Raw genomic sequence first — 72,089 nt, 5'->3', positions numbered from 1 at the left:
AATATGATTATGAGTAATACTTTTTAAAAATAATACATTACACAGTGATTTTCTTATTAAATTCTACGTAATATTTCAGGTCTTTTATGTCTTTAAAGTACTCATTACGGTATAACATGATCCATAGTGTTACATATGAGGCATATTGAATCCTCTCATCCTATGAGAAATGTATTAGTCATTGATGTGTACATAAAATGTATCCATCAGTGCTTTCAAAATTTTTGGTGAATACATATTTTCTCAAAATATGTCGAATATGTATAAAATTATTTATAAGGAATATCTCTCAATGCGAGTATATCCATTCAATCAGAAGTATGTAACTTAGCAAAATAAATGAACAAATCTCATCATTGGAGGTATGTCGTTTCCACTTAAGGGTCTCTCGACACCCAACCATGATTGTTGCTAGCTTAAACAGTTATAGGTTGTATATATCAGTGCAATTTCATCGAATATTGGTTTCTATCAAAAAATACAACTGAAATGATCATTGATCATTTATTCATGTATTCAAGGATGGATGTCAATGTCACATAAGATATGTTTGACATAACATATGATGTTGTGGATCATGATAAAGCATATCGATGAATTAGTGGATAACTTATGAGTTATGTCTTGGTTTCCACACTCTTTATTGGCTTTGTCAATATTAGCATTTTGTAAACTAGAAAAAATATCCCAACGAACAAATATATTAGAATATATGAGGAGTAAATATTATATATGCGACATATAAGAACTATTCACACTATAAGTATTTGTTATTGAAGTGTATATTGAACGTGTCCATTAGTGCTTTCAGGACAGTATGGTGAGTACACATCTTTTCACCATATGTCGAATATATATTATTATTTATAAAGTCTATTCTTTAATAAGAGTGCATACAATTGTTTCAGAAGTATGGTAGTTAGTTAAATGAGGAATACATGTCTTCACCGGGAGTATGTTGTTCAAATTTAAGGGTTTCTCTACACCCAACAATGAAATTTTGCATACGAAAGTATATTTTTTTATTTGTTTGTGTATGTACCCCTAATTCAAACAATCATACTTATAGAGACTCACACACATCATAAGTTAAATTAGAAACTATGATAATTCTTAATAATTTTGGCAATCATTGGGCAAGAACAACATTTAAAACACATACATAAGTCTGTAAGAGTATATACAACATAGATTCAAATTTATGACATAATTATTTAGGTATGTAACCTTTTTATAGAGGAACGTCAATTAAAAACTAGGACACACATTATATACTATTTATTGTAAGTAAAAACATTGGAAGTCATTAACCTATAATAGTAAAATAAACAGAATTTTCATAAATCGACAAAATAAATACATGAACAACCAACAATGTGATAGGGATATCAACAAACACCTTCAGTATTTAAAAAGTCATTCCACATTAGAAATCAGTTGTAGTCGCAACCGATGCCAATGTAGCTTTTTTTTTGGACAATTTAGAAAATATCCAAACCGTGTGAGTTGCAGATCTTTGAGTTATTTATCATTAATCCAAACTTTAAGTTTAGCGATCTTTTTATAGAAGAAATGTATAAAAAAAATCTAGAGGTAAGTCATTTTTATTCTTTTTCGGGTCTGACATCATTTCAAAATAAAGATAGTCTTCATGAGTATATCCAACACAAATACAAATTTATAACATAACTACAAAGGTAAGTAATCTTCTATTTTGAGGCATATAAATTTACAATTTAGTCATACCAAAGGCAATGGGAGACACTCATAAACAATATAAAGAGCAAATAAAATTTCTACTAATCAACAAAATAGATACATCTATAACCAACACTATGCCAGAGATATCTACTAACACCTTAATACTTAAAAAAATCACCCGACGGAGGCACAAGAAAAAGAGATGGGAGCATATCACGAATTAGAAAAAAAAATACAAAATTGAAATATCGATTCTAGCAAAAACAATCAACTTTAACTTACTTCTCGAAACTCTGTTTCGGAGATGAAACATTTTCGAGTAAGCAACGTATTTTTGTTATATCTTCTCTTTTCATCTTTGATGTGAACAAGTTCCCTTGCAACGGTGTCGATGGTATTTAGGGTGACGTTCAATAGCAACGAACTGAAAGTAGGAGGTGAATGGTTTTTGAAGAAACAAAGTGATTGGAATCGTGAGATAGTTGGTATTTTTTGTTTTATTTTATTTTTTATATTATTTTTTTAACAGATGGAAGTACATAAATAAAAAACTCAAGTACATTACTTCGAAATTATATTTGTACATCGAGATAATTTTAGAGTATGTAAATAGAAAGCATAAGTTTATGTAAAATCAACCGACGTATATAAAAAAATTGTTACACTAACTCATTATTTCAGGGGCAAATTGGGTACTAGGGAGTGCAGTGTAAGTATTATACAAAAGCAGGGAGTGCAGTGTCCTTTGTTAATCTAAAGGGACTGAATTTAAATATTTATTAACTGACAGGGATTTAAATCAAAGTCACCCTTATTATTATTTATTATATATATTTTTTAGTTGTATATATATTTTTAATTTTATAAATATAATTTATTACTCCTTTGTTATACAAATATGTGTTTATTTGATCGGGTATATATTTTAATAAAAGTGAGTATTAAATATTACTTTTTCTTTTATAGTAAAAAAAATATATATAAAAGTTTAATGATTTTTTACTTAAAAATGAAATTAAAATATTTTTTTATGACAATCCAAAAAAAAGTGAGTATAGATTTGAATAACAGAGGAAGTAAGATTACAAACTAATCCTCCTCTATGGTCTAATCAACACACTAAAATTGTTCAAGTATTAAAAGAAAAAAGTTAAAGCCCTACCAGGTTTAAGTATTCCAAATCTTCAAGCATTCATGATAGTGAAAACAAATGCATCGGACATAGGATATGTAGGAATACTAAACCAAAAGTAGAATACAAAGAACAGTTAGTTAGATTATATTCAGAGGTATGGCTTGGACCACAAAATAATTATTCGGCAATTAAAAACGAGATTTTATTCATTGTTTTATGTATTTTCAAATCTCAAAGATGATTTATATTTCAAAAAAATTATTAAAAATTGATTGTAAATCTAAAAAAGAAATTTTACAAAAAGATGTTCAAAATCTTGTTTCAAAATAAATTTTTGCTATATGGCAAGCTATCATATATGTCTTTGATTTTGAAATTGAATTCATTAATGGTTCATTAAATTTATTGTCTGATTTCCTTACTCGGAAATTTTTCAAAGTAACGGTAAACCATAAACTCAAACCCATTATACCTTCTAAATATATTCCTTTTAACTATACCCTCAATTTATATAAGTGTTTGTTTGGGGTTTGGATTTTGGATTGAGATTTGAATAGTAAAAGTTTTGAACATAAATAGTTGTATGATGTGATATAAATAGGTGTTGATGTGATATTTTGAATGTAAAATTGATTTTTAGTAGAAGTATAATATAAAAAATAAAAAATAAGTGTTTGATTTGATGTTTTGGATGGGGAAAATTGAATGAATAGTGGAATTTGAGGAAAATCCTCCAAACAAACACACCATGACTTTTTTAATATAATTTTTAATTCATAAATAAATCCCCTCATTTACTTACAACAAAGGAGAGAGAATACTGGAACACTCTAAATTCAAAAGTCCGTACAAAATTAAAAGAACTAAAAAATATAACAAATTATTTTATTGTCTAACGATAATTTCCCTTATTGTAGGTATGAACACTTTAACTCAACTTACAGCTCAAAAGCAAAAGATTATTGTTACGTATGAAATTTATAATTAGGTTAGAAAGCCCAAGTTAGAAGGAAAAATGGGCCTACAATTGGGTTTGTTGGACTGATCGAGGGGTATTGCGAGAGAATCAGGTGAAATAGATGTATTTCTAAGGAAATAGGCGGGTCGGAAAGTCCGCAGGTCGGATGGTTCGCAGGTCGGAAGGTCCGCAGGTCGGAAAGTCCGTAGGTCGGATGGTCCGCAGGTCAGAAGGTCCGCAGGTCGGAAAGTCCGCAGGTCGGAAGGTCTGTACGTCAGAAGGTCCGCAGGTCGGAAAGTCCGCAGGTCGGAAAGTCTGTAGGTCAGAAGGTCCACAGGTCGGGAGATCCGTGGGTCGGAAGGTCCACGGGTCGAAAAGTCCACAGATCGGACAGTTTGTAGGTCGGGAGGTCCGCAGGTCGGGTGGTCCGTAAGGCGGAAAGTCTACGAGTCGGTCGGTTTACAAGTCGGATAGTCTGCAGGTTGGTTGGTCAGTGGGTCGGACGATGTGCAAGTTGGAAGGTCTGTGGTCGGGCCAACAAGTCGGGTGGTCTGTAAGTAGGGAGGTTTGCATCTGGACCAACAAGTCGGGTGGTCTGCAAGTCGGGGGGTTTGCGGCTGGACCAATAAGTCGGAAGGTTTGTGGTAGGACCAGCAAGGCGAAAGGTCTGCGGTCGGTCTAAGAAGTCGGAAGATTCGTGGATGGATAGGCAAATCGGTTGGTGCTGAGGTCGGATACTGTTGAGAGTGAGTGAGAGTAATAGTTTGGTCGGCTGAGGGCACGTGTCAGCAGAAGAAGAGTTAGCAGACGGTTGAGAAAAAAAAAAGGCGTTGTAACCGTTCGAGCGACGGTTTCCAGTACCGTTTCTGAAGAGTATTTAAGGATTGGGATTTGCAACTGACAAATCATCTTCAATCATCTTCAAACGACGACAAAGTCAGTGATTTGGGGATCATCATTTAAATTTCCAGTATTTTACTTTCCAGTTTATTTTTTTGTACCGTACAGTGTTTAGAGATTCCTAATCTCAGGCGCTAAATATATCAAATTTGATGATAATTTCCTATTTTCGGATTTTACTTTTTATTGTTGAAAAAATACATCAACAAATTGGCGACCACAGCGGGAGAAAGGCAAGATTGCTGATCCTACATCAACAGAGAATTTCATACGACTGAGGTCTGGCCGAATCATCAGAAAGATCGATATGGCAGGCACACAACCTCAATCATCATCACTTCCGGTGGGAGAAAATGTTTCACCACCCGTCATGCCAAATCCAGGGGAGATTCCCCAACCACCTACCGATTGGTTGTCTTATGTTCAACAATTGAACAATCAGCAAACTTCGACGATGCAAAATTTGTTGCGCGAGCAACAGAACATCATGTTGCGCGAGCAACAAAATCTCATGCAGAACATGTTAGATCAAGCTTTGTCAAGGGTTACCCTCCAACCTACTCAGACGCCACCAGGGATATCACCATCAAGAATGCAAGTAAATTCCGCAGGGCCATCATACGTTGACAGCACACTTCCAAGCGCCACGATGTTTAACCGAACAGATAGGGGAAAGACTCCTTTAAGTTTCCTAATAATGTGCCTTTGGGACCAAGAGTTGACAATCTACAACCAAACGTTGTAAGGGAAGAGAGGCAAGGAGCACATGTACAAGATCCCATCTTCATCCCTGATCAACAACACCCTCGTGTGGATCCTGAAGAGATTGCACAAGTTTTGAGAGTGCATTTTGGTCTGACCCTCAAATGGCCAACCTCCCTGCATATAAAAGGCCTTTCCCCGAAAGGATCATTAACGATTATCCACTGCCAAGGAATTATCGACCACTTGATTTCCATGCTTTTTCAGGGGAAGATGGATCCTCTACCATAGAGCATGTGGGTCACTTTACTGCACAGTTAGGGGAAGTTGGAAATAATCCTTTTTATAAACTCAATTATTTGGGTTCTCTCTCACCAGAACAGTTTTTTCATGGTTTGTAAAACTGCCACTTGGGCAAATACAAACTTGGGAAGGATTGGAAATGCCATTCCATGCTAGACTCTTCAATCCTTTACCAACCGTTTCTCTTACCGATTTATTGGAATTCAAACAATATCCAGAAGAGTCAGCCTCACAGTTTATTGAGAGGGTGCGTTTGATGAAAGGACGTTGTCCTACTGTAATCAATGAAAAAGAAATGACCAACTTAGTGGTCAGGAACATGCACGGCCACCTAAGAGAGGCACTCACTGCTCATGATGTGGAAGATTTGGCAAGCCTTGCTTCCAAGGCTGGACGTTTGGAGTCTCTTGTTAGAGAAATGGATCAGAATTTCAGACGTAATAAAGTTCAGCATATGGCAAGTATGGAAACAGAGGCATACGACTTTGAATATGATCAAACAGAAGAAATGGCGGCCAAAATCATTTTAGGGAAGCCTTATGTGTGCCCTAAGTTAAAGCCAGCGCCAGGAACTGAAGGAAAAGAGTAACCTACCTTTGACAATTCAAAGGCCGATAAGATTTTTGATATCTTGCTAACTGATAGTCAGATCCGAATTCCAAAGGGGCAAAGGTTGGCTACTAAGGAAGAAATCAAAGGGAGGCCGTACTGTGAATGGCATAACTCTTTCACACATAATACAAGTCAATGCACTCATTTTCGAAATGAGATCCAAAAGGCTATTAAGGCAGGTCGGCTCAAATATATTACTTTGGGAGTAGAGCAACAACCGTTTCCAAAAGTAACCACAGCAATGGTTAATATACAAGCAAGTTCCAGAACAGAAAAAGGGAATTCATCAAACAGTGGCCGACCAGAAGAGAAACTCAAGGTGTGTGAAAAACAGTGGCTGAAAAATGGGATAACCAAGATGCTTCTTTTAATGTGGAATTAAAGGAGCAATCTTTGGTTCGGGACCACCCAACTAGGATGACGGGTTCGGTCGGAAGCAAATGGACTCAAAATAAGAAACCTTTACCAATTTATGTGGATCCTCGCTTCCCAGGCATGAATCATACTCAGATTCGGAATGCCAAGCGCAGGTATGCTGCGAGATAAAGAGGCAAGGTCGCTTCCTCGAGGCAACCAAATATGCAAGGCACTATTACTTCTCCGGAATGAGGTCGGTCTATACGGGTCGCCTCATCAAAGCAACCGAATGACAACCGAGGCGCTGCTAAGTATACTGAAAGGGGTCGGTCCATCAGGGTCGTCTCGTTTGAGCATCCGAATGAGGCAGAAGGAGGTCGGGCCATAGGGGTCGCCTCATCAAAGCAGCCGACCAGCATACGAGATATTCCTAATTACAATGAGGGAGGTCGGTCCATGCAAAAAAGGGTAAAGGCTTGTCAGATGAAAGAGTTGAGGGTTTCAGATGTCAGTATTGTGAGAGGATTAACATTAACCCATCTCTGGAGGAATTTCGTTTGGAATCTCTGACAGTTCAACCTGAAATTGAAGTCAGAGACGAAATTCTAGAGACTGATTCAAGGTCTGTCAAATCTCGACTAGGGCCACGTATCGCCTGTCGAATGACAGAAATTAACTGGGTTGAAGAAGAGCCTTTGTGGGCAAGTCTGGTGGACGAGTTTATAGAAGAACCAGAATTGGCAAAGATTTCAGATCCTGTTTTTCAGTCAGAGGTTCCTCCAATAGTCTTCTCTCCCATTCCAGAAGGCACGGCGTCTCATTTGAAGCCTCTGTACGTTAATGCTCATATTTTTGGGAAACCAATCACAAAGGTTTTCATAAATAACGGAGCCGTCTTCAATGTGATGCCTTTAAAGACTCTCAAGAAGTTAGGGAAGGGAATTCACGATCTATCTCCTGTGGATTTTGAGATGACTAGCTTTATAGGGCAGCCGACCAGACCAGAAGGCATGATGGTCGCCTCAATTGAAGTCGGTCCTAAAAAGATTTCTTCTATTTTCTTTGTGGTAGACGCAGACACTACATATTCAATCTTACTTGGACGAGACTGGATTCATGCATCTAAATGTGTGCCATCAACACTGCATCAACAATTAATGTTCTGGGAAGGCAATCAGGTCTTCAAAATGGAAGCAAATTACAACCCGTTTAGAGCATCAGAACAAGTTGAAGAATCAATTTTTTATTCTGGTCATGTAGCTTCAATGTCTCAGTTTTTTAAGGATAATGAATACCCAAAGAAGGGTTTTAAATTCATTGGCCAGAATTCAATGTTCTTTTAAAAGAATAGTTGTACTGTATGGCTCTTGAGGAAGCCAAATCTACTTTTTATAATATATTTCTTATGGAAAGAACAAATTTACAAGATTGTAGTGTACTTATTAATCAGTATTATTTAAACCAGCTTTTGAAAAAAGTAGAAAAAATAAAAATTCGTGATGTTCATTTCCAAGAAGATGAGCAATTTCGTTGGCCTAATTTATTAGAGAAAACAAAGCTAGCTTTTTCAGCACAAAATCCTTTGCTGGAATTTACTTAGGAACCAACTTGATTCCAAAAATAATCAGGATGAGTGGTCACTTGTCTAAAGAGCAACAAAAATTGATGCTCGAGGTTATAAGAATCAATATTGATTGTTTAGCTTGGGATTATTCAGAAATATCCGGTTTAGAGTGAAGTTTGATAGAACATCGATTGTCCATTAAAAAGGATTTCAAGCCTTGTAAGCAATCTCCAAGACGTGTGAGTCCTGATTTGATGCCTCAGATTAAAGAAGAGATTCGGAAGCTTCTTAAAGTAAGTTTCATCCGACCTTGCCGTTATGCGGATTGGTTGGCCAATATTGTGCCAGTGGTTAAAAAGAATGGTAAAATCAGGATATGCATCGATTTTAGAGATCTTAATATGGCCACTCCTAAAGATGAGTACGTGATGCCTATGGCCGACATGTTAATTGACTCAGCAGCAGGGCACAAAATTCTCAGTCTGATGGATGGTTATGCAGGATATAACCAAATCTTTTTGGCAGAAGAAGACATTCACAATACAGTATTTAGATGTCCAGGAGCGTTAGGTATTTATGAGTGGATAGTTATGCCTTTTGGTTTGAAGAATGTTGGGGCGACTTATCAGAGGGCCATGAACTTAATTTTTCATGATCTCATTGGTAAGTCTATGGAAGTATATATTGATGATGTTATCGTCAAATCTTCTACTTTCGAGGAACATTTGAAAGATCTTGAAGATGCCTTCATTCCGATGAAGAAGTACAAATTGAGGATGAACCCGACTAAGTGTGTTTACGGTATATCAGCCGGGAGTTTCTTGGGGTTTTTGGTTCATGAAAGGGGAATCGAGATCGTTGCTAATAAAGCCAGGGCAATTCTTGTCAGCCGACCACCTAAGACGGTTAAGGAAATTCAAAGTCTTTTGGGGAAAGTAAATTATCTCAGGCGGTTCATTTCCAATGCTGCTGGCAAGGTCAGACCAATCACCAAATTATTGAAGGCAGGAGGAAGCGCTTTTGAGTGGGGACCAGACCAACAGACAGCTTTAGAGGCTATAAAGCAAGCATTGGCTCAACCACCTGCGTTGATGCCTCCCAAGGAAGGTCGGCCCCTTAAACTTTATCTGGTGAATACATATGAAGTGGTCAGTTGCTTATTAGCACAAAATGGAGTGATGGAAAGGAAAGAGCGGTTTATTATTTGAGCAAGACTCTTATAGGGCCAGAATTAAATTATACCATGCCAGAAAAAATGTGTTATTCATTGGTGTTTGCATGCACCAAACTTGAACATTATATGTTGCCCAAAAGAGTTGAGGTTATTTCAAAGATTGATCTTATTAAGTTAATTTTGCAAAGTCCTACGATGCAAGGCAGACTTATGAAGTGGGCCATTAAATTAGCGCCTTTCGATTTGTATCATTCCCCTTTGAGGGCGGTCAAAGGCCAAGCAATAGCAGATTTTTTAACAGACTTCGCAGGTTATGAACAGGAACCGACCGGGTGCATGTCCTATGTAAGTACCCGAAATTGGTTAACGTTTTTTTATGGTTCTACCTCAGGAAACAGATCGGGCGCAGGTGTCTTGTTGGAAGGACCAGACGGCCAAAGGGTCAATTTGCAGTTGCAATTAGAAGCCATGACTCATAATTCAGCAGAATATGAGGCTTTAATCTTGGGATTGGAGGCCTTGATAGCCAGGAAAGTTCAGTCGGTTACTATAAAAGGGGATTCTCAGTTGGTGATTAACCAGGTAAACAAACAGTATGTTTGCAATTATCCCCACCTACGCAGATACAGGGATTTGGTAGGTCGGTTGCTATCAAAGATCTCCGAAGTGATAATTGAGTTCATCCCTAGAAAGGAAAATCAATTTGCAGACGACTTAGCTCAAAAAGCTTGCAAGGGAATCCCAAAAGATATTTGTGCAGAGGTCGGTCCTGAGACAGAAGCTGGAACCGATTGGAGGACAGAACTTGTCATGTATCTACAAGATCCATGAGCAAATATACCGATTGGAATTCGACTGAAAGCTTTGCGATTTCAATTGGTAGAAGGAGTGCTATATAAAAGAACATTCGAAGGATTACTCTTGAAATATTTGGGGCCCAAGCAGGCTTTGAAGGTGATGACAGAAGTGCACAGTGGAATTTTTGGAGCTCATCGGGCAGGTCTGAATATGAGATGGGCTTTTCATCGTTTGGGTTTCCTTTGGCCAAAGATTTTTGAAGACTGCATACAATTTGCCAAGTGTTGCCAAGAATGTTAGAGGCATGGGCAGTTAAATAACTTACCAGTTACAGAATTGCAAGCTATGGTAAAACCATGGCCTTTTAAATCTTGGGCTATGGATATCAGTAAAATTCATCCTCCCTCGTCCAAAAATCATTGTTTCATTCTAGTTGCAACATATTATTTCACCAAATGGGTGGAGGCGGTTGCTTTGAAAAATATGGATCAGAAGGAGTTGATCGATTTTGTGTTGAATCAGATCATATATAGGTATGGTATTCCTCATTCAGTAACAACCGACCAAGGTCTGGTCTTTACTGGGGAGAAGTTTTTAAGCTTCTTGGCAGAGTTTGGTATTCGTCTGAATCATTCTTCGCCTTATCATCCCCAAGCTAATGGGCAGGTGGAAGCCACTAACAAGATCATTATTGGGATTATCAAAAAAACGATTGAAGGGAACCCAAGGAAATGGCATTTGTTGTTATCTCGAGCCTTATGGGCGCATAGGAATAACAAAAATTCTGCCATAGGGTTTTCACCATATCAACTCACCTTTGGGCAAGATGCTGTGTTGCCAGCCGAAGTTCAAGTTTCATCTGGACATACAAGCTTTACCAATGATGAATTTACTGAGGAATATCAACAAATTATGTTGCAGCAATTGGAAAGTCTCGATGTCAACCGACTTCATGCAATTGATCAAATTGTGAAGCAGAATGAGATCAGGGCTAAGACCTATGGAAAGAAAGTTTTTTACAGAACATTTAAAGAAGGAGACCTGGTCTAGAAAACTATTCTTCCTACATATAAGAAGGTTGAACAATTAGGGAAATGGTCTCCGAATTGGGAGGGACCACCATTCATAGTTCAAAAGGAGATTGGAAATGGTGCCTTTATTATTATAAATCAAGAAGGTAAAAGGGTACACGACTGTATTAATGCTAAATATCTGAAGAGGTATTTTCCTGCCTTTTCAGATAACAAGAACGTATGAAACAGTAATTTTATTAAGAACCCATTTGCCAAGGGTTCGGACCTAACAAGGGTTCATTCATTATCAGATGTTGAGTCGCGCAGGGGATTACTTTCTTTTGAGTCAAAATCTTCATTCCAGTGATTAGGGATTAATTCTGGTTCTTCATCAAGAAGGTCCTCTAAGCTAGGTCGGTACTTCTTCCACTGATCTTGCATCTTCTCAAGATCATAGTCGGTGCGAGCTTTCATGTCTGTCACGGCTTGGCGCTCACGATCAACAAGAGTGCGTAATCTTGAAAAGACTACGCATTGATTGGAGAATGTATGATCCCAGCCAAGGTCTGGGACTATGGCTGTCACATGGTGTTCAATCAAATCCATGTGATGATCAATGTTGGGAAGGCCATTTTGTATATCCCGAAGAGTCTCATATCCTTCTAGCACGTTTTCCATCAGGCGAATAACGCGATGAATGATTTTTCTGCCACGTTGGGAAAATCTGAATTTGAAATCTAATTGTTTGAGTATGCATAGCAGGTCTTCGGCATGACCTCCAACTGGGTGATTACCCACAAAAAAAGGTTGAATAACACCCTGCCAATTGTTTACAGGAACGTGAGGACGGCGGGGTGGCATTTTAATATTTGTTGGCAGGCGTGCTCAAGGTTTGATTTGTGGTTAAACGCATGTTTGTTGATTTGCAAGGACTGCAAGTGTTTATAAGGGAGATGAATTGATTGGTTCCCCGGAGGGTCGGAAATTTGGAATGTGATCCTTAACATTAGGACAAAAAATTTATTTACCAAGTCAAAGTTTCCAAAAGTTTACAGAAGGGATCCTAAAACAATTTTAATCTGGGACCATTTATCTTCTGTCCTGGATAGTCGCCTGTTATTGGCAGCCGACTGGTACTGTCTTATAAGTTGGGATCGGGCGTGAATCTTTAACTCCCGGTCCAGGTCGGCTGCATTATTCTGGTACCGTTCAATCAGGCGCTGCTCGTTGTTTATGTGGCCTTCCAGGACAGACTTTTCTTGATGGAGTGCTCTCAATTCTGCCTCTTTTTATTGGATTGATCCTTCTAGCTGTTTTTTGGCATGAGAGAGGCCTTCCAGTCTGCCAGTTGCCTGTTGAATTGATTCCTTGGTTTTAGTCAAGGAAGTCTCCAGATTTATTTGATCCGAATCGGGCAGAGGCGTCTCAGCTGTCAGAAGTTGAGCAAACAAAACTTCATTTCGGAGTTCGGATAGTCGCTCCATCAGCTGGTGGAGGATGGAGGTAGTAGTAGATTCTGGAGAGATTTGAAATAACAAGCCACCAATGGTTTGAAGACAGCTGTCAAGCAAGTCAGATCCCAGGTCGCGGAAAGGTTGGTCAATAGCCTGCGCAATTACAGCTCGGGTATCTGTCGGAATTGGCACAGCCGACAAGAGGGCTAGATCAAAACATCCCTGGAGGAAAGGATGTTTATTTCAGACTAAATGGAGCACAAATATTGAGAATTGATTGTGGAAATTGTACTTACCTCTGGACGGATTGTGGTCACTGAAGGTGCCATAATGGCCATAGGTCTGGAAGGATGAGCGACTGGTACTTCGATAACCGATTCTTCGGCCGCTTCAAACGGACGTTGAGGTTTGGATCTGGGTCCCTGAACATTGGGAATGTAGTGTATTTAATATCATGTAAACACTAACTTGTAATTTGGAAAGGAGGGTGTTGAGCGTTTACCAGGTTAACAGAAGTCTCTGAATCAGATGAGGGGATGTCTTGTAATTCTTGCAAAAGACCCCTTGGTTGAGCAGCTGCGGGTTCTTCCTCATGTCTGTTTGCTTCTGGAAGAGGGTCCGCTGCCCTCGGGTCTGCTACTCTCAAGTCAGCAACCCCTAGGTCGGCTGCCCTCGGGTCTGCTACTCTCAAGTCAGCAACCCCTAGGTCGGCTGCCCTCGGGCCTGCCACTCTCAAGTCGGCAGCCCCTAGGTCGGCTGCTCCTGAGTCTGCTACCTTTTGGTCGGGTGCATCTAGGGCGGCTGCAACAAGTTCGTCGGGAGCGTCACGGACGGCCGCCTCAGAGATAGTTCTGTCTTTTGAGGCGACCGTGGCAGAAGCGACCGCAGCAGAAGCGGTTGCACTAGAGGCGACTGTAGCAGAAGTAACGTGGCCATCGGCACCATATCAGGAAGAGATGGGTCTAAAGCTACATAAGGCAACCTACCCATCTCTAGAGCAGTCGCTTCACTGTTAGATGAAATCCTTGTTGTTGCCAGTTCGGCTGGTGAAGGCGCCTGCATTAAGGTCTGTCGTTTGGTCGGGGGTTCAGGCGCATGAAGTTGGTCGGTTGGTGACTCTGATGATTTGTTTGGAGCTGGAGTAATCTGGGCGGTCACTCTAGCCGAAGTTGGACCTGGATATCAGAATGATGGTTAATAAAATGTTAGGTACAGAAGTTGTATTGAATCAGGATTGTTGGAAAAATACTTGGACGAGGTCGGGTCTTTACAGGTGCCCGACTTGATGAGCGGTATCTCAAAAGCTGTTGATCGTTTCCAGATAAGGGAATAGCTTGAGTCTGAGAGGCTCTTCTTTTCCTCTGTGGAGTGCCCGACCCAGGCCCTGAGTAATTAATTTCTTTCGGGTGTTGGTCAGTGGGGTCGCCCCTAATATCAGCGGGGGCTGGGGTAAAAGGATGCCCAGTAGGCGATCTTTGTGAGGAGCAATTAAGGCCCAGGTGACCGACCACCATTCGCGAAAGGTTTCAATTGAAGCTGGAGAAGTTCTGAAAGGGATGTAGGAGTTGGAAGTTATGTAGTTGGTGAGCTGGGATAAATACGGGGCAATCAAACCAGGAATGACTCTCCCATCTGGACTTTGAATTATTAAATGTGGATGGGCGATGGGACCAGGTAAGCCTTGTTAGCATCCGAATTAGCGTGCCAAAAATTGAGGCTGATAGTTGAAGGTATAAAATGCTTTAGGGCCTTTCTTATCAATTTTCTTGCTAATAAAGAAAGACCTGGGTTTAAGAGCAGCATCCCAGGAGAAAGAGTAAGTTGGATGTGGAAGTGGGTCTGGTTCGGACAAAGGCGAGGAGACAGGGAATGGCCAAAACAGGCCAGACGCATAACCTATGTACTTTCGGTACATATAGAATCGGGAGTTATTACGATCATCTGCTAGAATGGCAGTTATGATAGGGTCGGATGCTTGGAGATTGTTGCGACCTAGACAAAGTCGGTTAAGGGTTATTCCTAGAGATTTGTCAGGTGGTGGCACAACAGAGGGGTGGCTGAGTTGAAAAGCTTCAGGGAAATAAAGACGGAACCACAATTTTAAAAACCAAAAAGGACCCAACGCGGCGGTATCTAATTTTTTACCGTCCTTCTCTGTAAGGCGGGTGCTAAACCTGGATAATCCTTCAAAAAGATTGGCAAGGAAAAGAGTGCCCAGAGAGAAGAAACGACCAAAGGCTATATGTATGGCCAAGTCAAGATGAGAGGGAAGGACATATTTCGAAGAGGAAACGATGACATACCTACAGAGCCAGAAGAGCAAGAAAGCAGTATGCTCACGGTCAGTGACAGGGGTATCATCTGCTCCTTGATGATCGCTTAAAAATTTGGTCCAGCCCCATTCCTTAATGCTAGCCAGAGACCAGCCTGGATGGACTGCACTGGGTTCTTGTCCGTCTAGGGCACCCATTACAGGGTCTTCTCCTACGATTGGCAAATGAGCGATCATGGCCACATCCATGAGTGTGGGGCCAATAGGAGCTGTTGGAAGAAGGAAGGCGCAAATCTCAGGGTGCCAGAACGCCGACATTGCTAGAAGAACTTTCTCATGTAAATGACATAGGATAGTAGATAGGAGTATAGCCTGGTCGATTTGTTGGCTTTTCCATTGATCTTGAAAATGTTCTACGACCCTTTTGTACCAGGTGCGGTAGGGATCCTTGGGATCCATCAGATGGGTTTTAATGTTATCATGAAGGCAGACTGCATTATAGTTGGGATTGTTGATGGCCAGTAGATTTCTTGCCTCCAAGACCTCTCTCATTCGATTGGAGTCTTCAGGGGTAGTGCCGTATGGGCGGATGGTTGGAGTAAGCATTTTCGTCGCCACAAAAGCTGTTTCAGGGGCTGATCCGTCGAAGGGAAGTGCTGGTATGTATTCATTTGCCATGATTCTGGAGTTGCAAACTCTGAAGAACAAGGAAAGCTGATTATGAGGTTGCAGAGACGGTTTCGTAAAAGAGGTATGGTTGTATCTATGTTGCGAACTTCCAAACGACGATTGAGGAATGACGTTTGAAAGTCCGATGGCGGCAGGCAAGTTGTTACGTATGAAATTTATAATTAGGTTAAAAAGCCCAAGTTAGAAGGAAAAACGGGCCTACAATTGGGTTTGTTGGACTGATCGAGGGGTATTGCGAGAGAATCATGTGAAATAGATGTATTTCTAAGGAAATAGGCGGGTCGGAAAGTCCGCAAGTCGGATGGTCCGCAGGTCGGAAGGTCCGCAGGTCGGATGGTCCGCAGGTCGGAAGGTCCGTAGGTCAGAAAGTCCGCAGGTCGGAAAGTCTGTAGGTCGGAAGGTCCGCAGGTCGGGAGGTCCGTGGGTCGGAAGGTCCACGGGTCGAAAAGTCTGCAGATCGGACAGTTTGTAGGTTGAGAGGTCCGCAGGTCAGGTGGTCCGTAAGGCGGAAAGTCTCTGCGAGTCGGTTGGTTTACAAATCGGATAGTCTGCAGGTCGGTTGGTCAGTGGGTCGGACGATGTGCAAGTCGGAAAGTCTATGGTCAGGCCAACAAATCGGGAGGTTTGTGGCTGGACCAACAAGTCGGATGGTCTGTAAGTCGGGAGGTTTGCGGCTGGACCAACAAGTCGGGGGGTTTGCGGCTGGACCAATAAGTCGGAAGGTTTGTGGTCGGACCAGCAAGGCGAAAGGTCTGCGGTCGGTCCAAGAAGTCGGAAGATTCGTGGATGGATAGGCAAATCGGTTGGTGCAGAGGTCGGATACTGTTGAGAGTGAGTGAGAGTAATAGTTTGGTCGGCTGAGGGCACGTGTCAGCAGAAGAAGAGTTAGCAGACGGTTGAGAAAAAAAAAAGGCGTTGTAACCGTTCGGACGACGGTTTTCAGTACCGTTTCTGAAGAGTATTTAAGGATTGGGATTTACAACTGACAAATCATCTTCAATCATCTTCAAACGACGACAAAGTCAGTGATTTGGGGATCATCATTTAAATTTCAGTATTTTACTTTCCAGTTTATTTTTCTGTATCGTACAGTGTTTAGAGATTCCTAATCTCAGGCGCTAAATATATCAAATTCGAAGATAATTTCCTATTTTTGAATTTTACTTTTTATTGTTGAAAAAATACATCAACAATTATGAACTCATCCCAAAAACAGTACTTCCTACAAGCAACAAGTTTCAACTATTTTACGATTTTCCCACACTTACCTATACTCATGCCGCTCAATCATCCTAGAATCAAACAGTTTCAAAGCCACAAAATCAACCTATGGACAAAACTCAAGCTCCCCATACTCCACCTCGACAAAAAAATATTTTACAAAAAAATATTATTGAACATTCCCACATTAATCCAATTCAAAGATATCATTGATATAGATACCCTTAAACAATCCACTCAAATATTTTTTTCAAAGGGATGTAACTAGAGCACAGATGATTTCATCAAAACTCAAAAGTTTTATAAATTCATTTTAATAACCTTATTCAATTGAACTCATTCATACAAAAGATTCTCAAAATCCAGACCGTATAGCCTATTCAAAATGCATAATAAAAAAAAAGTGTATTCCCAATGAGAATAGGCTTCCACCTTTTCTACAAAAATATTTTCAGTAAATTTTTCTCCAAAATTGTATACATATAATGACTATCGGATGACATGGTATAAAACCTTTCTATACCGACCATTTGATCATTCATGAAATTCATTACAAATCAACAAAACAAAGCCCACGTCGATTCTGACGCGGTAGAGGGATTAAATTATGATCCATTCGGAGGACCATTAGCTCAAGATCCATTTGATATGTAATATATTATACAAATATATATATAATTAATAATAATAAAATAAATAAATATATAAGATATATAAATAAACATATAAGATATATATAACATATAAATATATATCTTATCCATAAACTTAAAATAATATATTTTAGATCTAGAAAATAAAAATCATATTTTAGATCTAGGCTTGCTATTTTTACCTATTCCTCACCTATAAATAGATAAAATGACTTCATTGTAAACACACTTACTAGACTTAAGAGCATAGATCTTGAAAGAATTTTCTTTGTGCACATGTCCACCTTGTAATCTCAAAGAATCAATAAATAAATTTTTATTCAAGTAAGTTTGTTGGTTCTAACACCATGGTCGGCTCCGTTACCTATTCTAACTTTTGGGTAGGTTCCGCCGCCTATTTCTAACTTTTGGTATGCTCTGCCGATTGCTTCTAATTAATTTGGTTGGTTCCGCAGCCTACCTCTAATTTTAAAACTACTGGTCTTTTATAAAATTAATATGATAATGATAACTAAATATCTTTTTATTTATTTGTATCATACTTTTTCTGTCCATAAAAAAATGCTCACATGAACTGGACACAAAATTTAATAAATATGGTATTATATGATTGATCGTAATATAAAAATGGTGTTTTGGAAATATAAAAGTGATTTAATACGGTGAAAGAAAATCTTTGATATATTTAATATATATAGATGTTTGATATATATGTAGTAAAACATTGAAAAGTGTAAGAGTTATTTGTTATAAATGTAAAATACATATTTTTATTTGTTATAAATGTAAAATATATATTTTTTGTGGATAAATGGAAAAAGTAATCATATATGAATTTTGATGGACCGAGAAAGTTTAAAAATTTATTCTCTCTTTATAAAATAATATTCATATTAGCATATATTTTATTGAGATATAAATTTTTAAATATTTTAAATATATAATCAATATGTTCACTCAACATTTTTCAACTGAAAAATTCTCTATAAATATTATTAAAAAAAATACGAATATACACACATTAATATATAATATATTATTCATTCATAAAAATTTAATCATTCAACAAAAAATATTATTTTTTTTATATTACCCGCACAGTTCCTCGTGCCGCACACAAAAAAATCAATTTATCTAAAAGTGCTAAGTGAACAGACTGATTAAATTTATTTTAACTATATATTACTACATTTGTCCGCCTCTAAAAGTTTTTTTATGTTTTGCGTTATTGTACTTAATATTAAAAATATCTTTATATTTGTATAATTTTTTATACAAATATCATTATATTAGTTTTATAAAACACTAATAAAAATATTTTTGTTATTTTTTCTTAATTTGTATTTACGTTTTGATATAATAATTAATATTCAAATATCAAAATAAATATCAAATGTGACAAACAAAGATAATAATATTTTATTTTAAAATTATTAATAATATCATTCCAATAAAAAAATATATATAGTATAATGTATTATTATTAAATAATTAAATATTAAGTATATATACGTTGGAATAGGGTAGAGTAGGCCATCCAACACAACAAACAATGAAAAGCTATATATGTCCCCAAAATCGGTGTAGGGGCATTTAGGTAATACGAATGTTCCTTCTCTCATTCGTACGCAACTCACCGGTCACGTCGGCGCGTCCACGTTACTCGCCTCCACAGCGATTGGTGCTAGTGGTCCACCTGCCACGTCGAATTTTTTTCAATTAAAAATTTATTTTTATAACTTAAAATATAGATTCGCGCTCATTTTAATTCACCACTCTTTCAAAATTATTAGCAATTGGTCACGCGCGGTTACTCCATGTTTGGAGTTGGAGACGTAGTTCAATTATTACGGTCATTATTTTGTTTATTTATATGCGTTTTTTTTTCACTAAATTATATATTGTCATTTATAAAAATTTATCATGATTCTGGTAAAGTTGTGTTTGTTTGGGGAATTGGATTTTAAATTCCCTATTTATCATATTTTTCCTCCAAAAATATCAAATTAAACACTTATTTTTCATTTTCTATATTATACTAAAAATTAATTTTACATTCAAAACATTACATCAACACCTATTTATATCATATCATACAACTATTCAAATTCAAAATTTTTACTATTCAAATCCCAACTTAAAATTCAAACCCCAAACAATCACACCCTAAATTCATTCACATATCGATGGTTTGTAAGAAAAAAAAAATAAATCGTAACACTATTTATGTTCCGCTTCAAAAGAGTAGTTTGAAGTTTTGTATTAGATTTAAAAATAAGTAATATTTTATTAATTAATGAAAATGTGTAAAAGATTTTGATATTTTTGCTATTTAACTTTATGTATAAATTAATTGAATGTGTAAATGATATGTTTGTAATTTAAATAAAAATTAAAAAAAAAAATTGTACTCCCTCCGTCCAGCTAGAAAGTATAATGTTTCTATTTTGGACGTCCAATTACAAAGTAAATATTTCATTAAATACTTTATTTTTTTCCACAAATACCCCTACTTTACATCACATCATTACTTTTACACCAAAAAGCAAGGACAAAAATGTCATAACACTACTTTTAACTACCCACTATAATTAAAATACTATTATTTCTTAAACACCGCGCTAAAAGTAATTGTATACTTCTTTTGTGGACGGATGGAGTATTAGTTAATGATTACTTTTACTAAAATATGAAATATATATTTTGAGTAGAAAAAACGTAAATTGTAAAAACGATACTTTGAATTTGGATGAAGAAACTATAATATTTTAGGTAAATTATACAATACATTCTTATGTTTTAATAAAAGTACACAAAACTATCTCGTATTTTATTTATTATGTGAAATTTTTTTAAAATTAAAGCACGTATAAAACACTATCTTCGTCTAAAATTGACATTTGGTTGTAAATATGTAGAGTGTGTTTCTTTAGGGTGGTTCGAGAAAAATTAGGTTTGAATTTGGTTTTTATTTGAATTTGAAGATATGTTTGAATTTATGTGGTCCTTCTGTGTTTAGGTTTGGTTTGGATTTGGAGAATTTTGATAATATTAATTTGATGGGTAATTAATATAATAATATAAATATGTATTAAATTTAATTGATAAAATTAATAATTGTATGATTTGATTATGAATTTATATTATATCTAACATATATTTTTTTATTTTAATTTATTTTTATTATAAAAAATTTTATTTTCTACAAAATAACATATGTATTTTATATTTATTATTAAACTATAAATATTAAATAAATATAATATTTGAAAAAAATTATATTTAAAAAAAAAATAAGACTGCAACAAAAGTTGCAAGCTTAATAATACAAGTTTATAACAAATAAAAAAATATAAAGTATCTTAAATAGTAGTATATTTTTCAAATAAAATAAATAAATACACAATTTATCAATTATCGATTTAATAGTTTTCACAATTTGTGATCTAAATTTTACAAAAAGAATATAAAAAAAAAATAAATTATTAATCAATTATTTATCTACTAAAATAAAGCTATTTTAAGATATTTAACTTATTTTATTTGTATAAAATTTACATAATTAAATACGTGTTTCCATCAAACAGTTTTGGACGAAGACGGTATTTAGCAATTTACCCTGATATATATTTTTTTTAAAAAAAACATAGAGTTTGTTTGGCCAATCTATTTTCAAAATAATTTTCAATATATATTTTATCCTTTCACAATAATCAATAATTAATACAAAATGTTATTTTTATATTACCGATATAATTATTTATATTTCACATATAAAAAAAAAAAAGATGATTGAAACTAAGCAATGAACAAACCCTCCTCCATATGTAAGTTTAAAAAATATCTATGTAAATAAATTTTATTGTATCGTTATTTTAAAGTTAGCGTTTATTTTTTGGATTTTAAAATTTTTATTATTCACTATTTTTTCTTTTAAATATAAGATAAGCATGATTTTTTTATTTTTTATATTATGTTAAAAATTAATTTTACATTTACTACATTACATCAATATCTATTTATATTGTGTTTGTTTGTAGGTGTCTTTTTTATGTAAAGTATTGAGAATTGTACCGAAAATAAATAATTAAATTGTTGATTTTTTATAAGAAAATAAATTATATATTCCCTCCGTCTACTTACAAAGTTTACATTTACTTTTGGCGCGGTGTTTAAGAAAGAATAGTATTTTAATTATAGTGAGTAGTTAAAAGTAGTGTAATGACATTTTTGTCCTTACTTTTTTTTGTGTAAAAGTAATGATGTGATGTAAAGTAAGGGTATTTGTGGAAAAAAGTAAGGTATTTAATGAAATGTTAACTTTGTAATTGGACGTCCCAAAATAGAAATATGTAAGTATTGTAAATTGACGGAGGGAGTATTATTTATATTAGGTGAATACGTATATATTCAATTTATTTATTTTTTATTAATATTCATCAAGAATTGTATTAATAAAAAAAAATAATTGGTGAATAAACTTATTCTATCATGTAAACTATTTTAATTTTAATTTTTTTTCTATTCAAATTTAAGCTTAAAATCCAAATCCAAAACAACACACGCTTTTTAAATTTTCTACTATACAATCTTATAATTTTCAAAGGAACTATACAATTATATATATATATATTGTAAAGTTGTTCATAACTTTCATTGGTTTGAAATTCAGCGTAAATTCATCCACCATGCAAAAAATATAAATTAGAAATATAAATATAAATCATCTTCTGATCACACTAAAAATGTAAAAAGTGTTTTTATGCAACATTTTTTTAAAGTACCAGGGAACGAACACTATGAAATTTTTAAAGTACATGAGAAATTTTGTTTTATATATATATACTACATTTAATAACTATTTTTTTTTTTTAAAAAAAACAACAAACATCAAAACAAAGAGAATGTATTTTGTGTTTATTTTTATATAACTATGATAGAATGTTAGCTATATACTCACCATCATTTCATTTGCTTTTTAACACACTTTTTGTATTATATTAAAGAGAAATAATATTTCTTTTGTCTCAACCAATGTGGATTTAAGGAGAGGTTCGAGGAGGCAATAACTATTCACCCTCCAAATTTTATTTATTTTTTAGTATAAAAATTAGTTTTTATATAAGACAAAATTGTCAATAACTCTCATGCGGTTTCAAAACTTAGTATAAATTTCTTTATACTTTAACAATTGCATGACGCTCTTTATACATTCAAAATATTGCATGAAATTATTTTTTTACAGTTTATGCGTGGTGAAAAGAAGATTTTCCATTTATATTTTTTGATTGGCTGGAGAATTTCATGCAACGTTTTTTAAAATATAAGGGACGCTATGCCATTTTTAAAATACATGAGAATTTACACTGAATTTTGAAACCATACGAGAGTTGTAGACAATTTTTCCTTTATATAATTATGTTAATTTTCTGCTCGAAGTTTGAGAGCTGATTCCACTGCTAGTTCCAACTAAAAGTATCGTTTTTACTATTTTTATCTCTCGTTCAAAAGTACTATTCATTTTCTATTATAGTAATCACACATTAATACCTTTTAACGTTTATATAAATTATAAATATATCATTACGCATACAATTAATTTGAACTTAAAGTATAAACGATAAAAATATCATAATTATCTTAATACACTTCCATTAATCATAAAATATTGTTATTATTATTTTTTAATATACTTCAAAACCTCAAATAACCCATTTGAATTGAGACTAAAGAAATATTACATTTATAAATAAATTTATGTAATATGAAAAAACCTAAAAGTGTGTGAGCTTTTTCTAGGAAAAAATTATTTATATATTTTAATATTGAACAATATATTTTTCAAAACATTTATATATATTTTATCATATAAAACATTTCTTCCATCCCGGCAAATATGAAGTATTTTGTTTGGATACAAAAATTTAGGTAGTATAGATTAGTTATTTAGATAGTGAGATTAATTATTTAATGATTAAAAGAAATTTAAAATATGTGTTTAAGTATTTTTAATATTATATCTCAATAAAATATATAATATAAATATCATTTTGTAGTGAATAAAATTTTATATAATATAAATAAATAAAATATATTATCATTATTATAAATTAGTTTTATAAAAAATTGAGAGTTTTTAAAGGTAAATAAAATATTTATTAATTGAGGAAAGAAATAGAAATAAAGGGGTTTTGAGTGGGTCATGCATGTAAAATGTTAGAAATTTAATTTAATTAATTTATATTTATTAAGTGTGTTTAAAGTTGATAAATTTACATAAAATAGAAAGATGTGATCTTTTGTGGGACAGAAAAAAGAAAAAAATGTGTCATATATGGCAAGATAGAGGGAGTATCACATTAACTATGATTTAAACACATAATTCGGACCAAATCTTCCTAAATAAATTCTAAAGAAACACCTAAAATAATATTTGATTTAATGAGATAAAAAGTAAAATGTGTGATGATATTTTTGCAATGGTTCAGTTTTCAAACTAATCAGATCAAATCAACAAGATAATAACAAATAGTAACATCATATACAACTGTAATATCCCCGGAGTTGGGCTAGTGCAGACCAACTCCCGTGGATGAGCCGATGTCAGGCAATCCGGAGTTGAATATAGGTTAAATAGATTGAATAGACTACTCATGTCAACAATGTGCACATTCCTTTTCGGAAGCCTTACTAAATGAACTTTAGAGTTAAACGTGCTTAATCTAAAGTAATTTGAGTATGAGTGACCCCCTGGAAAGTCTCTCGGATGCGCATAAGTGATGACAGAAGCGCTAAAAGGACTCGTGTTGACCTGTGGGGCCAGTCTGCAATGATGAGACGCCCGACTTTCCGTAGCTTGCGGGCTGAGGTGTCACAGTTGGTATCAAGCCGACCTACGACAGTCTGCAATCGTTGACCAAACTGATGACGGGTCTAGTAGTTGATGATCATTGGAATGCAATGGGGACTTTACATTCTTAGGGGGGGGGAGAAGATGTAATATCCCCGGATTTGGGACGGTGTCAGGTCAACCCCCGTGAATGAGCCGGAGTCAGGCCATACGAGGTTGAATATAGGTTAAATGGATTGAATAGACTATCCATGTTAACAATGTGTACATTCCTTTTCGGAAGCCCTATTGAAAGAATTCTAAAGTTAAGCGTATTTGCTCTAGAGTAATTTCAAAATTGGTGACCCTCTCGGAAATCTCTCAGGTGCGCGTGAGTGAGGATAGATGCATCTTGAAAGGATTCGTGTTGATATGTAGGGTCAGTCTGCAATTCTGACACGTCCGGCTTTGCGTAGCTTGCGGACAGGGGTGTCACAACAACGCATATTCTGACAATATATAATATAGTTTCATGTCATTTTAATTATCTAACATATATAGAGAAATATATATAATTATAATTGAGAGTAGGGTGATTTTATTTTATTTTATTTTATTTTTACTATTTGACTTTATAATTTTTTATAAAAATAAATTTTGTTTATTTTTTATTTTTTATTTTTTATTATTTAAGTTTTTTTTTAATTTTTATATAATAATTATTTCATTTTATAAAATATTATATTTAAGCCATTATTCAAATGAAAAAAAAAATCAAAATTAAATTAAATTAAATTAAAATTTTACTAACTTAAATATTTTTATATTTATTTGTTAAAATATTTTTTTTTTTTATTTGATTTACATTGTTATCAATAATTTTGTTGTTTTTTATATTTTCAATTATAAAATGTGTTTTTAGAATAGATGGAATAACAAACCTTCAATTTCTTTGTTGAATTCTCAATTATTTCTCTTCTTCTTCTTCTGTCATTTCATTCTTTATTATTATTTATATTAAATTTTATTTTTTATATCAAACGCGCCTTAAATGAAAAATGAGCTATTTAAAAATCTCGACAAGTGAGACAATACAAATTGAGAATAAAACAATATAAATTATATAATAAAAAAATGTATAATTAGTTTTATTTTGAAATTAATCAATAAAAGAGTATATGTTTTTATTAGAAGTCACGTGTGACTCAAATTTATTTAGAGATTTTAATTTTAAATATTTTTGTATTAATGATGAAAATATTTTATTTATACTATAAAACTAATATTTAAATTTAATGTTTAATGCTAATTATTTTTTTATTGAATTATTGTTATTGTTATTTATTATTTTTTTAAAGTCGTTAAGCATGTATATATAGTACATGATAATAATATTCAAAGTGTATTTACTTGTAAGATTTTGGGGTGGTTTTACTATTATCATTTTTTTTCTATTGAATTATTATTATTAATTTTTATGTTTTTAAAGTTGTTACGTATATGTATATAGTATATGATAATAATATTAAGTGTGTATTTTGCTTGTAAGATTTTGAGGTGCTTTTACTATTATCAATTTTTTTTAAAAAAATATTAAATTAAATATTATTTTTTATTTATTATATAATATCAAAGTTTATTTTTATATTCAAAATATTATATCAATATATATTTATAATACATAAAATAATTATTTCAATTCAAAATTTTATTATATAAAATCAAAACTCTACAAATTAACATATCCCAAAAATTATTTTCAGATTTACTGTTGGGTATGTATAATTAAAAAATAATCAAAGAGAAATTTAAGAGTAGTTTGTTGAATGTTTTAAGTTTAAAAAATATATATTATACTTCATCAGTCTATTTTCTATTATCCTGATTAATATTTACACATTTTTTTTAGGTAATTAATTTTTTGTTATGAGTTGACAAATTTTTCCTTTATCTTATGTATTAAAAAAAAGAGTAGATAAAGTAAAAGTAAAAAAATAAATTTTGCATATAAAAATAGAAAAATGACAATAATTATTGGACATTCCAAATAGAAAAGTAGGATATTAGTTTCTGGACGAGAGTAATAACTAAGAATATGTTTGTTTTGTGAAATAGTTAAAAATTATATATTTTTATTGGATTATTGAGATAAAATCTCTTTGCCTCTTATTTTATTGAAATTAAGTCCCCATTTTAATTTTTTTTTTTTTTATTTGCACTCCTTACTTTAGAAATATTATTATATTTAATCTCATCTCAAAGCTTAAATCACATTTTTGCTCCTGATCGATTTTCTCGCTTAGTTTTCTGATTTTTTGCTCATTTTTCCAATTTATCTCACAGTTAGTTTCATTATTCTCCTCTCATTCCGGTGGACAAATGTGTTGGAGGTATTGTCTCAAAAGATTTTTCTCTATGTACCAATTAGATCAACGAGTATCTCATGCATCTCTTATTTCCGTCACGTTCTAACATTCAGGTGTGTATACAATATTTTTTATTATTATTATTTTGGGAATGAAATATTATGGCTTTAAGTAGAAGAACTTATCTATTTTTTTTGGATTCAATAGCTTCTTTCAATTTAGATTTATACTTAATTTTTTTTCTTCATATCTCTCTCCTTGGGAATACGCTTATGAATATTAGTAAGGTGAAATTTGAATGATGCACGTAATACGTTCGATAAAATGTCTCAAGAAAAATTTTATCCTAATGTCAAAGAATTAGTTGTCATGCCCCACTTCAAAGCAGTGCATATCACACAAGTTTGGGTACGTTAAAAAATCATAATCGATTACAACAATCTTGTATGACTATATTGATAGCACGTTTGAGCGTATATATTTTAAGTGGGGATATATGCGTGAGTATTAAACCGATATAAATTTTGTTACTAAAAGTATATCACAAATATTTATTTTTTGGAATTAATAAAATAATTTCACATAAATAAATTTATGTTTATATTTTGGTTTAGGGGTAAAATTAGTTATTTTGTGAGAAATTAAAATACTCAGCTCACAATTAATAAACTTTCAGAGATATCCATCTATAAATTTATTCAAACACCATTTGTAAATATTTGGTTTTTCAAGCGATTGGATATTGAGGATTGTGTGGATAATAACTCATTTTCATATGTTAACTAAGATCTGAGAGCCATCTTCAAGAAATGTAACTCATTTCCTATGTTGAATACGTCTGTTTGATTGAAGGTTCTTATCAATTGTTTCTATACTATTCAAATCAATGTAGTTCATAGCTAGCATCTCTGATTTGGTTGGCTATTATTGAGAATTTGGATGACAATTATCAAATAGTTTTCTTGCTCAAACGGCTTGCCTTTAAAGCAAAAGTAAGAAAATTTTCATAAATGAATGATTTTATCAATGCATTTACTTTTGATTTTGTCAAAATTTAAAATAAACAACTATTTAATTATTGACAATTTTGATTTATGTGATGCATTAATTAGCAGATGTAGTCATTGTCTATGGTCATACGATATCTATAGCAAAAGAGGAACTTGACTTAAAATACTAAAAGTATGTAGAATCATTTGATTTTAGCATTTTTTGTAGTTAAATTTGTTGTTTTGGTAATATAATTGTAGATGGTAAAACAAAAGGGTAAATTATAGAACACTCTCCCGTAAAATGCACAAAATATCATATGTTTTATTTATTTCGTGAAACTCCCTCCCCCGTGTTAATGTAAAATTTGCACGAACATCCTCTTTGTCCAAAATTGACATTTGGTTATAAATAAACACCTAAATTACACATATTGTATACAAATAAAAAAGTAAAATATTTTACATAATTTTCTTGAATAAAATAAATAAATAATTGATTAATCCTTCGTTTTATAATTTTTTGGAGACAAAATAGTTATCTGACTTTTACAAAAAAAAAATATATAAAATAAATTATTGATCAATGATTTATTTAATTATTTTATTCAAAAAAATATTTAAAATATTTTATGTTTTTTATTTGTATATAACTTGCGTAATTAGGTCTTTATTTAAAATCAAACATCAGTTTTGGACAAGGAGGATGTTTCGTGCAAATTTTATATTAACACAAGAGGATTTCATGCAATAAATAAAATACAGGGTGTTTTGTGCATTTTTACTAAAATATAAAAGGGTGTTATATAATTTACTCAAAACAAAATTGTGAATTTCAATGTAGGTTTGATTGGCTTTGATGGAAGTGAGTGAAAATGGTTTGAAATTGCTGATAACTTATTCATATCAAGGCGAGCTTCATGTAATAGCTTTAGAAGCATCCACAAAAATACAGTTGTTGTGGTCGTCTCGAGTGGAACGGAAGAAGTTGTAAAGACCGGCCACCATAGTCCTTTTGAAGATGTAGTTTTTTTATTTTGTTTTGGACGTCCGTTTGGCATGTAATTACTTTTGTCGTGCTTGATATACTACACTTGCATAAAATTGCAGTTGTAATCTGAATATGTTGTGGTAAATAACACGAACAATGAGTATTTGATAACTCATTTTTGTATATGATAATTCAATGTCACAAGTATCAGAAAATGTAACAGAGGCACATGAATCATCTGGTGGGGGTATTTAGTTAGTCTCTTGAAGCACAATGACGTGGTATTGTATTATTGTCCTATTAAGGTTAGTGAAGTCTCGAAAAGTAATAATCGAAATGTATAAATTAATCGGAGCATATTGTGTTTTATCTGTTAGACTCATACACAATTGATTGCAATTAGTAAACTAAGAAAAACAAGAAAATTTATTAATGCATATAGACATGAATAACATGTATGTGATAGTTCTCATTTTTCTACGATACTTTGAAATCATAGGTTTCTGGAGGGAGTGTACAATTGGGGTGTGTTTGTTTGGGAGACTTTCCCAAACTTCCACTATTCATCCAAATTTTCTCTCTAAAAAAATCAAATCAAACACCTATTTTTTATTTTTTATATTATATTAAAAATTAATTTTACATTCAAAACATTACATCAACACCTATTTATATTATATCATACAATTATTCAAATTCAATTATTTTATTATTCAAATTTCAATTCAAAATCCAAATCTCAAAACAAACACACCCTGAGTGAATTCATCAAAAAATTATTACTCCCTCCGTCCCACATACTATGTCCACCTTGTCGTTTCTGTCCGTCCCACGTACCATGTCACTTTCTTTTTTTGAAAAATGATTACACACTTTAATCTCATTTTAATTTTTAAAAAAATTTAATTAAACTAATTAATTATCTTAATCTTAATTTATAATTATTTACATTATAGAATAATTATTTTCACTAATACATTCTTAATTATCTACTATTACACTCTTCCTAAAATACCGTGTCTATAGTGTAGCAGACACGGTATGTGAGACGAAGGTAGTATCATTTTGTTAAAAAGCAATCAAATGAATAAACAAATAATTAAAACATAGTATTAAAATTAAATACTAGTTAGGAGACAAATATCCTTAAGGTTGCCGCTTAATTAATTAATATTCCCTCTCATTCGTATCAATGACATATTCTCTACTTTTTTTTTCTAATTTTTCCATGTTTCATGAAATACATATTTTGGATAAAATTTACTAAATTAAAATATAGTAAATTAAAATATAATTAATAAATATAAATTAACTTAATTAATTATATAATATATAACATTATAAATTATTATGTAGTATCCATTTAAAACCCTTTTATTTTTATCCCTCTCATAAAAAATAAATATTTTATTATACATTTAAAACTTCATATATTTTATAAAATTAGTTTAGGTTAATTATGAATAAATAAAAATATATATATTTTTTATTTATTTGTATAATAGAAAATTTCATGTATGTTTACTTGTGCGATTTTTGTTTTGGTTTTACTATTTTATTTTCTTTCTTAAAAAATATCAAATCAAACACCTAATTTTTATCTATTATACTACATTAAAATCTAATTCTATATTCGAAATATCACATCAATACATATTTATATCATATCAAACAACTATTTCAATTTAAAATTTTACAATTCAAAACTAAAAACCTAAACCAAAATTCCACTCATTATCTACGATATCCATATCGCATATATTTTAATTGCAATATAATTTTGAAAATATTTGAATACATATTTTAAATTTTTAATAATAAATATTAAATTTACTTTAAAACTATTAATTTTATTAATTATATAAAATAATAAAAAAATAATGTTATAAATCCTTATTATTAACTAATTAAATATAATTTTCTTATAAATAGGATGACATTAATAAAAAAAAAATCAATTACTTTGAAATAAAGAAATATTAATTATTTAAAAAATATCATCCTGACTTCCATATAAGGGTATATTTTTTTTTTTTTGAAAAATATATATTTTCAAATATGTATATATTTTTTAAAAAGTAATATATTATATATATTTATTATTTTTATATTTTTATACAACTCCTAATATATTCACCTAATTTTTTTTTTAAATTATTTTATTAAACAAACAAACTTTGTTTCTTTTGCAATAAAACTTATTCTGTATTTTTCAATAAAAATATATTCAATTTAACATTAAAAATATTTTTATATTTATATAATTTTTTTTAAAAAAATATCATTCTATAAGACATTAATACTATTTTTTTAAAAATAAATGAAATTTTTTAGAGTAGGAAATATAATTTCTTTTTTAAAAATATCATTGTATAAAACATTAATACTATTTTTTTAAAAATAAATGAAACTTTTTAAAGCAGGACCAAAGATGGTAGTTCTTTTCACAAAATATTTTATTATATATTATGATAATATTAAATTTAAACCAAAACCCTTAATTTTAAATCAAACAAATTAAAATTCGAATTTGTAAATATATATATATTTTTTCATTTATGAAAAGAACAAACAACCAAACACGGCCTTGGGTTGAGTCACACCACACCGTCCTCACAAGTCTACCCTTACTGTTCTTCTTCCGTCATTCAAAAACCGCTCTCTCTCTCTCTACATCTCTCTCTACTTCGGTGGTTCTTTATGCTATTGTCTTGAAGAAGAAGATATCCGTTCCCCCACTTTTCCTCACACAGATACACGTGCGTGTGTCTGTGTGTGAGCCAATACGTACGCATACTCATTGGCAAAGGTGCATTCCGGAGTGAGGAGGAATGGAGCAATGTCGCTCGCTCGCTTTGGTGGTGGTTCACGCCATGTGCTTTCTGACACAGTTTTGGTTTTTTTGATTTGCTTTTTCGGTTCTATTGTATTATTATATGTGCGATTTGGCATTGCTGGGAGCGGAGCAGGAGCAGGAGCAGGAGCTTCAAGGAGTGGTTACTGGTTAGTGGTTGTAGCTTGGGGTTTGATTTTGGGGAATGGCGGCGTCGTCTTCTAGAGGAAGGAGCAGTTCACCGTTTCATTCTCGGAAACCTACGAGTCCGTACTCATCTACTTCGTCTTCATCTTCAATGATCAACGGTCGCTTTCTGCCTCGGTCGTGTTCATCTTCGGCGACGTCGTTTTACGGTGGTGTCGGTGGCGGTGCTGTTGGGGATGGGTCTAGATCCATGACGCCAAGCTGGAATGGAGGCGATTATGCTGTAGGTCACACGCCGGTGAGTTTTCCGGCTGCTGAAGACCAGCTGGTGGCCGAGCCGATGGACGAAGCTCCGAGATCGGGGGATAGCATTTCCGTCACAATAAGATTCCGGCCTATGAGGTCAGTTTACACCTAATGATAGATCTGATTTTGATTGCACGAGATCCTCTGAACAGGGAGATTGTTTGAAGCTAGGGCTGGGCTGGGCTGGGCTGGGTGTACGGGGAGGAAATTCTAACATGACATTTTGCGTTGTTCTATCGCGTGACAGTGATCGAGAATATCACAGAGGAGATGAGATCGCGTGGTATGCCGATGGCGACAAAATCGTGAGAAATGAGTATAATCCAATGACAGCTTATGCATTTGGTAAAAGCTTCTTTGCTGAATTTCCCCCTTTCTTTTCGTTCCCTTTTTTTCTTTTCTTACGTTATTTGAACTGTTGAGTGACATTGACTCTTTGGCTATACAAAATTTAGATAACGCGATAGGCTGAAAGCATGGAGCTTTACCTCCCTTTAGTCTTTTCTATATTAGAACTGATAACATTACTATGTTTCATAATTTCCTGTGGCAGATAGGGTTTTCGGGCCTGATACTAATACTGAAGAAGTGTATGAAGTAGCTGCTCGACCAGTAGTCAAGGCTGCAATGGATGGTATAAATGGTATGATAAACCTATAAATTTAGCTACATCTTGTACGATTTTTTGAGCTTTGTTTTGATTCTTATGTTGAATGATGGGCTTTTTGTCACTTTGGTCATAACTAACTTCATGGAAGCCATGGAAGTTCTAGGCATAGACAATGTTTAAACATACACTGCAAATGTATATAATGAACTTAAACATACTAAATGTGTGTATGCTTGCCTATATATATGTATCTTTTTTGTTCCTTGCATCCTAGCTCAATTCCAACCACAACTAATTACACTACTTGCAGACAGTTCCTGATGCTCAATATTTTTGTGTGTCTTGGTATCATGCAGGAACTGTATTTGCCTATGGTGTTACCAGCAGCGGGAAGACGCACACCATGCATGTATGTTAAATCCTCATTATGATGAATCCGTGCTTTGTGCCTAGTTAATGAAGTCTATCATAAATCTCCATCTTTCCAAGAAAGTCAAATGGCTGGTTTGAATCTTATAAAACATCTTGCATAGTACAATGAGTCAGTTGTCTCGGATTTCATTTATTGCATTAACTTAAAACATGACTGCTGCATGCCTGCATCATTCAATTAATAATTGTGAGCTTATTGTGCCAACTTAAAGTATTCATGTGCATTGTTATTTGGAGTATATTGAATCAAAGTTTATAAAAGTGTATGGAGTTCTTGGCTAAAATTGAATCCATTAGGCCTTACATGTGACATTTTAGTTCACAGGAAGTAACAAGTACAAGTTGAAAATGTTTCAATAGTTCATTTAGTACCATTGTTGTTCATGATAGGTGTCATGAGTCGTGCTATATAATTCTTATTATGGAACGCATAGCAAAGTAAAAGCGACATTCTATGTCGTTTAAAACAAAAAGAAGTAATTATCAATGTCTAATCTCAAATAAGGCAATGAAACAGTTACCAATTAGGTTTTGCATTTGTGATACGTGTTATAATCAATTTCCGAAGTCAACATTTGCAAGTCTCTTATGCTGTATAGACTACACTGTTATATTTCATAAAATTGTCAACTTATTTTATTTCAAGGTTAAGTGAGGGCTCAAATGGTAAAAGTGAGTGATGGGGATGCCCAATGTTTGACTTATGAGTTGCTAAATTATCTGTTAAAAAGTTTGTGAAAACTTTCTCATATGCAGTTTTCAGATTCAGATTATATATTCTAGTGCACTTTATATTGATTGCTTAACAGTATTATGTTTCATTTTCCACCACCTACAATCCCATTTAGTGAATAAGTTATGCATGTACTTATTTTTGTATTAAATTGATTTAGTAATATTACGTTCTGAGTTACTAAGTGGTAAGTGATGTTGTCAAACAAGCCCCAAGTCATTAGTGAAATAGTTCAATATCGCTCTTATTGTGTTTCTATGCATTCCTTACCAGGGAGACCAATATTCTCCTGGCATCATACCATTGGCTATAAAAGATGTCTTTAGCATCATCCAAGATGTAAGTATGCTTGAATCTTCTATCCCATTTCAGTTAAGTCTTGGTTGGTTGTATCCACTTATCCAGCCATAAAAAATGGATTTACTTTTTCCACCTTTTTCTTTTATGATATATTTGGAAACTATGGGTCTATTGTACTGACATATAACTGCTGGTATTAATTTTCTTTCAGACCCCAGGTCGTGAATTCTTACTTCGAGTGTCATACATTGAAATCTACAATGAGGTATGTACAAAAGAAATGATCATATTCCAAACTTGGAAAATGTGCCATAGAGGTCGGGTATTTATGATCAATTCAATGAATTCATTTTATTTCTAGCATTCTAGTAGAAAAAGCTTTTGTGCTAATATTTCTTGGAAAGCCTTTCCTTTTTAGTGGATATGCCCATCTATTAATTTTGGAATTAATGAAATTGTGAACGCACAGTTCCCAACTTGGCATGGTTCAGAATAATTTCATTCTTACATTCGAAGTCATGTGATTTACTTGTTTTTATATATACCTGTTACCAGGTGATTAACGACTTGCTGGATCCAACTGGTCAGAATTTGCGAGTTAGAGAAGACGTGCAGGTGTTTGCCTCACTAACTGCCTTTTCCTTGTTATTCTTGATTCATAGGGCTCTTCTTAGCTTTGATTTCATTCTAGAAACATCTCATGCAGTAATACTTCTTTTGGTCTTCATTTGGAATACTGTGCCTGAAATTGCTTAATTAGCATTCATTGAATAGCTGAAAACATTTATTGAAATTTATTTCTCATTTCAATATCATAATTTGCCTTTGCTGAATGGGCATAGGGAACCTATGTTGAGGGATTAAAGGAAGAAGTTGTTTTGTCCCCCGGACATGCTCTTTCATTTATTGCTGCAGGGGAAGGTATTTTTCTTCTTGTACTTCACCTTTGTTCTCTGAACAAGTTCATAAAATCGCGATGGTTTTTTTCTTTGTATCTTTAGATGTTAGGTCTTAAGCATTGACTGATTGAAATTTTAATCACTTTCTGACATTTATTTTAACCTATATGCAGAGCATCGACATGTTGGATCAAATAATTATAATCTCTTCAGTAGCCGTAGTCATACAATATTTACATTGGTATGTTTATTTTTTGTGCTCTTAATTGAAACTTGTAATGTAGTTTGCAATTATATGGTTTTTCCTTGGCATCTATAATGAATGCATTTATTTCACGGCTATAGCATATACATGTTTTATAACCTTTGTTTGTATGTGTGCCTACTAATTATGTTCCTTTACATTTTGACTTCTTCCATCCTACTTCATTCTATTTTGCGCATGTGATGCATTTCCAAAATTGTTCGTATTTGCAGATGATTGAAAGTAGTGCGCACGGAGATGAATACGATGGGGTTATATTTTCACAGCTGGTGAACCCCTTTATCCACCATTTTCAATAAACAAAAACATGCTGCTTTAAGTCATATGGCATTGCAATATGGATGTATTCTGAAATTGTGTGGAAATTGTCTTCTGTCATCTAGAACTTAATTGATTTAGCTGGATCTGAAAGCTCAAAAACTGAAACGACTGGATTAAGGAGAAAGGAAGGATCCTACATCAATAAAAGTCTTCTGACACTTGGGACTGTAAGCATAAGAAGTCTTTGATGCCATGTGAAATAATCTTTATTCTCTCTCTCTCTCTCTCTCTCTCTCTATATATATATATATATATTATTATTTTAGCAATGTATTTTGCATTACAGTTCTTTTATGGTGTAACCTGGTTATTGTTTACCAGTACTTGATATATGTGAATATATTTTATGCTGTCTAGGTTATTGGAAAACTTAGTGAAGGGAAGGCATCCCATGTTCCTTTTCGAGATTCAAAGCTCACCCGCCTTCTTCAATCCTCTCTCAGTGGGCATGGACATGTATCGGTGAGCAAGAAAACATTAATATTGCAATATAACTTCCTATTCTTAATTGAATGCTTATAACATTAATATATATATTTTGCGTAATGTTCATTTTAACACCTTCTATTGCATTTTTTCTTTTTGTTATCATAGATATATTTTTCGTTGCTACTGTAAATTCTGTATTTGGTATTTAACTACTTATTAGCAAGTTGTCTAACTGGCTAGTTAACAATGGTTAAAGTCCAATAACTCCACTTCCTATTTCCCCAGCTTATTTGTACAATTACTCCTGCATCAAGTAATTTGGAGGAAACCCATAATACACTGAAGTTTGCCAGCAGGGCAAAGCATGTTGAAATATATGCCTCACGTAATCGGGTGAGTTTTGTTGTGTGAGTTTTGAGTGTGTATCTCATAGATATGTGAACTCAATGCTAAATTCTTTTTTATTGTTTCAGATAATTGATGAAAAGTCTTTGATCAAGAAGTATCAACGGGAAATTTCATGTCTCAGAGAAGAACTCGATCAATTCAAGAAGGGAATGCTTGTTGGTGTCAATCATGAAGAAATTTTAGCCTTGAGACAGCAGGTATCTTTTATTTTTTTATGTTTAAACTTTCTCAATTAAAGTTCTGACATCAGTTTAAGACTCAATTTTCCATTTTTATTTATTTCTAGTCACTTGAGAAGGAAATTTGTCTTATTACTTGTGCTTATTTCTATTGTTTAGTTGGAAGAAGGACAAGTTAAAATGCAGTCAAGATTGGAGGAGGAAGAAGAAGCTAAGGCAGCTTTAATGAGCAGAATTCAAAGGCTAACAAAGTTAATACTTGTTTCATCGAAAAACACAATGCCAGGAAACTTGGATGATGTGCCCTCTCATCAACGAAGTCGTTCTGCTTATGAGGAGGATGTAAGTAGTTATTTCTAATTGGCTTATTTCCATGTATATATATATATTTCAGAATTCTCATTTTTTGCCTTCAGGCCATTGTATGTGTACATATTTATTTTTGATTAGATGATTGTGTCGTGCAATCATTCTCTAAATATCTCGAGATATTCCTTGGTTATTGAAGTAAACTTTTGTTATGTTTTTGTACTTGAATGCTCCAAGACATTACCCATTTATATTCCGTAATAGATCTGGAAGAGAATTAGATGGGATACCGTTCATTTACCATTTTCCTGTTCTCTTGTCTAACAGAAGTTGGATGTTCTGCATGATGGTTCTCTAAAACTTGATGGCGAGAATCCGCTAGGTTCCTCATCTTCTGCTTTAACTATACCATCTGATGTTTATCATTTTAAACATAGAAGATCATCCAGCAAATGGAATGATGATATTTCACAAGCTGGCAGTACAATTACTGAAACAACTCAAGCGGGGGAACTTATTAATGGTTCTTCCTGTGCTACAAAACTGCCTATAGTATGTGTTCTAAGTCCTTTCTGCTAGAACTCTTTTTGTTTTTGGGTTTCTTTCTGATATTGTAATATCATGCTATCAATATCCAAATTCAAATCATTGTCTTCTGCAGACAAATGCTGCTAGTTTTAGAACTTAGGCTTGACAAGATACTTTCTTTATAAAATCCGTGAAGCTTGGAATATATACCAAGATTTTGCAATATGTAGCTTGTTTAGGTCCCACACATATCCTTCTTCCTGTGTTATGCATAGGTGTTGAGAGGATTGACTTTATTTCTAGGATTTTCTAAAGCTTGGCATCTTATGCTTCACTTGGTGGTTGCTTGGGTGAACACTTTGTTTATAATCAATTATTTAACTTGGATCCATGATATTGTAAATAACTGAAATATGTTGTCTTTATCACATCTAAAGAACGCTTTCTATTGTGTCAACTTGTTTTAGGATGAAGTCACAATGTCAGATCATATGGATCTGTTTGTTGAGCAAGTGAAAATGCTTGCTGGGGAGATTGCATTTGGCACCAGTACCCTAAAGCGTTTGGTAGAGCAATCTGTGGATGATCCAGAAATCCACAAAACCCAGGTAATTTGCATTTATCCTTTTTATATATTGTATGACTATCTTAATGTGTATGTCATGTTTGCGTGTTTCTTTTCGAATTCCTCAATTTCTGCTTATTAGTTTTAACCATAGGCACATGTGTATTCAATGTCCATCTGGTCGGTCATTGCCTGGTATTCTCCATCATCTGGTCATTGTCTCTGGTTTCACTTTGGGCTTATTTTATACAATTAACACTCCTACTTATGTTCCTTTGTCTTTTAACAAGAGTTCCATAAGAGTTCACTGGATTTTATTAAATTTTATCATTTAACAAATCAATAACTTTCTTCAGATTTTCTGAATCTCCGTCTTTCCATTCTACAGCATTATCTTTTCTTTCTAGTTGACGCTAAAAATGTGTCAAGCAGTTACCTTCTATATTCAAACAAAAGAAGTTAGAAATTCAAGAAAAATGACTAGTTCTGACTCTATATATATTGGATTCGAGCTTGAATCATCTGAGAGTTGTGCATAACTAAGACTAAAGGGCATAGTATTGTTTCGTTTGTATGTCTATCCTAATTAAATTCGTAGATGGTCTGCTAAAATTTTCTGAGATAAGGATCTCATAAATTCTGACTTTCAAAAACTACCAATACCGATACAGATTCAAAACTTGGAGCTTGAAATCCAAGAAAAGCGAAGGCAGATGAGGGTTTTAGAACATCGTATAGTTGAGGGCGGTGAAGCTTCAGTAGCTAATGCATCTATGGTTGAAATGCAGCAGGTTCTTTTAATCTTTTACGTTGATTATATTTCAAGTCACCTTATTTGGTACTTGTTATACCAGATCTTAAAGAATGTTTTCTTCCCTTGCAACAGACCATCTCAAAACTGATGGCACAGTGCAGTGAGAAGGGTTTTGAGCTTGAGGTTGCTTTTTGTACTTTGTGGATTTGGATGTTATTAGAATCTGATATGCTGTTTCAACAAATGATCTTCTGAATTCTCTCATAAACCCCAATTAACATTTTATTGCAGATTAAGTCAGCTGATAACCGTGTCCTTCAAGAGCAACTACAAACAAAGGTAATCCCTAATAATTTCATCAAAGCTGTAAATGAACTTGATTTTGTTTGCCTTCCTTTTCAATTTAGAACAATTGAAAATTTTAGCCTGACTTTTAAGGTGCCTTTGGCTGTAGGTTCGAGAGTTAATTTTTGGATTTAGAATTGTAAATAATAGTTTAATGTAATGTTTTAAATGTAAAATTAATATTTAGGTTAATTTTTAAAAAATAAAAAATAAGTGTTTAATGTGATGTTTTTGGAGGCAAACAATTTATGAATAGTAAAAACCGGATCAAAAACCTGAAAGCACAGCCTTATATGCTACTTCTTGCTTTCATTCATTTACTCCTTTACCCATCTATGGGAGTTCATTTTTCTTTCTCTATCAGAGCACAGAAAACAGGGAATTACAAGAGAAAATTATGTGCCTGGAGGAGCAACTTGCTTCTGTCTCTGGTGACCGGAAGCCATCCCTTCCCGAAAAAGACATAACTGATGAATATATTGATGAGTTGAGAAAGAAAATTCAGCTGCAGGTATGTTTTTGTCAGAACAGTTCAATGTGTGAGATATTGACTTCATTTTGTGGGGAAAGGAACAGTTGAACATCCTTCTGGCCATTATGTGTGTGATTGATTAATGATTAATAAGAGTTTTGTGCCAGGATATGATCATTATTTTTAATATTTATGTTGATGAAGGACAGTTTTGGTGTGGCAGGAAATTGAAAACGAGGAACTAAAGCTCGAGCACGTTCATATTGTAGAGGAGAATAGTGGGTTACGTGTTCAGAATCAGAAATTATTGGAGGAGGCATCTTATGCCAAAGAGTTAGCTTCTGCTGCTGCAATCGAGCTAAAGAATTTAACAGGCGAAGTCACCAAGCTGTCGCTACAAAATGCCAAACTGGCGAAGGAGCTTCAGGCTGCACGAGAGTTCAATTCTAGAGTTCCTGGGGTTCTTGTTGGTAATGGAGGTGCCCGGAAGCACAATGATGCTCAAAGAAGTATTGGTCGTAGGGGTCGCATTTCAGGCAGAGCAAATGATGCTGCTGATGTTCTCGATTCCTGGAATCTTGATCCAGATGATCTTAAAATGGAGCTGCAGGCGAGGAAACAACGAGAGGCTGCTCTCGAGGCTGCCTTGGCTGAGAGGGAACTGTTGGAAGATGAGTACCGCAGGAAGTTTGAAGAGTCGAAGAAGAGAGAGACCACTCTAGAAAACGATCTGGCAAACATGTGGGTGCTCGTTGCACGTCTCAAGAAAGAGGCCACCGCCATCCAAGAATCGAAGCTCAATCTGATGATGCAGAATGAAGATGCAGATGCAGATGCAGATACTCCCCCCATAGTAAGTGATGTAAAAGTCGATTGCACTGACCCTCCTTGCGACCAAGCCGATTCAACCCCGCCTTCGATCAAAGAAACTCTCAACCAAGAACCTGCTTCCAACACCCCCAAGGAAGAACCTCTCGTTGTTCGCCTCAAAGTACAAAAATCTCTCCTGCTCCCTCTAATCCATATTTTCCTTTTTCACCAGTCTTTCTAATTCAACTTCAACTTCAACTTCTTTCAGGCACGGATGCAGGAGATAAAAGAGAAAGAACTGAGGTACAGTGGGAACAACGGCAGCAATGACGCCAACTCCCATATGTGCAAAGTATGCTTCGAATCCCCGGCGGCCGCGATGCTCCTCCCTTGTCGACATTTTTGCTGTGAGCCTGTCTATCATCACCTTCTCTTCTCTCCCACTTCCATTATTATTTATTTTGTTGGTTGGTTGGTTACTGTTGCACGTACTACTGTTGCAGTGTGCAAATCATGCTCCCTTGCTTGCGCGGAATGCCCTGTGTGCCGAACAAAGATTGCTGACAGGATTTTTGCCTTCACTTAGAACTCAACTCAACTCAAGGAAGGATATACACATGCATCATTACATAAGCATACACACACCAGTTTACTAATACAACAAGGTATGCTTACATCATACATGCTTATGCTTGTTCATTCAATTTTATATCATATTAGATATATTTGTTGTGTGTAGTATGATATGATGATGAGCATATGCTTTTATAGGTGGGTGCGTACTATATTTCAATAACTATCTAGGGAGTATTTCACTAGTTAGGAGGAATGGATTCACAGTAGGACTTGTTTACCGTATATATTTAACAAGCTCTCTCTGTCTCTGTCTCTCTCTCTCTCTCTCTCTCGAGATTAGAATTAGTTTGGTTTATGTTTTAATTCTGATTTTTTTATATAAATTTAAATGTATATGATATTTTAATATGGTAGTGGGGACAGTAAATAATTTAATTTATATGATATTTTAAATAGAGGTTTTAAGAGTTTTGGGTTTTCTGGAAATAGCATAAGTTATTTATTTGATGTGATTTGTTTAACAGAAAAATATTGTTATGGATATTATTAGAACTTTCAAAAAGTGTAAGATATTTTATAATATATATATATATATATATATATTTTAAGTAGGGTTTGATGAACCGCATTAAATTTTTTTGATATATTATTCAAATGGATATTTATTTAATTTTTGTTTGGTGTGTCTGTGTTTGCAGGTGGTGCTTGTTTTTCCTGAAATTCTTTCATTGCTTAATGTGTATGTATGTAATTTAACTAAGCCATATATCTATATATTAATTATATAATGGTTCTTCTTCCATTGTTATTTCTTTCTTTTTAACAAGGAAGAGAAAAACTTGGTTCTTATGGGGGGCCTTAATTAATTATCTCATTATTACCACCAACCACCTCATTCGAATGTGTACATACAGACACAGAAGAGGAGAGAATCCAAACATAACTTCGTTTTTGAATACGAGTAAAAAAAATTTTTTCGTTCCGTTGCCGGGAATCGAACCCGGGTCTCCTGGGTGAAAGCCAGATATCCTAACCGCTGGACGACAACGGATCTTGCAATAAACCTTCCCATTTTTATAATCTAATATCTTAGATAGATATTAATTTATAGTTATGTATATATAGGCAAGGTGGGCTCCATTAATCTAATCCGAAACCCAATATATATAAATATATATATTTTAAAAATATGAAATTTTAAAATAATTTTAAAATAACAAATTAATACTTATTTATATCATAGAATATTAAATAATTATTTTATTTTAAATTTTATTAATAAAAAAATTGATATATTTTAAATTTAAAAAGAGTGTTCATTTAATAAATTTTTTTTTTTATTAATATTATTAAAAATATAATGCAATACATACATAAACTTATATAATACTCCTTTCGTTTCGGTCAAGATAGCTCATTTAGTTAGAGATATGGTAATTTAGGTAGAATATATTAGTAAATTATTAATAATAAGTTGAGATATTATTTTTATTAGTTTTTACATGGGTAGTTTATTAATATTTTAAATATTTTTAGCATTATATCTTAATAAAATACATACAATATGAATATTACAAAATGTTTGTAGAGAATAAAATTTTATATAATACAAATCAATAAAAATTTTTTTATTTATTTATTTATAATTAACTTAAAACCAATTTTATAAAAAATAAAAAGTTTTTAATATGAATAAAAATATTTGTTTAGTAAGGAGATAGATAAAAATAGAGGTATTTTGAGTGTAAGAGGTTAAAAATTTAATTTAATTGATTTATATTTGTTAAATATATTTAAAATGAATAAATTTACTAAAAACAAAAAATGTTCATTGGGACGGACAAAAAAATGAGTCATCTGTCGCGGGACGGAAGAGGTATATTTTAATATATATATTCGCACTCACAAAAAGTTAACAATTCAAAATATAATACTCCCCCTGTTCCAAAAGCAATAGTTTTATTTTGTCATTTTTGTCCGTCTCAAAACAATAGTCTTATTTTCACTTTTGGTAACTAACTCCCCACATTTTTACAAAATTATCCTCATTTTTTTTACAATAATTATATAAAGTAGAGACATTTTAGTATTTTAGAAATACTTTTACACCCACCGTCAATGTCCCTATTGTTTTGGGATGGAGAGAGTATTATTTCTTATACTAACACTAAACTTACATGTACTTAATATCCCTCTCGTTTCAATTCAAAATACTCTTTTTACTATTTTCGTATGTTCCACTTCAAAGTATCACTTTCTTTCTTTAATCAAAGTAATCATACGCTAAGGGCCCGTTTGGATCGACTTAAAAAATAAGCAGAAGGCAAAAACAGAAATCGTTCAATTTTGTGTTTGGATAAATTATTGTAAAAACAGCTTTCTGTTAAAATTATTCAAATGGACATATTATTAGTATAATAGTATTTATCTATATAACTTTTATAATTTATTTTAAATTTTATTAATTATATTTAAAGATTTTAAATTAAAGTAAAAAGAATATATATTTTTAAAATTTTGTTATTTATATTTTAAAAAATTAAAATTACTTAAAAAAGGACGTACGGTTCGTTTTTTATATTTTATAAATTATAATATATTCCCTCTATCCATTTTAAATGTTGATATTTCCTTTTTGCACGTTGTTTAAGAAATATTGTATTTTAATGATAGTTGAGATCGTTTTTATATAAAAAGACCATTACCCTCTATAGTACTTTTTTTTTCTTTTTGTTTTGTAATGAATTGGTGATTTAGGGTAATGTAATTAATGTATTTTGCAAGGAAAATAATTAAAATTAGTGTAAAAAATGAGCAAAATTTACAGAATAATTAACACGACCGGGATAATTACAGAATTACTAGCAAAATTAAGAAATAAATAAAATTTCTCCTCTAATTAAAATTACAGAATTAAATTTACAAAAATTAAAATTAAATTTAAAATTTACACAATTAAATACAGTGCAAAAATCTTAATTTACAATGCACATAAAAAAAAAAAGTGTGCATAATTAGGAAATAAAAAAACAGTGCATAAACCATTATCATTCCGTAACATCATACATCGAGAACGGAAAATTAGTAGACAAACCTTAATTTTATTGTAACATCATACATTGAGAAGGAGAAATCAGTAGACAATGCGATATATCAGTACAAATCGCGATAAATTATCATGACATTACACAATAAAAATCACATTGAACACAGATAAAAAAAAAAATCCACAAAACAGTCTCCAAAACATAATTCATTTCCCTCCCAAAGAGGGATAATCACATCATCTTAACCCTTCTCATCAAAGGGAAACTTTCCCTCCATTGCCAAATACACATTTCCCCCATTAAACTACACTATATATACATAATAAGATCATATATTTCAGCAACTTATTTCACAATGGCTGAAAATATGAAAAAGCAAAATTTAGCAGCCAATGATCTTAATAGCATTGCACAATTTCTCTTGCAGGGGTCTACCAACGGGAAACAAGTTCATGGGAAAATCACTGAAGCAAATTTAAAGTATGGTGTAAGTAGACAAGTCATTCATAGAATTTGGAAGAGAGCACACGAGCAAATTTAGTTAGGTAAGCCCATTTCTTTAAAAAATAAGAAAACAAACCTTCCTCGGGTTAAAAGGAAGGAGTTTGATAAAACAACTTTACAAAATATAGTTGTGCACAAGAGAGGTACTTATAGAAATATTGCGAAAGAGATAAATGTAAGTAAGAGTACTGTCGGGAATTGGGCAAAATCGGGGTTGATCAAACCGCACACCAATGCTATCAAGCCTTTCCTCAGCGAGAAAAACAAGATAGAGAGGCTGAAGTTCAGCCTCAACTCACTAGAGATTGACAGTGCATCGAAAGTAATCAAATTCCCAAGCATGACACAAGTTGTGCACATAGATGAAAAATGGTTTAATCTTACAAGGGAGATGAAAAGATACTATCTAGTACCCGATGAGCCAGAGCCGTATAGGGTCTGTCAAAGTAAAAGATTTATTACAAAGGTAATGTTATTATGTGCAGTCGCTAGACCGATGTATACAAGCAGTGGAGAATGCATATTCGATGGAAAAATAGGTATTTTTCCTTTTACAGAAAAAGTTCCAGCCCAAAGAAGTTCAAAGAATAGAGCATCCGGGACAATGGTTACAAAACCATTAGAATCCATTACAAAGGAAGTCACAAAGAAACTTTTAATCAACAAGGTATGTTGTTTTACTTTGTATTTCTATACCTAGACTTTCTTATCCCTCAGAAACATCTCATCATTGGGATATCGATCACAAGTATAAGTCTCCTAAATAAGAATTACGCGAGTAATCCTCATTGGTGACTTTATAACAGGTGATACCAACAATAAAGGAGAAGTGACCAACTATTAGGGACAAGAATGTCACTATTCAACAAGATAACGTAAAGCCGCACATCAACAATCTTGATCCAAATTTCAGACAGACAACAAGTACTGATGGATGGAACATCAATTTGGTGTTTCAACCACCGAACAGCCCAGACACAAATGTGAATGACTTAGGATGGTTCAGGGCACTGCAATCTTTACAAATTACACAGCCAGGTACCGCAGTAGATGACTTACTTGGAGCAGTTCACAAATCATTTGAACAACTGTCACATACCGCTTTAAACTCAGTCTTTCTAAATTTGCAAGCATGCCTTGGTGAGATAATGGCTAATCTCGGATCAAACAATTATAAGATCCCTCACCTAGGAAAAGAATCTTTGAGAAGGTCAGGGAATCTCCCGGAAGACATTCAAGTTGACCATGAAATGATCAAGACATGTATTGATCATTTGATGGATTTAAATGAAGCAGAAAGCCTGAAGGACTTTATAACTTCTCTAGAGGAGTTTTAGTAATAGATGAATGCTTAGGTGTAGTAGAACATGCTTTTGATGATAGGAGAAGTTATCGTTATTTATATAAAAACACCTCAACTTAGAGAGGTTGTTTAAGTAATAACCAATAATCTCTTTTGTAGGATAACTAAATCAACTTGTACGCCCAACAACTCTTTGGATGGGATGTATATGCATATGTGACACTTTTTTGTATGTCATTTTCACAATTTATCATCACAGAGTGTTCTGAACTCACTCTCAGAAATTAATTGACATTTATAGGGTGCTCTCAGATACTAATCATCATCGAGTAAGGGTTGCAGCGTACAAATTTCAATGCACATGTGGCTGCATTACTGTAAAAGTAAGCCTCCAAATACAATATGCATAAAAGGATCATAAAAAAGCACAATCAATACACTCTTGGATGATAACCTTCATCGAGTGGCGGGCAGTGACTACGAATTCAAATGCACATTGGTTGCATTACTTTAAAAGTAAGCCTCCAAATACAATATGCATCACAGGGCCATCAAAGAATACAATCAGTACACTCTCGGATGATAACCTTCATTGACTACGAATTCAAATGCACAGTGGTTGCATTACCTATACAGTAAGCATCCATTATAACTATGCACGATCAATACACTCTCGGAAGAAAATCTTCATTGAGTGGAAGTTGTTTAGGCAAATAATCTTGCGCATATCTGGTGCATTACTCACAGAGTAAGCCATCCATAAACAATATGCACTACACACAACCAACAACCTACATTGCATGTAATCAACACAAAATATTATCATTTCAGCCACTAAAATTGAATTTTCCAATTTCAGGTACTCATAAAAACAAGCCATAGAAGATATACCTCAGAGTACTCGGGCAAAGTGGTCGCAAGAGGACAATAAATCCTCAAGAACTGAAGGAACACATCGTGGCGGCTACGAGCATCAATTCCGGCTATAAGGGTTTTTTTTGTCACTTCTTTTTGAACGACAACCGACAACGGACGAAGGAAGACATTCTCGGAGTCTGGCACAACCTAGCTGGAGTACAGGTGGGGCGATTCCGGCACCTCAGAGGTCAAAGATTCCAAGCTCGTATACGAGAAAAGCCTCTCAAAAGACGGCCGAAGCCCCCCCATCTCGAAGGTCTCAAGCTCACCGTCGAAGGTCCCACACGTCTCCGGTACCATGGATCTTTAAAGATCAGAGTCAAATAGGGAACAATCGAAATAGGGCTTCGCAGGTGACTGCCGAACGAGGTTGATGGACAAAGCCCGAAGAGGATCCTTTGATAAATCCTCCAATCGATCGCGATTGAAGCGATTTGGGCCATACCGGTGGTCGACGACGACGGCGGAAGCAAGATCCAGAGAGAACGACGAAGATGAAGATCGTGAGAAAACCCTAAGAACACAAGAGGATCGATAAGAATGAATATGAGAAGGGTAGGTCAGAGTAACTTTTTATTTTTTTATTTTAGGGGTTGTCTTTTAATTTTAATTGTTGTGTTTTATTTTAATAATTGTGTTTTAGTTTTAATTGTTTTGTTTTAATTTTGATAATTGTGTTTATTTAAAAATAGATGTATAAATAAATGTAATGATATTTATATAAATAAGTGTAAAAGTAAGGGTATGTATAATATGTGATGGGGTCACACTTACTAAAATAAGAAATGTAAACTTTGTATTTGGACAATCCAAAATGGAAAAATGTAAGCTTTGTAAGCGGACGGAGGAAGTATCAATTTGATATCTCAATTTTAAATTTTAATTCAAGTATAATATATAAATTAAAAATAATAATATAATTATATTTCTAAATTTTTATTAAAATATAATTGTTACGTATGAAATTGAGAATTAGGTTAAAAGCCCCAAGGTAAAAAGAAAAAATGGGCCTAACAATTGAGATGATCGAATTGGTCGAGGGGCATTGCGGGGAATTCAGGTAAAGTAGATGTATTTCTAAGGAAATAGCGGGTCGGAAGGTCCGCAAGTCGGATGTTCTGTAAGTCGGGAGGTTTGCGGCTGGACCAACAAGTCGGATGGTCTGTAAGTCAGGAGGTTCGCGGTTGGACCAAACAAGTCGGGTGATCTGCGAGTCGGGAGGTTTGCAATCGGACCAACAAGGCGTAAGGTCTGCGGTCGGTCCAAAAAGGCGGAAGGTTTGCAGTCGGGCTAATAAGGCGTAAGGACTGCAGTCGGTCCAAAAAGGGCGGAAGATTTGCGGTCGGACCAACAATGCGGAGGAGTTGCGTTCGGGCCAAAAGGGCGGAAGGTCTGCGGTCGGTCCAAAGAGTTGGATACTGTTGAGAGTGAGTGAGAATGATAATTCGGTCAGCTGAGGGCACGTGTCAGCAGGAGAAGGGTTAGCAGATGGTTGAAAAAGAGGCGTTGTAACCGTTTAGGCGACGGTTTCCAGTACCGTTTCTGAAGAGTATTTAAGGATTAAAATTTTCAACTGACAAGGTATCTTCAATCAACTTCAAACGACGACAAAGTCAGTGATTCGGGGATCATCATTTAAATTTTCAGCATTTTAATTTCCAGTTAATTTTTTGTACCGTACAGTGTTTAGAGATTTCTAATCTCAGATGCTAAATATATCAAGTTCGAGAATAATATCCTATTTTCGGATTTTACTTTTTGTTTGTTGAAAAAATACATCAACAAATTGGCGACCACAGTGGGAGTAAGGCAAGATTGTTGATCCTACATTATCAGAGAATTTCATACGACTGAGGTCTGGCCGAATCATCAGAAAGATCAGTATGGCAGGCTCACAACCTCAATCATCATCTGCACCGGTAGGAGAAAATATTTCACCACATGTCATGCCAAATCCAGGGGAGACTCCCCAACCACCTACCGATTGGGTGTCTTTTGTTCAACAATTGAACAATCAGCATAATCTGGCTATGCAAAACATGTTGCGTGAACAACAAATGTTGCATGAGCAACAAAACCTTATGCAAAATATGTTAGATCAAGAATTATCAAGGGTTACTCTTCAACCCACCCAGACGCCGCCAGGGGTGTCATCATAAAGAATGCAAGCAAATTTTTCAGGGCCATTATATGTGGACAGCACACTTCTAAGCGCTACAACATTCAACCGAACAGATAGGGGAAAGACTCCTCTGACTTTCCTAAATAATATTCCTTTGGGGCCAAGGGTTGAGAATGTGCAGCCGAACATTACAAGGGAGGAAAGGCCAGAGAGACATGTGCAAGATCCTATTCTTATTCCTGTGCAAAATCCCATTGATATTCCTGATCATCAACATTTTCGTTTAGGTGATGAAATTGCTCACGTATTGAGGGTTCAGTTTGGACTAAATCCTCAGATGGCCAACCGACCTGCTTATCAAAGACCTTTTCCGGAAAGGATTATTAATGAATATCCTCTCCCAAGGAATTACAGGCCACCAGATTTTCATGCTTTTTCTGGAGAGGATGGATCCTCTACTATAGAGCATGTGGGGCGTTTCACAGCACAGTTAGGGGAAATTGGTAACAATCCTTTTTATAAATTACAACTGTTTAGATTATCTCTAACTAGGACAGCTTTTTCATGGTTTGTAAGTCTGCCACCTGGGCAAATACAAACTTGGGAAGGTTTAGAGATGGCATTTCATGCCAGATTTTTCAATCCCTTGCCAACGGTTTATTTGACCGATTTATTGGAGATGAAACAATATCCAGAATAATCAGCTTCACAGTTTATTGAAAGGGTGCGATTGGTGAAAGGACGATGTCCTACAATAATCAATGAAAAAGAGATGACCAATTTAGTGGTCCGAAATATGCATGGTCGCCTAAGAGATGGGCTCACTGCACATGATGTCGAGGAATTAACAAGTCTTGCATCCAAGGTTAGACGTTTAGAATCTCTTTTCAGGGAAAGGGATCAGAATTCAGGCGTAATAAAGGTCAACATATGGCTAGTATGGAAACAGAGGCATATGACTTTGATTATGATCAAACAAAAGAGATGGCGGCCGAAATAATTTCAGGGAAGCCTTATGTATGCTCTAAGTTAAAGCCAGCACCAGGAATTGAAGCTAAAGGGCAACCGACGTTTGATAATTCAAAGGCCGATGAGATATTTGATATTATGCTAACTGATGGTCAGATCTGAATTCCAAAGGGGCAGAGGTTGGCTACTAAGGAAGAAATCAAAGGGAGACCATACTGTAAGTGGCATAACTCTTTCACACATAATACAAGTCAATGCACTCATTTTCGAAATGAGATCCAAAAGGCTATTAAGGCAGGTCGGCTCAAATATATTACTTTGGGAGTGAAGCAACAACCATTTCCAAAAGTAACCACAACAATGGTTAATATACAAGCAAGTTCCAGATAAAAAAAAAGGGAATTAATCAAACAGTGGCCGACCAGAGGAGAAACTCAAGGTCTGTGAAAAAACAGTGGCTGAAAAATGGGATAACCAAGATAGTTCTTTTAATGTGGAATTGAAGGAGCAAGCAGTGGTCCGGGACCACCCGACTAGGAGGACGGGTTCGGTCGGAAGCAAATGGACTCAAAATAAGAAACCTTTACCAATTGATGTGGATCCTCGCTTCCCAAGCATGAATCGTACTCAGATTCGGAATGCCAAGCGCAGGTACGCTGCGAGATACAGAGACAAGGTCGCTTCCTCGAGGCAACCAAGTATGCAAGGCACTAACAATTCTTCGGAAGGAGGTCGGTACATACGGGGCGCCTCATCAAAGCAACCAAACAACAACCGAGGCGCTGCTAAGTATACTGAAAGAGGTCGGTCCATCAGGGTCGTTTCGTTTGAGCAGCCGAATGAGGCAGAGGAAAGTCGGCTCATTGGGGTTGCCTCGTCAAAGCAGCCGACCAGCATACGAGACACTGCTAATTACAATGAGGGAGGTCGGTCCATGCAAAAAAAGGGTAAGGGCTTGTCTGATGAAAGAGTTGAGGGTTTCAGATGTCAGTATTGCGAGAAGATTAACATTAACCCATCACTGGAAGAATTTCGTTTGGAATCTCTGACTGTTCAACCCGAAATTGAAGTTAGAGACGAAATTCAAGAAACTGTGTCAAGGTCTGTCAAATCTCGACTAGGGCCACATATCCTCTGCCGAATGATAGAAATTAATTGGGTTGAGGAAGAGCCTTTATGGGCAAGTCTGGTAGATGAGTTTATAGAAGAGCCAGAATGGGCAGAGATTTCGGATCTTGATTTTCAATCAGAGGTCCCTCCAATAGTCTTCCCTCCCATTCCAGAAGGCATGGCGTCTCATTTGAAGCCTCTGTACGTTAATGCTCATATTTGTGGGAAACCAATCACAAAGGTTTTCATAGATAATGGGGCCGTTCTCAAGAAGTTAGGAAAGGGAATTCACGATCTATCTCCTGTGGATTTTGAGATGATTAGCTTTACAGGGCAGCCGACTAGACTGGAAGGCATGATGGTCGCCTCAATTGAAGTCGGTCCAAAGAAGATTTCCTCTGTTTTCTTTGTGGTGGACGCAGACACTACATATTCAATTTTACCTGGAGGAGATTGGATTCATGCATCTAAATGTGTGCCATCCACACTGCATCAACAATTAATGTTCTGGGAAGGCAACCAGGTCTTCAAAATGAAAGCAAATGACAATCCATTCGGAGCATCAGAACAAGTTGAAGAATCAATTTTTTATTCTGGTCATGTACCTTCAATGTCTCAGTTTTTTATGACTAATGAATACCCAAAGAAGGGTTTTAAATTCATGGGCCAGAATTCAATGTTCTTTCAAAAGAACAAGTTGTACTATATGGCTCTTGAGTAAGCCAGACCTATTTTTATAATATATTTCTTATGGAATGTGTAGATTTACAAGATTGTAGTTTACTTATTAATCAGTATTATTTAGACCAACTTTTAAAAAAAGTAGAAAAAAATTAAAAAGATATATGATGTTCATTTCTAAGAAGATGAGCAATTTCGTTGGCCTGATTTATTAGAGAAAACAGAGCCAACTTTCTCAGCACAAGATCCTTTATTGGATTTCAACTTAGGAACCGACCTGGTTCAAAAAATAATCCGGATGAATGGTTATTTGTCTGAAGAGCAACAAAAATTGATGCTCGAGGTTATAAGAAACGATATTGATTGTTTAGCTTGGGACTATTCAGAAATGCCTGGTTTAGAGTGAAGTCTGATAGAACATCTATTGCCCATTAAGAAGGATTTCAAGCCTTGTAAGCAATCTCCAAGATGTATGAGTCCTGACTTGATGCCTCAGATTAAAGAAGAGATTCAGAAGCTTCTTAAAGTAGGTTTCATCCGACCTTGCCGTTATGCGGATTGGTTGGCCAAAATTGTACCAGTGGTTAAAAAGAATGGTAAGATCAGGATATGCATCGATTTTAGAGATCTTAATATGGCCACTCCCAAAGATGAGTTTGTGATGCCTATGGCCGACATGTTAATTGACTCAGCAGCAGGGCACAGAATTCTCAGTTTGATGAATAGTTATGCAGGATATAACCAAATCTTTTTGGCAGAGGAAGACATTAACAAGACAACATTTAGATGTCCAGGAGCATTAGGTATTTATGAGTGGACAATTATGCCTTTTGGCTTGAAGAATGCTGGGGCGACTTATCAGAGGGCCATGAACTCAATTTTTCATGATCTCATTGGTAAGTCTATGGAAGTATATATTGATGATGTTATCGTCAAATCTTCTAGTTTTGAGGTACATTTGAGGGATCTTAAAGATGCTTTCATTCGGATGAAGAAATACAAATTGAAAATGAACCCGACTAAGTGTGCTTTCGGTATATCAGCCGGGAGTTTCTTGGGGTTTTGGTTCATGAAAGGGGAATTGAGATTGATGCTAATAAAGCCAAGGCAATTCTTGCCAGCCGACCACCTCAGACGGGTAAAAAATTCAAAGTCTGTTGGGGAAAGTAAATTATCTCAGGCGGTTCATTTCCAATGCTGCTGGCAAGGTCAGACCAATCACTAAATTATTGAAGGCAGGAGGAAGCGCCTTTGAGTGGGGACCAGACCAACAGACAGCTTTAGAGGCTATAAAGCAAGCACTGGCCCAACCACCTGTTTTGATGCCTCCCAAGGAAGGTTGGCCCCTCAAACTTTATTTGGCAAATACCTATGAAGTGGTCAGTTGCTTACTAGCTCAAGATGGAGATGATGGAAAGGAAAGGACAATTTATTATTTGAGCAAGACTCTCACAGGACCAGAATTAAATTATACAATGCCAGAGAAGATGTGTTATTCATTGGTGTTTGTATGCACCAAACTTGAACATTATATGTTGCCCAGAAGAGTTGAGGTTATTTCAAAGATTGATCTCATCAATTTAATTTTGCAAAGACCTACGATGCAGGGCAGACTTATGAAGTGGGCCATTAAATTAGCGCATTTTGATTTGTATCATTCCCCTTTGAGGGCGGTCAAAGGCCAAACAATAGCAGACTTTTTGGCAATCTTCGCAGGTAATGAGCAGCAACCGACCGGGGGCATGTCCTATGTTAGTACCCGAAATTGTCTAATGTTTTTTGATGGTTCTACCTCAGGAAACAGATCGGGCGCAGGAGTTTTGTTAGAAGGGCCAGACAGCCAAAGGATTAATCTACAATTGCAATTAGAAGCCATGACCCATAATTCAGCATAATATAAGGCTTTAGTCTTGGGATTAGAGGCTTTGATAGCTAGGAAAGTTCAGTCGATTATTATAAAAGGGGATTCTCAGTTGGTGATTAACCAAGTGAACAAACAGTATGTTTGCAATTATCCCCACCTACGCAGATACAGAGATTTGGTAGGTTGCTATCGAAGATCTCCAAAGTGATAATTGAGTTCATCCCTAGAAAGGAGAATCAATTTGCAGACGACTTAGCTCAAAAAGCTTGCAAGGGAATCCTAAAAGATATATGTGCAGAGGTCGGCCCGGAGACAGAAACAGGAACTGACTGGAGGACAGAACTTGTCATGTATTTACAAGATCCATGAGCAAATGTACCGATTGGAATTCGACTGAAAGCTTTGCGATTCCAATTGGTAGAAGGAGTACTATCTAAAAGAACATTCGAAGGATTGCTCTTGAAATGTTTGGGGCCCAAGCAGGCTTTGGAGGTGATGACAGAAGTGCACAGTGGAATTTGTGGAGCTCATCGGGCAGGTCTGAATATGAGATGGGCTATTCACCGTTTAGGTTTCTTTTGGCCAAAGATTTTTGAAGACTGCATACAATTTGCCAAGGGCTGCCAAGAATGTCAGAGGCATGGGCAGTTAATTCATTTACCAGTCAGAGAATTGCAAACTATGGTAAAACCATGGCCTTTTAAATCTTGGGCTATGGATATCATTGGTAAAGTTCATCCTCCCTCGTCCAAGAATCATTGTTTTATTCTGGTTGCAACAGACTATTTCACCAAATGGGTGGAGGCGGTTGCTTTGAAAAATGAGGATCAGAAGGAGGTGATTGATTTTATGCTGAATCAGATTTTATATAGGTATGGTATTCCTGATTCAGTAACAACCGACCAAGGTCTGGTCTTTATTGGGAAGAAGTTTTTAAGCTTCTTGGCAGAGTTTGGTATTCGTCTGAATCATTCTTCGCCTTATTATTCCCAAGCTAATGGGCAGGCAGAAGCAGCTAACAAGATTATTATTGGGATTATCAAGAAAACGATTGAAGGGAACCCAAGGAAATGACATTTGTTGTTATCTCGAGCATTATGGGTACATAGGAATAACAGAAGTTCTGCCACAGGGTTTTCACCATATCAACTCACCTTTGGACAAGACGCTGTGTTGCCAGCCGAAGTGCAGGTCTCATCTGGATGCACAAGCTTTACCAATGATGAATTTACTGAGGAATATCAACAACTGATGTTGCAGCAATTGTAAAGTCTGGATGTCAACCGACTTCATGCAATTGATCAGATTGTGAAGCAGAATGAGATCAGGGCAAAGACTTAAGAAAAGAAAATCTTTTACAGAACATTCAAAGAAGGAGACTTGGTCTGGAAGACTATTCTTCCAACATATAAGAAGATTGATCAATTAGGAAAGTGGTCCCCGAATTGGGATGGGCCATTCATAATTCAAAAGGAGATCGGAAATGGTGCCTTTATTATTATAAATCAAGAAGGTAAAAGGGTACACGACTGTATTAATGCTAGATATCTGAAGAGGTATTTTCCTACCTTTTCAGATAACAAGAAAACATGAAACAGTAAGTTTTTTCAGAACCCATTTGCCAAGGGTTCGAACCTAACAAGGGTTCATTCATTATCAGATGTTGAATCATGCAGAAGATTACTTTCTCCTAAGTTAGAATCTTCATTCCAGTGATTAGGGATTAGTTCTGGCTCTTCATCAACAAGGTCCTCTAAGCTAGGTCGATACTTCTCCCATTGATCTTGCATCTTCTCAAGATCATAGTCAGTTCCGGCTTTCATATCTGTCACGGCTTGGCGTTCACGATCAACAAGAGTGCGTAATCTTGAAAAGACTATGCGTTGATTGGAGAAGGTATGAGATCCCAGCCAAGGTCTAGGAGTATGGCTGTCACATGGTGTTCAATCAAATCCATGTGATGATCAATGTCGGGAAGCCGATTTTGTATATCCCGAAGAGTTTCATATCCTTCTAGCATGTTTTCCATCAGGCGAATAACGCGATGAATGGTTTTTCTGCCTTGATGGGAAAATCTAAATTTGAAATCTAATTGCTTGAGGATGCATAGCAGGTCTTCGGCATGACCTCCAACTGGATGATTACCCACAAAAAAGGGTTGAATAACACCTTTCCAATTGTTTACAGGAACACGAGGACGGTGGGGCGGCATTTTAATATCTGTTAGCAGGTGTGTTCAAGGTTTGATTTATGGATAAACGCTTGTTTGCTGGTTTGCATGGACTGCAAGTGTTTATAAAGGAGATGAATTGATTGGTTCCCCGGAGGGTTGGAAATTTGGAAAGTGATCCTTAACAATAGGATAAAATTTTATTTACCAGGTCAAAGTTTCCAAAAATTTACAAAAAAGATCCTAAACAAGTTTAATCTGGGACCATTTGTCTTCTGTTCTGGAAAGTCGCCTGCTATTGACAGCCGACTGATATTGCCTTATGAGTTGGGATCGGGCGTGAATCTTTAACTCCTGGTCCAGGTCGGCTGCATTGTTTTGGTATCGATCAATCAGGCGCTACTCGTCATTTATGTGGCCTTCCAGGACTGACGTTTCTTGATGAAGCGCCCTTAGTTCTGCTTCTTTTTGTTGGATTGATCCCTCTATTTGTGCCTTGGCATTATTAAGGTCTTCTAGTAGGCCAATCACCTGTTGAATGGATTCCTTGGTTTTGGTCAAGGAAGCCTCCAGACTTATTTGGTCCAAGTCGGGCAAAGGCGTTTCAGTTGTCAGAGCACGAGCAAATAAAACTTCATTTCGGAGTTCAGATAATCGCTTCATCAGCTGGTGAAGAATGGAGGTAGCAGCCGACTCTGAAGAAATTTGAAACAAAAGACCACCAATGGCTTGAAAGAGGCTGTCAAGCAAGTCTGATCCCAGGTCGGGGAAAGACTGGTCAACAGCCTGTGCAATTATAGTACGGACGTCCATCGGAATGGGGACAGTCGATAAGAGGGCTAGATCAGAACATCCCTGGAGGAAAAAATGTTTAATTCAGATTGAATGGAGCATAAATATCGAGAATTGATTGTGGAAATTGTTCTTACCTCTGGACGGATGGTGGTCACTGAAGGTGCCAGAATTGTCATAGGTCTGGATGGATGAGCGATTGGCACTTCGATAACCGATTCGTCGGCTGCTTCAAACGGACGTTGAGGTTTGGATCTGGGTCCCTGAATGATGGAGATATAGTGTGTTAACGATCATGTTAATACTGGCTTATAGTAGGGAAGAAGGAATCTCGAGTGTTTACCAGATTAATGGAAGTCTTTGAGTCAGAGGAGGGTCTCTTGTAATTCTTGTAAGAGTCCCCTTGGTTGAGCAGGTACAGGTTCTCCTTCCTGTCTGTCTGCTTATGGAAGAGGTTCTGCTGCCCTTGGGTCCACTACTCCAGGTCTGCTATCCCTAGGTCTGCTGCTCCCGGTCGGCTACCCCCAGGACGGCTGCCCTCTCGTTGGCTGCTCCTTGGTCGGGTGCATCGGGGGCGGCCACGGCTGATTGGTCAGGAGCATCATGGACGGCCGCCTCGGGGATAGTTCTGTCTTTTGAGGTGACCGCAACAGAAGCGACCGCGGTAGAAACAGTCGTCTCACTGTTAGATGAAATCCTTGTTGCTAGTTCGGTTGGTGAAGGCGCCTGCATTAAGGTCTGCTGTTTGGTCGGGGGTTCAGGTGCATGAAGTTGGTTGGCTGGTGATTCTGCTGATTTGTTTGTAGTGGAAGTAGTTTGGGCGGTCGCTCTGGCCGAAGTCGGACCTGGATGTCAGAATGATGGTTAATGAAATGTTAAGTACAGAAGTTGTATTGAATCAGGGTTATTGAAAAAATACCTGGGCAAGGTCGGGTCTTTACAGGTGCCCGACCTGATGGGCAGTCTACCAAGGTCGGTTGATTGTTTTTAGAGAGGGGAACAGCTTGAGTCTGACGAGCTTTTCTTTTCCTCTGCGGAGGGCTCGATCCAGTACCTTGAGCGATTAGTTTCCTTCACGTATTGGTCAATGGGGTCATCCCCAACACCACTGCAGGCTGGGGGAGAAGAATGCCCAGCAGACGATCTTTGTCAGGAGCAATTAAGGCCCAAGTAACCGACCACCACTCACGGAAGGATTCATTTGAAGTCGGAGAAGTTCGGAAGGGAATGTAAGAATTAGAGGTTATGTAATTGGTAAGTTGGGATATGTAAGTAGTGATCAATTTAGGAATGGCTCTCCCATCCGGACTTTGAATTATTAAATGTGAATGAGCAATGGGACCAGGTAAGCCTTGTTGGCATCCGAATTGACGTGCCAAAAATTGAGGCTGGTAGCTGAAGGTATAAAAAACTTTGGGACCTTTCTTATCAATTTTCTTACTAGTAAATAAGGACCTGGGCTTAAGAGCAACATCCCAGGAGAAAGAGTAAGTTGGATGTGGAAGTGGGTCTGGTTCAGACAAAGGTGAGGATACAGGGAATGGCCAAAACAGGTTGGACGCATAACCTATGTATTTTCGGTACATATAGAATCGGGAGTTATTACGATCATCTGCTAGAATGGCAGTTATGATCGGATCAGATGCTTGGTGGTTCTTACGACCTAAGCAAAGTCGGTTAAGGGCTATCCCTAGAGACTTCTCAGATGTGGGGGCAACGGGAGGATGACCGAGTTGGAAAGCGTTGGGAAAATAGAGACGGAACCATAGTTCCAGGAACCAAAAAGGACCCGACGCAGCGGTGTCTAATTTTTTACCGTCCTTATCTGTAAGGCGGGTGCTAACCCTGGATAACCCTTCAAAAAGATTGGCAAGGAAAAGAGTACCCAGAGAAAAGAAACGGCCAGAGGCTATATGTATGGCCAAATCAAGATGAGTAGGAAGAACACACTTCGAAGGAGAAATGATGACATACTTATAGAGCCAAAAGAGCAGGAAGGCAGTATGTCCGTCTAGAGTACCCATTATAGGGTCTTCCCCTAAGATTGACAGATGAGCGATCATGGCCACCTCCATGAGGGTGGGGCCGATGGGGGCTGTTGGAAGAAGAAAGGCGCAAATCTCAGGGTGCCAAAACGCCGCCATTGCTAGAAGAACTTTCTCATGTAAATGACATGGGAGAGTAGACAGACGTATGGCTTGATCAATCTGTTGATTTTTCCATTGATCCTGGAAATGTTCTGCTACTCTTTGGTACCAGGTACAGTATGGATCCTTGGGGCCCGTCAAATGAGTTTTGATGTTGTCACGGAGGCGGACTGCATTGTAGTTAGGATTGTTGACAGCTAGTAGGTTTCGGGCTTCCAAGACTTCTTTCATTCGGTTGGAGTCTTCAAAAGTAGTGCAATATGGACGAATGGTTGGAGTGAGCATTTTCGTTGACACAAGAGTGGTTTCAGGGATTGATCCGTCGAAGGGGAGTGCAGGGATGTATCGATTCACCATGGTTTGAAGTTGCAGAGATTGCAATTAATAGGAGTAGTTTTGAAGAAAGAGGGAGTTTTGTGCCACAATGTGTTGCAAAAAACTGATTGCAGTTGCAGAGGCAATTCCTCAGTGGGGTTGTGGTTTATGAACTTCCAAACGGCGATTGAGAAATGACGTTTGAAAGTCCAATGGCAGCGGACAAGTTGTTACGTATGAAATTTAGAATTAGGTTAAAAAGCCCAAGGTAAAAAGAAAAAATGGGCCTAACAGTTAAGATGATCGAACTGGTCGAGGGGCATTGCGGGGAACTCAGGTAAAGTAGATGTATTTCTAAGGAAATAGCGGGTCGGAAGGTCCGCAAGTCGGATGGTCTGTAAGTCGGGAGGTTTGCGGCTGGACCAATAAGTCGGATGGTCTGTAAGTCGGGAGGTTCGCGGCTGGACCAAACAAGTCGGGTGATCTGAAAGTCGGGAGGTTTGCAGTCGGACCAACAAGGCGTAAGGTCTGCGGTCGGTCCAAAAAGGCGGAAGGTTTGCAGTCGGGCCAATAAGGCGTAAGGACTGCAATCGGTCCAAAAAGGGCGGAAGATTTGCGGTCGGACCAACAGTGCGGAAGAGTTGCGTTCGGACCAAAAGGGCGGAAGGGCTGCGGTCGGTCCAAAGAGTTGGATACTGTTAAGAGTGAGTGAGAATGATAATTCGGTCGGCTGAGTGCACGTGTCAGCAGGAGAAGGGTTAGCAGACGGTTGAAAAAGAGGCGTTGTAACCGTTCAGGCGACGGTTTTCAGTACCGTTTCTGAAGAGTATTTAAGGATTAAAATTTACAACTGACAAGGTATCTTCAATCAACTTCAAACGACGACAAAGTCAGTGATTCGGGGATCATCATTTAAATTTCAGCATTTTAATTTCCAGTTAATTTTCTGTACCGTACAGTGTTTAGAGATTTCTAATCTCAGATGCTAAATATATCAAGTTCGAGAATAATTTCCTATTTTCGGATTTCATTTTTTGTTTGTTGAAAAAATACATCAACAATAATATATAAATTAATTATTTTTATAGTATATTATAGTATCGTATTGTATTGTATTATTTATTTATATTATATTTTTATTATTATTAAGGATAAAACAGTAATTTGGATTGAAAAGTGCTCATGCTTATTTTAGAAGCTACCCCAATGTGCTTTTCACTTTTCAGCTTCAAAAGCTGCTTCTGCTTTTGGACAGAAGCCAATGCAAACTTGTACAAACTGCTTTTTTTTTAGAAGCAGAAGCTAAAAGCTCATGCCGGAAGTCAATCCAAACGGGGCCTAATACCGAAATACCATAAACTTTTATTCAAATTACAAATATACCATTATACGTACACTTACTTTTTACATAAAGTCAAAAAATAAAAATAACAAAATTTTCTACATATTTTCATTAATCAATAAAATACTATTATTTTTTAATTTACTACAAAACTCCAAAAACCTTTTTCAAAATGGGCGGAAGGAATATAAAAGACATTTTAAACTAAAAATACAAAACACACTTCGGCTTTATTTACACAAGTATTTTTGAAATTTTGCCACTATTCAATTTTGAAAAAAATATTAATTTAAATATATTTTGTTTTCCTTATAAAAGACCACATCAAATATTAATATGTTAATTACTTTAAAAAATTTAAAACTCCAAACTTCTCTTATCTTCCAACTCTCAAACTTATACCAAACACATTTTCATTTATTTTAATGTTTTGAGTTCTTGGGTGTGTTTGTTTGGAGGATTTGTAAGGATTTTAACTATTCATTCAATTTTTTTCTCCGAAAATATAAAATTAAATATATATTTTTTATTTTTTTATATTATAATAAAAAATTAATTTTACATTCAAAACATCACATTAATACCTATTTATATCATATTATACAACTATTTCAATTCAATTTTTTTACTATTCAAATTTTCAACTCAAAATCCAAACCCTGGAACAAACACCTAATATTTCGAACTCAGCACCATCTTCGGATGCAAATGATTGAGAAGGTATTATTTGAAGTAATGTTTTTTTATTTGTTTTTGCTTTGTTTGAATAATATTTTAAATGTCACCTTTTATGAAATAAAATAATACTCCCTCCGTCCCAATACAATAGTTTTTTTTATCATTTTTGTCCGTCCTAAAACAATAGTCTTGTTTCCATAAATAACCATATCGCCAAAAAACTACTCCTACTTTTTCATTTTTATTACACAATTGCCATTACTTTTTACACTAATACATTCACAAGGGTAAAAGAGTTTTTTATCCATACTTTTTACCAACTACCAATATAATATTAATATTTCTTAAATCTCGTGCCAAACCCAATTAAGACTATATTTATGGGACGGAGGAAGTATATTTTTATAAAAAATTATTATATAATACAAAAATTAAAATTAAAATTCAGAATAACATAAAATCGCAATTCTTATAAAAATAACATAAATTCAAACATTGTTAAAATTGAAAATCGAAACTAAAAGGCAAAATTGGTGTGTTTGTTCATAGTCTTAAAAGTTGGATTTTGAATTTAGAATAGGGAAAAAATCAATTTTGGTCTCAATTTAAAAAATTCATCAATTTTAGTTACATTATAAACAATTTCAATCAATTTTGGTCCCATTATAAATAATTTTAATCAATTTTGGTCCTACCGCTAAAAAATTAACGGAAATTGCTGACGTGGACATTACGGAGGTAATGTAGCAGATGACTTGAAAAATACACGGCCATGTACAATTATACACTGTTAACAAACCAAAGGCAAGCAAGGAACATAACTTTTATAGTAAGGAGTGAGGAAAGCCTACAATCCAAGTGGTATTTATTATCAAATGTGTTGGTGTACAAAGGAGGCGAGTTTCAAACAATACACGCCTTGATCACAAATGATCTAACAGAGCATATGTCTCTACACATGAATCAACTATGGATAGGCACTGTGTTCACATCAGAACACTCAAACATATTTATGAACACACTAGATCACCTTATAATCAGAAAAGAGGGAGAATGTAACCAAACCAGTGCAGTTGTAAGTCAACCAGTCACAAAGGTGCCTTCCAGATCCTCGAACACCAGCAATTATGAGAACACTCACCAATATGCAGTAAATCAAACCAAGTAACTGTGGAAAGGAGAGAAGATGAAGAAGAACTAAACAAGGATGTTGGTGATAGAAAAAAGTAAAAATGGAATGAAGGAACAATCGATACGGAGATCGATTTTAGGAAGAATGAAGCGTAAAATGGAATGAAGTGATTCTAATAATCACAGTGATGTAGTGCTCTCTGTGTGAATGAATGTGTATGGATGATGGTGATGGCGGTGGTGATGTGCACAGTGAGCGCTAGTGAATGAATGTAGTCAGCAACGACGGCAGTGATGGATTTGTGATGGATGAAGAATGCGTTGTATTGAAGCTAGGTATATGCATATATATATATGTGGACTCAACCACAAGAGAGAGAGATTGGGTCAGGCCCATCATGTGAACTCAACACGGGCCAAGAGTGAGAAGCCCAATCTTAACACCCCCTCCACCCGAAGGACCGTCATTAGCAACCTAAAACAAATCAAACAAGTTGTTAAGTTTACACAGTTGATAAAGAGACGTATTGTCAAGACTTTTTGTGAGTAGATCAGTGCATTGTTTATCAGAAGGAATGAGGTGTGCTGAGATGATTCCCTTGGAGATGTAATCCCTCACCATGTGACAATCTACCTCGATGTGTTTAGTTCTTTCATGAAAGACAGGGTTAACAGCAATTTGTAAAGCAACTGTGTTATCACAATATAGTTCTACAGGAGTGTTACGAGTAATATGCAAATCATCAAGTATACCAAGAATCCAGACTATTTCAGCACAAGGTTGCGCCATGGCCCTGTACTCAGCCTCAGCAGATGACTTAGAAACTGTCGACTGTTTTTTACTTTTAAAGGAAATTAAAGAATTCCCAAGAAAAACACAGAACCCAGTCACAGACTTTCTGAAAATCGGGCAAGCTGCCCAGTCTGAATCACAATAGGCTTTTAAGCACAAATTATCACTTTTAGAGAAAAGCAGTCCTTGCCCAGGACATCTCTTTAGGTATCTTAGTACCTTTAGAGATGCCTTCATGTCTCTTTTGGTTTATGCATAAATTGACTTAATACTTGGACACTAAATGCAATATCAGGCCTTGTTAGAGTCAAGTAAATCAATTTCCCAACTAATTGTTGATATATGACAACATTTGGCAGTAAAGGATCAGTCTCGCTCTCTATAGTATCAAGTTTCAAATGTTGCTCCATAGGGATTAAAGAGGGTTTGCAACCTAAAAATCCAAATTTAGAAAGCAATTCAAGAGCATATTTTCGCGGAGAGAACACAATTCCTTTATTGCATCCAACTGCTTCTATTCCCAAAAAATAGTTGAGTGCCCCTAAATCTTTGATCTTAAACTTTTCATTCAAGAAGTTTTTGAACTCTGTGATTCTTCCAACATTATTACCAGTTACAAAAATATCATCCACACAAACAAGGGCTATGATAATGAGATCATGTTCAGCTTTAACAAAAAGTGAATAGTCATGAAGAGACTGTTTGAAACCAAATTCAACCATTGCTGATTTTAATTTTTCATTCCATTGCCTAGGGGCTTGTAGACATTCTTTAGACTCTCAGCCTGTTTCAGATTAGCATTAAACTCACTCACCAACGATACATCCATTGGATCACTGGGGTTTCTGATCAACCATGACAGGCCCCGCTCATCCAGCCAGTCAGAGAGCGGGCCTGTAATCTTCTCAGGATCAAATCCTCTCTCATAGAGGATTGAGAGAGGATTCCCATTGCCTTCATCCGCTCATACGCCACAGCTGCATCAATGTTGGAAAAATGAAGGTTTTCAAACTGCTTGGACCTCAACACATCGTTTGCAGCATCGGCAGCATTCTTCTTAGATATCTCTCCCCTGAATGCCTTCATGTTCCTCAGCGGTGCTTCCTGGCAGGCAAGTTTGTCCTTCAGCTGGTACTCCTTCAACTCCTCGTAGTCCAACCACCAGTCACTCACCGGATACCTCTGCTCTGTTTCCTCAGTGTATTCAAATCAGAGGTAGTCCTCCGGGAACTCTGGGATGAATTTTCTGAAGGAAAGTGACTTTAGCTGCCTGAGCTTCCCCCAGTCCTCTGTTAGCTCCAACACTCTCCTCCTCTTGTAATATGCCTCAGGCGGCGCTGGCTTTACGAATTCAGCCCCTGAAGTTGTTGTCACCACCTTTCGTCCATCCGTGGATTTGATCTTTTGGACTCTCTTTTCAATTCTCTCATCAACCTTCTCGAACTCCTTTCTTAACATTTCTCGCTTGGCTGGATCTATTTTGTCAAGCCTGTCCTGAACCTAGGGTTTCCAGAATTATTGTTTAATATACAAAATTTATGAATCTTGCCTCACTGCTTTAAAATGCTAACAACATTCATGCACAGGCAATCATTTTCACAATTTCAGTGATTTTAACCCTAAATCCTCCCCCTCACAACGAAACAGAACACTACTGTGAGTGTTACGTTGTGAAAAAGGGAGAAAATCACAGAATAGTACAAATCATTCAGATTATTGAAAAATTGAACCATAGAAATCAAGTATATCAGTTATTGTATCTAAATCTAGCAAATAATAGACCTAGATTAACAGAAATCAAAGATATAAACATTTTTGCAAAAATGAAGAACAGACAGTTATCGCAAAAATAATTTGTGATTCGGTGTTTTTGAACGTTAACTCAGGACAAATCAAGCGTAAATTCGAGTTTATGAACTAATTTTAACCTAGATCTTACCTTAGATAAAGCTATTATAGGTTGAAATGTCGAGATTTTAAAAAAATTTTGACTTGGAGAGTGGCGGTTACTAAAGCGTCTAGAGGAAGTTACTGTAGGGCAAAAGTAGAAATTTACTGTTGACTGGGGTATTTATAGAATTTCCATCGCTCGTCTGGAGGGCAAGCGGAGCGCTGCCTAGTCCACTGTAATTACTTATAAAGGTATAATGGAGGGTTTTCAGGGAGCGAGTAAAGCAATACTTCTATTTACCTAAAGGTGACACACAAGCGGTGATGGAAGCGGTACTGGGTGGGCGATACTGCTCCCCCAGTGAATATCAGGGTGAGACAAGCGAAGCGAAGGATGGCTTGGGTCAAGCTCAGGTTAGAAGTTAAAATTCTAACATTAAACTACTCCTAGAAAGCGACAATCCTAAATATTTAAAGCGATAATACTACTCTAATGAAAGCGATAACAAAAACTGTAAACCTAAACTACGAAAGCGGTAAAAATCTATCTATGAAAGCGATAAAGAATACTTTTAAATTTTAACTATGAAATTGGTAAATTCTAACTAGGAAAGCGATAAAAGAAAGCTGTAAAATTGGTGGATATAAGATTAGGCTTCTGGATCTTCTTCACGAAATTCTATCATTGAACGAGATTCTGAACCTCCATCAGATTAACATCTGCACTGGCCTGCTGCAATACAGGCCCTTCGATATAGGGTTTCAGTCTCGCTCCATTGACCAGGAAGGAGTTTCTTTCTCCGGGGGTTTCCAAATTATTGATCCTTATGGCTCCACTTGGCAGCACTTGTCTGATGATATACGGCCCAGTCCACTGTGACTTCAATTTCCCTGGGAATAAGTAGAGCCTAGTGTCGTATAAAAGAACCTTGGATCCCACAGTGAATTCCTTCTTCTTCAACTTCCTGTCATGATAGAATTTCATCCTTTCCTTGTAGAGTTTAGCGCTTTCATATGCAAGGTAACGGAACTCAGTCAGATCGAGCAATCTTTTGGTGCGCTTCTCCTGCGCTGGGAGAAGATCGGATTAAGAGTCGAGTGAGTATCCCCGTCCTCAATGTTAAGATATTTGATGGCCCAATACGCGCGATGCTCGAGTTCCAGAGGTAGGTGGCAGGCTTTTCCATATACAAGCCGATAAGGGAACATTCCAATTGGAGTTTTGAAGTATGTTCTATATGCCCACAACGCATCAAACAATTTCTCTGTCCAATTATTGCGACTTTTATTTAATGTGGTCTAGAGGATGTGTTTAATCTCTCTATTTGAAACTTCCACCTGACTGCTCGCTTGCGGATGATAGGGAGTAGTCAGATGCTGGTGGACATATTGTTGAAGGCAAGATTGCAGCGCCTTATTCACAAAGTGGGCGCCTTTATCGCTTATTATCGTTCTGGGAACCCCAAACCTTGGGAATATGGTATATTTTAGGAAGCGGATCACAGATCCAGCATCATTAGTGGCGAGCGCTTGAGCTTCAACCCACTTGATCACGTAATCCACCGCCACCAGAATGTATAATTTCCCATTAGAAGGCGGCAAGGGACCCATACAATCATGCCCCATACATCAAATATGTCTACAAACAAGACTCCAGTTTGGGGCATCTCATCTCTCTTCGAGATAGATCCCAATCTTTGACACTTGTCGCAAGATTTGGCAAAGGCATCTGCATCTTTCTGTAGGGTAGGCCAAAAGAAGCCTGACCGCAAAACTTTGGCGGCTGTGCACAAGCCAACGAAATGCCCTCCTACATGGGACCCATGACATTCATTCAAGATCAACGGGATCTCAGATTCCGCTACACAGCGGCAGATTATCCCATCTGAGCCGATGTTGAACAAATAGGGTTCATCCCAAAATAATCCTTTGCCAAACTGAGCAATCTATTCTTTTCCCGTTGTACAGTATGCGCTGGAAACTGTCCTGTAGTTAAGAAATTGGCCAGGTCCGCAAACCATGGCTCATTCGCTTGCACCAGGAACAACTTCTCATCTGGGAATTGTTCATTGATTCCTGGAGATATGTCATCTTCTTTCCTTAACCTACTGAGGTGATCTGCCACATGATTCTCTTTCCCCTTCTTATCCTTGATCTCTATATCAAATTCTTGGAGCAACAGAGCCTATCTGATCAAGCGGGCCTTTGTCTTCTTCTTCTCCATCAAATACTTAATAGCTGCATGATCAGTGTGAACAATGGTCTTGCTTCCGATAAGATACTGTCTGAATTTCTCGAACGCAAAGACAATAGCTAGCAGCTCCTTCTCGATTGTAGTGTAATTCTTCTGAGCGGAATCTAGTGATTTACTTGCATAATAGATGACATTAAACTTGGATTCCACCCTTTGTCCTAATACAGCACCGACGGCATAATCGCTTGCATCCGTCATCAGCTCGAATGGCTCACTCCACACTGGTGCTGAAATTATAGGAACGGAGGTCAGCTTCTCCTTCAACACTTGGAAAGCCTCCTCACACTCGCTTGACCAGTGAAATAGAGAATCCTTGCACAACAGTGATGTAAGTGGTTGCGTGATTTGACTGAAGCCCTTGATGAAACGGCGGTAGAACCCCGCGTGACCAAGGAAACTTCACACTCATTTCTCATTCGAGGGTGCTGACATCTTTTCGATTACACTCACTTTTGATCTATCTACCTCAATACCGGAAGATGAGATCTTATGGCCCAAGCAATTCCTTCATTGACCATGAGGTGACACTTCTCCCAGTTTAGCACGAGATCAGTCTCAATGCAGCGGAGAAGTACTTTTTCGAGAATGTTCAGGCATCTGGAAAATATCTTGCCATATACCGAGAAGTCATCCCTGAAAACTTCAATGCAGAAGTCCAGGAGATCGCTGAAGATATGGTACATACATCGCTGGAAGGTAGCCGGGGCGTTGCAGAGCCCGAACGGCATCCTTCTGTAAGCAAAGGTCCCATATGGACAAGTAAATTTAGTCTTCTCACAGTCCTCCGGTTTGATGGGAATTTGATGGTAGCCTGAGTAGCCATCGAGGAAACAGTAGTATTCGTGACCTGCGAGCTTCTCGAAGCATTGATCAAGGAAGGGAAACGGGAAATGATCCTTCTTCGTGGCTGAATTCAATTTCCTGTAGTCGATGCAGACCCTCCATCCAGTGACAGGTCTTGTCATGAAGACCTCCCCCTCATCACTTGTCTGTTCGACAAAGCCTCCTTTCTTGGGGACCACCTGGGTTGGGCTGACCCACTGGCTGTCACTGATAGGGTATATGATTCCTGCATCGAACAGCTTGATCACCTCTTTCTTTACTACCTCTTGCATATTTTTGTTGAGTCGCCGCTAAGGCTGTCTGCATGGCTTAGCGTCAGCGTCCAGCCTAATATAGTGCATGCACACCGCTGGGGTGATTTCTTTTATGTCTGTGATCTTTCATACAAACGCCGCTTGTCTTCTTTTGAGCAATGAGACGAGCTGAGCCTTTTGGTCCGGCAACAGTGAGGCCGAGATTATCAGCGGGTAACTCTCCTTCGGGCCAAGGAATATGTATTTGAGGTGCTCAGGTAATTTCTTCAGCTCGTCCTTCAAATTGGTGTTGATGGCTGGTTCCCTCGTAGCTCGTTCAATGGATTCAGTGGGCGCTGGTGTCTCTTCGCTTGCCTCAACTGAATCCTCTTCATCTTCCAGCTCAATCGACCTGTATCTGAAATTCCTTCAAGATTTTCAAGTGTAATAAAGCTCTCAAAAGTTGATATTTCATTTAACTCATTGATAAAATCACAATTTTCTTCCCGAGGTTGACGCAATGCTGAGTTCATGGAAAATGTGACTTTATCTCCACCGAAGCTTAATGAGATTTCGCCATCGGCAACATTTATCGTAGCTTGAGCGGTGGCTAGGAAAGGTCTCCGTAAAATTATTGAAATTTCGCGATCTTCGCTCATTTCCATTCTAATGAAATCTGCAGGGAAAATAAATTTGCTTACTTGCACGAGTACATCACAAATGATTCCTTTAGGTAATCTTATTGATTTATCGGCAAGCTGAATTACAGTTCTGCATGCTTCTAACTCATAAAGCCCTAATTTAGAGAAAACTGAAAAGGGCATAAGATTGATACTTGCTCCTAGACTGCATAATACCCTAATCGGCTCTAAATTTCCTATAGTACAAATAATAATAAAACTCCCAGGATCGCTGAGTTTCTTTGGGAGGTCCTCCTTAAATACGGCGCTGCACACACTCTCCAGCTGCACCGCTGCCGTTTCGTCAGGGAGTGCCCGCTTTCAGTTGATTATATCTTTAATAAACTTAGCGTAATGTGGCATCTGTGACAAAGCATCAGCAAGCGGTATAGTAATTTGAAGACTACAGAAAGTATGTACAAACTTATCAAATTCCTTGGAGTTGTGAGAAGATTGCAAAAAATATCCCACACTTATACCCTATTATCACTTTTGTCCTGTATTTATCTCCCTAGCAAAATATATCCCACATGTTTACAAAAGTCGCTATTTATGTCCTTTGCCCGTGCATGAAATTCACACCACGGGCCCTTACGCGCAATCACGCGCGGCCAAAGGATAGAAATAGCGACTTTTGCAAACATGTGGGATATATTTTGCCAGCGAGATAAATACAGGACAAAAGTGATAATGGGGTATACGTGTGGGATATTTTTTGCAATATTCCCTTGGAGTTGTCCTTCTTCCTAAGTCGTGTGGGAAAGGGGGCTTGGGCTAAGGGTTGAGCGGGACCCTTTTCCTTCGGTTCAAGCACCCGAGTGGCCGGTATCACTCGCGGTTGGGATGGACCTTCATCCTCATCTGAAATTTGCGTACCCTCATCTTGCACAGGCACGTTAGCAACAATAGGGGAAAGAGAATGATTAATACCTCTGTCTGGCAGCGGTGGTGATTGCATCCGCTTCCCTCCCCTTGTTTCGATCGCCTTTGCTTGGTTCGGGACAGTCTCGACTGTCCCAGGCAACGTTCCTTTCTACTTTCGCTTCATGGCTTCAACTATCTGCCCGACTTGTATTTCCAGCATTTTGATTGAGGTAGATGTATTTCTTTGGAACTCCTGATTTGCACGCTCTGTGTTCCTCCAGAGTTCCTCCAGACTCAGCGGTGCTTGGGCCGCTGTGGGAGGTTGGGCAAATGCAGGTGCCTGCTGCGGAAAGTGGGGGGCTAGATAGTATTATTGATGTGGATGATATCCCTCTTGATGATATTGTTGCGCAGCGAACTGTTGTGGCCTCTGAAATTGTTGCTGATGACGCGGTCCAGCGGGGCCTTGAGCCTGCCCCTTTTGGAACTGCTGGAATTGAGGGGCATTTCTGCCAGCCATATAGTAGACCTCCGCTGGGTTCTGAGCCTCTTCAGTTGAGCACTTAGCAACCTGCGGACCTTGATGGTCTACAAAAGCATTCTCCTCACATTCCGCGGCCTCATGCAACGCCTGTTTTCCTTTGTTACGCAGGTCCTGCTTCATGAGCTTAGACAACTCCTTGACTTGGATCGACATACTGTCGATCCTTGCATCATGAGAAACGGAAGCAGGAACCTGGTACAGACCCCTCGATGGCTCGGGCTTGTTAGACTCTGGACAACTTGACTGATTGGCCGCCATTTTCTCTATTAAAGCCCTCGCTTCTGAGGCACAACGCCCCATCAACGAGCTTCCTGCCGCTGCATCAAGCGACAGCCTTAATTCATGAGTGATTCCTGAGTAGAAATTCTGAAGCTCCATGAAGTCCGAAATTTCATAATGAGGGCAGTTGCGGAGCAGTTGTTTGTATCGGCTCCAGGCTTTGGGAAGGTCTCATCATTCGCCATCTTGAAAGTAAGTATTTCATTCCTTTGGCGAATGGTCTTTGACACAGTATGGTATTTGCTCACGAAGGCCTGCGTTGTTTCCTTAAAAGAGCCAAGAATGAGATAAAGGTTATCAAACCATTTCCTGGCTTCTCCTGATAAAAAGAATGGAAATAGAATCAGTTTGGCAGCGTCCTCCGTGATGCCGTGAGATTTGGAGGTGGCAGTGATCCTGTAAAGTTCTGTAAATGCTCATAAGGGCTTTCGTTGAGCAGCCCATGGAATTGGCTCTGGCTCGCCAGGCTAACGAGCGTTGGTTTCACCTCATAATGGCCAGAGCCTCTGGGCGTAGAACTTGTAATTAACGTATGATCCAGAAGGGACTGGTAGTGAACGTCCATGGGGACTTCAGCAAGCGGGCGATCAGCAGCCCTGTGTCCCTCAGCCCTCTGGTTAGGCTCAGCAGTAGGTGGTGGGGGAGTGATGGTAGCGGGTATCGCAGCGGTGTTGGCAGCTTGAGCTGCTTTGGAAGCGATAGACGCCCCCTGCGCAGCCTGGGCTTTCTCCACCTGAGTGAGGTGCGCTTGCAGTAAGGAGTAGGACTCGTGGGACGCTGAAAATGCTTCGGACCCCTACATAATGACAGCCACACCAAAGTAAAAGTTAGCAAAATTAGTAAAAAAAAAAAAATAATAAAAATTGCCATTACAAAGAATTAAGAGTAAATTATGGCGCTTCAAAAGATCCTCAACCAAGACATTTTTCATGAGTTTAAAATTCTCGGCAACGGCGCCAAATTATGATAACAAAAATTTGTATTATTTAAATTTGTACAAATCCACAGGGAATTTATATTCGAAAATCAGTGAGTGGAAGTTTATAGAAAAATGATCAGATATAGTAATTTTTGTGGTTGTATAGACATTGAGTAGTTATCACAATTATTTATACTCTTTTTACTGGTGAGTTTGTAGGTCGAACACAAGGATTTTAAGTCATGAATTTCAAAGGTGAAAATCTTGAAAAAGTGACGAAAAATGCATGAAGAGATCCGCTTGCAGCTGATCCAAAAGCTAAGCTATAGAAAGTAGTAAATAAAGCGGTAAAAATGAGGTGAGCGGAAGCGAGCGAAGCGAGGGCGGAAGATGAACCGCCAGCGGTAACCAGATGATCGGGACATGAGCGGAAGTGGGGACCAGATGAACGGGACATGGATGAATAGCGGTTACCGAGTGAACGGGACATGAGCGAGCGGCACATTATATGTATATATATATATCTATATAGATGAGCGACAGAGAGTGAAGGAGAGATGTTGTGTCTGAACTGTGCGTTACTGAATGGATAGAATACCCTGGATGTAGTGAGCGAGCGATGTAAGTGTTTTATCAGAAATATATATATATTACGGAAGCGGTTAAAAGGGGGTAACCTAATTATATAAACTGAAATATAAAGAATTCATAACACTGGAATTTTGACCTTAAGAGCTTTACAACAAGACTTCAATGACACCCAGAATCGAGACATTATAAGAAAGAAACCCTAC

The 72,089-nt window shown here is 36.2% G+C and overlaps 1 protein-coding gene and 1 non-coding gene across 3 annotated transcripts; one reads left to right on the top strand and one right to left on the bottom strand.

Moving 5' to 3' along the window:
- The first annotated feature begins 31,293 nt into the window (after positions 1-31,293).
- On the top strand, positions 31,294-41,786 carry LOC127254169 (kinesin-like protein KIN-7D, mitochondrial). 2 transcript variants are annotated; one of them, XM_051279116.1, is made up of 25 exons: positions 31,294-32,064; positions 32,216-32,313; positions 32,522-32,611; positions 32,935-32,987; positions 34,017-34,082; positions 34,255-34,308; positions 34,599-34,658; positions 34,886-34,964; positions 35,116-35,183; positions 35,420-35,476; positions 35,591-35,695; positions 35,886-35,990; positions 36,243-36,350; positions 36,431-36,562; positions 36,704-36,886; positions 37,181-37,405; positions 37,849-37,989; positions 38,618-38,737; positions 38,833-38,883; positions 38,992-39,039; positions 39,410-39,556; positions 39,741-40,508; positions 40,596-40,734; positions 40,831-40,992; positions 41,602-41,786. In XM_051279116.1, exons 1-24 carry the CDS (start codon positions 31,721-31,723, stop codon positions 40,911-40,913), a joined length of 3,324 nt encoding a protein of 1,107 aa, XP_051135073.1. In that variant the 5' UTR covers positions 31,294-31,720; the 3' UTR covers positions 40,914-40,992; positions 41,602-41,786. The 2 variants fall into 2 exon arrangements, with proteins under 2 accessions (XP_051135073.1, XP_051135079.1); XM_051279122.1 differs by lacking the exon at positions 37,181-37,405.
- A 96-nt stretch (positions 41,787-41,882) lies between these two features.
- Positions 41,883-41,954, bottom strand: TRNAE-UUC (transfer RNA glutamic acid (anticodon UUC)). The gene has a single exon. It is a non-coding gene; the product is annotated as a tRNA-Glu (tRNA).
- Between the last annotated feature and the right edge of the window lie 30,135 nt (positions 41,955-72,089).

Source organism: Andrographis paniculata, unplaced genomic scaffold, assembly GCF_009805555.1.
Source record: "Andrographis paniculata isolate CXL003 unplaced genomic scaffold, ASM980555v1 Contig12END, whole genome shotgun sequence".
NCBI lineage: Eukaryota > Viridiplantae > Streptophyta > Magnoliopsida > Lamiales > Acanthaceae > Andrographis > Andrographis paniculata.
This window is presented reverse-complemented; position numbering and strand designations above follow the sequence as displayed.

What these genes read in the sequence shown, in the direction of transcription:
- LOC127254169 (XM_051279116.1), top strand. Translation starts at nt 31,721, where the DNA reads ATGGCGGCGTCGTCTTCTAGAGGAAGGAGCAGTTCACCGTTTCATTCT. An exon ending in ACATTGAAATCTACAATGAG is followed by an intron (nt 34,309 to 34,598) that starts GTATGTACAAAA and finishes ACCTGTTACCAG; the next exon opens with GTGATTAACGACTTGCTGGA. An exon ending in ATTTATTGCTGCAGGGGAAG is followed by an intron (nt 34,965 to 35,115) that starts GTATTTTTCTTC and finishes ACCTATATGCAG; the next exon opens with AGCATCGACATGTTGGATCA.